The 71,242-nt window shown below is 36.3% G+C and overlaps 4 protein-coding genes, 1 long non-coding RNA gene and 1 pseudogene across 6 annotated transcripts; 3 read left to right on the forward strand and 3 right to left on the reverse strand.

Moving 5' to 3' along the window:
• The first annotated feature begins 2,396 nt into the window (after window positions 1–2,396).
• LOC136066576 (probable ribonuclease P/MRP protein subunit POP5) lies at window positions 2,397–3,918 on the forward strand. The gene is made up of 3 exons (XM_065771122.1): window positions 2,397–2,813; window positions 2,932–3,069; window positions 3,314–3,918. Exons 1-3 carry the CDS (start codon window positions 2,660–2,662, stop codon window positions 3,460–3,462), a joined length of 441 nt encoding a protein of 146 aa, XP_065627194.1. The 5' UTR covers window positions 2,397–2,659; the 3' UTR covers window positions 3,463–3,918.
• A 2,363-nt stretch (window positions 3,919–6,281) lies between these two features.
• Window positions 6,282–9,008, reverse strand: LOC111999309 (serine decarboxylase-like; annotated as a pseudogene).
• A 7,250-nt stretch (window positions 9,009–16,258) lies between these two features.
• Window positions 16,259–16,942, forward strand: LOC111999288 (uncharacterized). The gene has a single exon (XM_024031419.2). The coding sequence runs from the start codon at window positions 16,259–16,261 to the stop codon at window positions 16,940–16,942; it is 684 nt and encodes a 227-aa protein (XP_023887187.2).
• A 4,472-nt stretch (window positions 16,943–21,414) lies between these two features.
• LOC111999289 (uncharacterized) lies at window positions 21,415–22,206 on the reverse strand. The gene is made up of 2 exons (XM_024031420.1): window positions 21,612–22,206; window positions 21,415–21,479 (listed from the first exon to the last, which is right to left on the reverse strand). Exons 1-2 carry the CDS (start codon window positions 22,204–22,206, stop codon window positions 21,415–21,417), a joined length of 660 nt encoding a protein of 219 aa, XP_023887188.1.
• A 17,455-nt stretch (window positions 22,207–39,661) lies between these two features.
• On the forward strand, window positions 39,662–54,155 carry LOC111999333 (uncharacterized). Of its 2 annotated transcripts, none has more exons than XM_024031460.2 (2): window positions 39,662–41,329; window positions 53,695–54,155. In XM_024031460.2, exon 1 carries the CDS (start codon window positions 39,788–39,790, stop codon window positions 41,327–41,329), a length of 1,542 nt encoding a protein of 513 aa, XP_023887228.2. In that variant the 5' UTR covers window positions 39,662–39,787; the 3' UTR covers window positions 53,695–54,155. The 2 variants fall into 2 exon arrangements, with proteins under 2 accessions (XP_023887228.2, XP_065627165.1); XM_065771093.1 differs by having other exon boundaries at window positions 39,662–40,874.
• An 11,145-nt stretch (window positions 54,156–65,300) lies between these two features.
• LOC136066577 (uncharacterized) lies at window positions 65,301–66,785 on the reverse strand. Its single transcript, XR_010628077.1, has 4 exons — window positions 66,747–66,785; window positions 66,512–66,571; window positions 65,744–65,807; window positions 65,301–65,562 (listed from the first exon to the last, which is right to left on the reverse strand). It is a non-coding gene; the product is annotated as an uncharacterized LOC136066577 (long non-coding RNA).
• Window positions 66,786–71,242: the final 4,457 nt, after the last annotated feature.

Below are 71,242 nucleotides of genomic sequence, written 5' to 3' on the forward strand. Positions count from 1 at the left end.
TCACACACACACACACACACACACACACAAAGTGAATAAAATTTTTTTCCATTAAAATAATGCATAAAAGATGAGTTTATAAATCAAATGGTAAATTACATCCGATTGACATGAAAATTAGTATGCATGTTAAGAAATGTCTATCCTTATTTTCTAAACAATTGTACCCATAAAAAATGATTGCACTTTCAACTTCAAAATGGTAGCCTAAAATTCAAGAATTTCAGCCTTTTGATCTCTCTCTCTCTCTCTCTCTCTCTCTCTCTCTCTCTCTCACACACACACACACACAAAAGTGAACAAAAATTTCTTCCCATTAAAATAATGCATAAAAGATGAGTTTATAAATCAAATGATAAATTACATCTGATTGGCATGAAAATTGGCATGCATGTTAAGAACATATAAAACATGTAATCCAATGGTTGGATTTTCAAAATATAAATTCAATAATAAGTTATTGGGTAATGTAACATTTTTTAGAGTTACATCACGTGTAACTTGAACCCAACTCTGTATTTCTTAATTCGATGTGAATTTTGATAAATCTACCTTTAGATTACATTATGTTCATATATTTTTCATGCTTTAAAATTTCAAGGTGATCAAATATTAATTGCCATGTCATCAGTCAATTGTTTAAATTCAAGTTTTTGTAGTTTAAAATAATACATAAAAGATGAGTTTATTGATCAAAAGGTAAACTACATTCGATTAGCATGAAAATTGGCATGCAAGTTAAGAACATATAGAGCATGTAATCCAACGGTTGAATTTTCAAAAGATTAATTCAATAAAAAGTTATTGGGTGGTGTAATATTTTTTTAGAATTACGTCAGGTGTAACTTGAACTCAACCCTATATTTCTTAATTCGATGTGAATTTTGACAAATCTACCGTAAGATTACATTATCTTTATATATTTTTCATACATACATATTTTCAAGATAATTAAAGATTAATATCCATGTCATCAATCAATTGTCTAAATTTGTACTAACATGAAAAATTGTGAGAGTTTTAAAAGCTTCAGTTATATATATATATATATATATATATTAGAATAATTTTCATTTGGGAAAAATAAAATAAAGGCGGGCCTTCAATATTTTGAGCACCAGCTTTCAAAAAAAAAATTTGGGCGCTAGAATTTTTTTTTTCCTTTTAACCCTAAATCTCCAATCTCACGCCTCTCTCTCTCTCTCTCTCTCTCTCTCTCTCGAAATTATAAGATCCACATGGTAGACAAGTGATGTGGTCCACTATTCTACTAAAATACTTCCACTTGTTTAAAATTGTTAGTTAGAAATTTTTTTTAAATAGAAATTAATTACTGACTCAGTAATTTTAAACAAGTGGATATTTTTTAGTAAAATGGTGGACAAGTGACGTGATCCACCAGAGGACCCTATAATTTCTCCTCTCAATCACGCCTCTCTCAAGTACGATTCTCCTATAGAGCCTAAGAAAGTGATGGGTTTTATCATTTTTTTAAAGATAATTGTTGCTGCGTTTATCCATGGGTATGGAGAAGTCTAGTTATAATTCTTTTCTGAGATCACTTTTCATTTGGATGAGGGTGATAGTGGGTTTTATGGTTTTTAAAAACTAATTTTATAATCAGTCTCAAGTTATGAGGGTGAAATAGCTTGGACGCCTTAAAGGAGCCATGGCCATGGTTACATGTCCATCGACTTGTGATGGACATGTTTGCCATGCTTTGGTAATTTGAAAAAAGAATATTATTATTATTATTGTCTCTTTAGGACTCATATTAATGAGAATTGATATGCTTATCACCTGACTTTAGATATATTGGTTCTGGAATTTATAGAACACATTGGAAATATATTGATTCTGTTATTTTTGTAGTAATGGTACCAATGTATATAGGGAATCAAAATAATGGAGAACTTATGTAACCAAATACATTTGAAAAAATTTCACATGAACAACAATATTGTTCTTCATTATGTTGTTTTTCTTGCAAAGTAGCATAATTCATATGCAGTTTTTTCCACTTGGGGTTTAAAAACGCTCTTTTAGGCTTCCAAAACGTTTAACCAAATGGACCCTTAGCTTTAGTTGATGGTTTATGACCAGATTCCGTCAGTTTTCGGGTGCAACAGTAGAACCGATTAACTTGATCACCTTGGGTTTATTTGTTTTTTGGATTACATATCTAGGTGTAGTTATGAGTTTCAAGCTGTTTGTTCTTACTTCCATTTGTGTTTTGAGTTATTCGCTGACCTGTTGATTGTTTAGTGCTACAGTAGATTTTTGAGTAGAACTAAACCTTCAAATTCTTTTATATGGTTTCATATTTGTTTGATAGTTCTGTAGAGGCCTTTATGCTAAAGCTCTGTATCATTCCTTATATAACCATTTTGTTGAAGTTCCAAACCAGTGGAAATTCCAAATCGTGGTTATGTTTATTTGTCTTCTAAAATTTCCTTTTAATTCATTCCTTTTATCAATTTTTGCATTGACGATCAATTTAGTCATTCACCATCATGTCTGTACAAGGTTATTTGTTTTTTTCATCTTAAAAAGAAAGAAAGAAAGAAAGCAAAAGAATTCCTCTTCTCCATGCTGAATTGTGTTATGTTACAATTGTTATGCCAGGTAGAGAATTACGGTGGGATTTAAAAATAGGTACATGATTGTGGAAGTTTTCTTGGATCCTAATAGAGATCTTGCTGGGCATGATCCCATCATTATTACCCAATTTAATGTCTCAAAAGGGATCAAAGACAGCATTCTTGTAAACTTTGGAGACTCTGGTCTTGCTTCATCACTTGGATCCTTCCAAGGTAAGTACCATATTGCCAGTTATTAGTTTGCCTTTTCTCTTGTTTATGCACACTTGCATTTTACTTTCAATACAGTGTCATGTCTTCAATAATCATTGAACTTGTTGTTTATGTGTAGTCAAGTATGTGAATCCCATCACAACGCTTTGCATCATTAGAGCTTCAGGGGAAGAGTACCAAAAGGTTTGGTCTGCCATCACCATGGTTAGGAGTATTGGAAATTGCCCTGTGCTATTTAACTCATTGGACCTAAGTGGTAATTCAAATAACAGAGATATGGATACTCTATTTCCCTGCTGATAATACTTATATATATGTGTGTGTTTATCATAGTTTGAATTACTTAAATAACTTATATAACTTATATTTCTTCATGATTAGCATGACAAAGATGAAAATCTAATTTTATGTACTGCCATACAGAACTTTTTTCCGAGAATTTATCAGATTTTTTCATCTATCAAAATGGAATGTAATACCATTTTTTTTCTTTTTACTAGGGAGTATAAAGGCTTGTAGAAATGTAGCCTTGAAGTATGATGAGCTAAAATTTGAGCAGTACAAACTTGTAGTTGGGGCTTGTCTCGCCATCGATGCTATTCAACACATGCAAAACTGTCTAGACAAGATCAAAGTTTTGGAGCACTGAAAGTATTGCTGAGATCAGAGGGGGTTGGGGGTGGCTTAATCAATGGATCCCAGACTCTCAGCCCACCGCCAATACATCGATCCCATTTAAATCCTCCCTCCACAGTACTCCACCCTCACATCACATACCGTTGGCAAATACAAAATGAAAAGCAATACGTGCACATGAGCCATGTGTGTTGTGTATAAAAGCCACTTGACTTTGCTTTTCTCTTGGTCATTCTTCCAATTTACTCAGTGTGAAAACGGAGACTAGTTCTGAACATGATGCTAAGGTTGAGGATAAGCTACAGGTTGTTCCTTCAACTAAAACCAAAGCTCAGTGAGTATAAACTCTGCCACTCAATGACATGCTGCTTTGGAGTCGATATTGTCTGCTGAGGTCGGTGGTGATATTGTTTCATTTTAACTCCTGTTTTTTTTTTTTTAAAAAAAAAAAAAAAAAAAAAAAAAAAAAAAAAAGCATCACCACCAATCTTCCACAGAATGATTACTTAGAACGATCGCCTGTTGCGCAGGCCAGCACTAATCCTTCCCACAGACGGCGCCAATTGAAGGGTCGGTTTTTGTGACCCAAAAGATATGGGTTCTCCCAGGCCCCAACGAACCCAGAACAATAAATTTGTAGAGAGTGGATCGAAGGTTTAGGCGCTCGCTGGCGTTCATGAAGCATAAACTACTTTTCTTTTATTGAAAGATACTAAGAACAATTTACAACTGGGGGATGCTCCTCGGACCATGGCCGAAGAGGTTTTTCCTCTCCCAAAAACTCCTTCTTCCCTTTTTAACACTTTGCTCTCCTTTCTTATATATCCATCTCTTCCTCCTCATGTTGATCATTTATTGGCCTCCCTTCTGACCGTCTGTCCCATCAGAGGTCATATCCGTGCTCAGGTGGCTCACCCTGATCGATATTGCCTTGTCAAGGGGTTACATCCCCATTAATGCGGCCAGAAGGGTTAGGTAAGCGTATTCAATGCCAAGGTGACAGTTCGCCCAGGGTTTGCCCCTTCTCCGTACTTCTGTTGCCAACGCGTGGCACTGGGCCCTCTCCTCCTCGGATATTCCAAGAGTCCTTTGGTAGGGTGGTCCTCGTGTTTTTCCGAGGTCTCGGACGCCCGAGGACAGGGTCATCCTCGGATCCATCATGCATCCTCGGCGTGGGCCATTTGGGCTTGGCTTGGAGTGGGCCAAGGCTACCCGATTTTCTGGCCCCACATTTATATTTTAAAGTTTGAACTTATATGAATTTTTATCTTTCGATTGATCAATTCTTAGTAATTATCGGACTATTGTATCAATTTTTAGTAATTATTGTACTATTGTAACATGATAGTTAAACAAAAATAATATAAAATAAATTATAAATAAATAAATAATAAAATATTTCAAAAATTATATAAAATATTATCACTGATGACATAAAAATTTGGTCATAAATAACTTTATAGTAATGAAAAAGTCCCTCGCAATTAATAGAATAGCGACACCCTTTAATCTCTTGCAAAAATGTTCTAAGTGACAACTTAATGTCGTGACTATTATTCCTAACTAATTGCGAGGGGGTTAAAAGCCCTCATAAAGAAATTTTAGCGATGCCATTATTTGTCACTAAAAAGTATGTCGTTAATTTAGAATTCGCAAATAACTACGATTGTTTCCCCTCGCTAAAAATAAGTCATCGACTTTTCTCGTCATTTGGTAATATATTTGTGAGGGCGGATTTTTTCAGTAATGACGGTGGATTGCTCTTGCTAATTATTTATTTGGGAAGTTATGGTCGCAAAATCTCTTTTAGCAACAAGAGCAACTACGACGACCTTCGAGGGCCATATGCCCTCGCTAATAACCTTTTGCGACGGTATTTAAATTTTTGCGAGGGTATTCTACCTCTCACTAGTAGACTCTTTTCTTGTAGTGATAAGAATCATGATTGAAACAACATTACCAATAATCTTTTTAGTAGCTCTATGTAAATATTATTCTAGGATGGAAAATGCTGAAGTTATAAACTATTTTTATAAATTATTGATATGGTGAGTGGTTATTAGTAAGTAAAAAATTTATATTAGCTGTGGAGGATGAAAAAGTGAGAGGAAATCAACAGTTTGCAATAATATTGTAAAATAATTTGTAGCTATACCATTACTCTTTTAGGATAGAAAAAGAATAATATTGTAAAATAATTTATAACTATACCATTACTCTTTTAGGATAGAGAAAGAATAGCTAAATTTTGAGAGTTTAAGGGTCCATTTGGTTGGAGGCAGGAAAAGTAGAAGGAAAGAAAAGATTTTAGTTTCCTTATTTGTCTTTGGTTGGAGGTGGAAAAGTGGGGCAATGGAAAAATATTTTTTTTGGTTGAGAAGAAAAATGAGAAAATTGAAAATAGAGTTTATATAAATTTACTCATATGCCCTTATTAAAAAATGATGCCCAATTAAAAAAAAAAAAATCACCCAAGTTTATTAAAAAAGAAAAATCATTCCCAATAAATTTTTTTTTTTTTTTTTTTTTTTTTTTTCAATTTATATAGGCAAATGGAACATGGCTCCAGTTGGGTAGGTCATACCTGAGTTCTTAATCCCTAAAAACTATATAAATAAAATCTTTTCTCACAACTCAAACAAGACAACACATTGTGCATGAAAGTCATATATTAAGACAGCAAAGCAAAAAGATTTTGTCCTTGTACTTTCCATATTAAAACCTAAACTACTGATTCCTGCAAAAATCCAATATGTGCACTACATATGCACCATATTTAAGAGAGTGTTCACTTCCCATCTTCTAATATGAAAGGCTGCAATGGTTAGAAAATCATGGAATACTCACACGTTTGACAAAAGGCATCATGAGACCAAACAGAGCCCCATCACAGTGGATGTAGAGCCTGTCATGTGTAAATCCTGCTTCTTCCAATTTCTGTATAACCAGATCAAGATCATCAACAGCTCCTTTAACAGTAGTTCCTGCAAAATTATAAAGAGTGAACCATAAAACATGAGTGAGCCATAAAACAGTTAAGAGTGGAGAGAGAGGAGAGGGAGCATTATCTATGTTAACATTAATTATGGCTGGTTTGTCCCTGTGACAAAGAAGCTTGGATTTAAAATCCTCACAATCAATCTCACCAGAGACTAGAGTTTCCACCTTTATGCATTCCATCCTGTACATCCGTGCTGCTTTGAAGACCGAATAATGTGATTCACGTGAGGCATACAAAATCCCATCTGCAAACACTTCCCTTCTGCAAAATGAATCTATATGTTTAGATTCTTTGCAAGGGAAACAATTAGTTTCTACAATCTCAAAATAGAAGCTTAGAAAGCTGAGGTTTATCGTTACTAACCCAACTAAGATACCATGAAGATTCCCTTCTGTGCCACAATTTGTAATGTAACCCCAATATTCATTCTTCTCCAACTCCCATAACCGGGCAAACCAATCCAAAACACCCACTTCAAATTATCTAGAATGGACACCATAGTTGCTCTCTATAAATGGATCCCCAAGGTTGTTGATGGGAAAGTGTTGAAGTTGCGCCAGAGCACCATAATCGAAGTCCAAGTTATATGGGTAACCTATCAGAGATTTTTGTAAGTGAAGACTGTTAAAATTTCTTGCCCATATAAAACAAAGAGATTTCTGAATTCCAATTGCAAATGCAATTCTTGCGACAAGAAGAAAAAACTAGATAAATATTGAATGCATGTACATTGTACAATTTCATGCTATAATCACAGCACTGAGAGAGAGAGAGAGAGAGAGAGAGAGAGAGAGAGAGATTGCCATACTTTCCTCTCTCTATGCCAGTTCCACATACTTTCATGCTTTAATGTAAATCTGTTAATGATAAAGAAAGTAATGCATCTTCTTATGCAACACTAATGCATAGTGTTCTTAGGAGTTGGAAAATACCAAAAAAGATAGTATGAATCAACATAAAGACACATCTATGTCATAATGAAATTTTAATGATAATTTTTTTTTGTTTGATATGTAAATTTTAATAACAAAAATCCCAAATCCAAATATATTTACCTTGATTCATTAATGGTTCTAAGCACAAACATGAGAAACAGGAAATGAAGGTGCACCATAAATTTAAAGTTATTATCTTTTAAAGCAAAAGAACCTTCAATACATTATAATTGTTTCTGCTCCCCTTCACCAAAAGTATTGAATATTGAATGTCAACGTAAATTCGAGATAAACCGGATCTTGAGGGGGGAAAGGAAAAAACCTTTTCCAACATACCCAAAAAAAAAAAAAAAAAAAACCTTAAGCAGACATGTATCTATGATCCACGGATAGTAATGGGAAAGGAAAAAACCTTTTCCAACATACCCAAAAAAAAAAAAAAAAAAAACCTTAAGCAGACATGTATCTATGATCCACGGATAGTAATGACAGTTTAAAGCTATGTATGATGCAACAGCTTGAAATTCAATTTCTGCATTGAAATTATTCTTTGCAACTACAAAAATAAATAAATAAATACCAGGAAAAAAAAGAGAGGATACAAGAAATTTTATTATGTGTTCTTATGTTGAGCTCAAGACCTGTATTTCTACGTGCTACAAAGCCTCTTCTTTTTTTCTTTTTTTTTTTTTTTCTGGCCACAAGTACAGACCCATCTTAAAAAAGCTTTTGGTAAGCCTCATTTCCAAATAGTCGAATAATTACAACAAAGACAAATATATTGTAGATCAAACTTCCAATTATTCTGAGTTAAACTTACATGTACATGTACTATAATACAGGCATACATACATACATACATACATATAATTGATAGGTTAATACAGACATGCATATAAAAGTAAATTTTTACAAAATTCCAAAATCATGTCACAAATTATATTGTAAAGTACAGATAAAAAGAAGAAAAAAGAGGTATATGTAACATGTGCATGTAAATTATACATAAACACTCATTATCAAATTCCTAATCAAACACAGATACATAGCATTCATATTCTCTCCGGAACCAAATACCGTCTACAATAAAAACTGATTGGTTTTTTAGTATAACGATAAAGAGTAAAAATAACATAAGCGACCTTTATACGTTGAAACTTTAAAAAAATAAAAAATAAAAAAAATAAAAATCCCTCCAAAACCAAATACTACCTAAGTTAATTAAATCCATTTCCTATACCATGTAAGCTTAATTTCAAAAAAAACAATGCAGAAATTGTGAGAAAAGCTATATGGAATGAAAAGAAAAAGGGAAATGGGGAAAGTTAAAAAAAGAAGAGATACATTACCCAAATGGTGTTTGGTCCTCTCAAGGAGGGATTTCCTATAGCGAGCCAAGACAGAAGCCATATGAGCCTCTCTGTCCCCAGTGAGCTCATCGTCAGCATCAAGCTCTGTCATGGCCAAGCATGTACTGTGCACATTTCTCCCAACCACAATCTCTCTCTTATCACCATTACCTTCTTCCACAACTGGTTCGTTGATCACAGCCGTTTGGTCGTAGTAGTATTCTGGCAACGGCTCGATCTTCTCGGTGTCAACATCCTCAACGCTTCCAACCATTGATACAAACAGAAACAGACTGAGTGAGAATCATGTGAAAGTTGCAGCTGGTCTGAATAGTTTGGTTATTAGTTGTAAAACTCGAACATTCTGGCCTTTTGCCCCTTTGGGCAAAAATATTTGGCATTATACGTCTGTTTCAAAACTATATAGGTGTGTGCCCCTGTTTCGATACTCGATAACCCTAAAATCGAGTTACTTAAAGTACTCGATTGGTTTAAAATTGAGTTATGACCGATCAAATTTAAAAAAAAAAAAAAAAAAAAAAAAATTGCATAGAACTCGATTTTATGGAAATCGAGTTCCAATGATTGGTTTAAAATTGAGTTATGACCGATCAAATTTAAAAAAAAAAAAAAAAAAAAAAAAATTGCATAGAACTCGATTTTATGGAAATCGAGTTCCAAAACGCCACTATAGAGCTCAAAAAGGTCACTACAGGGCTTAAAAACGCCACTATAGGGCTCTTTGAACCTGCCATGGGACAATAACACTTAGGAAAAAAATTTGTAGAAAAACACCGCTATAGGGCTCAAAAACGTCACTATAAGGCTTAAAAACGCCACTATAGGGCTGCTTGAATCTGCCATGGGACAGTCACTTAGGGAAAAAAAATTTGCAGGAAAACACCGCTATAGGGCTTTAAAACGTCACTATAGAGGTTAAAAACACCACTATAGAACTCCCTGAACATTGTAAGGGGCGATGACACTAAAAATTTTTTTGCATGGAACTCGATTTCTAGGAAGTCAAGTTCCATGCAATTTTTTTTTTTTTTTTTTTTAAGTTTGATTGGGCATAACTCGATTTTAGGGTCATCGAGTATCGAAACAGGGGCACGCACCTATATAATTTTGAAACAGAGGCATAATGCCAAAAAAAAAAAAAAGGGGTAAAATGCCAGAATGTCCTGTAAAACTCAACAATATTTTTTTTTTTTTTATCAAGATATCTACGGATCTACCGTTAGACTAAATTTTATTGATAGCTATTTCATAAATTAAATATTTAAATTTTAAGTTTTTTTTTTATTAAAAATTATATATAAAAATAATTTTATGAATTAAATAGTAAATAATATTTAATGAAGACGAAATTTGACATATGTATTGTGGGGTTAAGGGCCCAAATTGCATGTTGGGCCTTGGTCCTTGGCTGAGTTCATGAAGTAGTTCGAGGAGGGACGAATGGTTATAAGTGGTTCAAACTCAGAACTTAATAAGCAAAGATGCAAATGAGAAAGTGGTCCAAGGAGGAATATCTCTTCGGACAAGCTAAACACTAATCAGATATAGATCCTATAGATCGAGGTGGCCTTCTAGGAAACTCTAATGATAGGGACGTGCGCCATAAACATACAAGAAAGATGGGAACCCAAAAATATCTAAGGGAAAGCTACTATCACTGCATTGAATGCACTATAGCTACTTTTCTGGCCTCATTTATGTGGAAAAGACTTCTGAACAGTGTTGCTTTGGCAACCACAACTCATAGAAGGCTAGAAAGGGTATTTGATAGGACAAGAACTCAAGTGATGGCCTAAAAGATCAACAAGTGTAGGATCAAAATCATCCAAAATGGACTATATAATGCAAGAGGCCCTTCATAAAATGGGGGAGGAAAAATAGAGAAGAGGCACTATAGCAATCTATGCACTTGTACTCTGTTTAATCAATTTATATGAAAACTTACCTCCTCGGACAGTGAGTTTATCTCCTCAGACAATGAATTCATTCAACTCTATGTTCCTTGTTCTTACTTAATCATCTTCTATATCCATACTAGCTGTTGTCAAATCCATACTAGCTTTAACCCACTCTCTACAAATTTATTGTACTGGGCTCATTGGGCCAACATCCCATACATCTTAGGTTTGGGCTACAAAATGTGTCACTACATGTATTATGAACATAAAAAAATATAAAATTTAACGATTAAATTTTCAACATATGTAGACATATTAATTTTTTTTAAGTAAAAATTTTAGTTTTTTGCTACAACCAAGTATATGGTCAAACTTTGTCCATAAATGAAATAATGAAAAATGGCTAAAGCTATTACAAATTTCATAAATACTAAATATATTATAAATTTTACTACATAAAAGTTATAAACTAATGTGACAATGAATAAGATTGATGGTTGAATAAATGAATATTTGAATTATTTTTTTAATGATTTGTGACATATCTATTTATATAATAATATTTGTAGTAACTTTACATTTTTCCTTTATGAATTTGTAGTTTCTCCAAAATCACTCAATTTTTATTACATAAAACTTACAAATTAAAAAAATAAATTGATGGAGCTATATTCAAAAATGAAAACAAATATGGGATTGGAGTGGTCATCTAGAATAACTAGGGCCTCATCATTGCTTCTCTTCCCAACAGCTTCCTTGAGTCTTTCAAGCTCTAGAGATTGAAGCTATAGCTTATGTTGATCCGCTCATTAAGGATGCAATTCACATTTCTAGATATTTTTACTCAGTTACTTTATTTTCACACTAGGAGGGAATGTAATAAACTTGCTCATAATTTGGCTAGGCATTCTATCAATGTCACAAACTGTGCTATGTGGATGGAGATGTTCCATCACACTTTTTTTTTTTTTTTTTGTTATTTAGGCTAATATAGCCAGAATTTATTCTTTATAAAAGTCTCTCAATTTTCTTTCTTAAAATTTTAAAAAAAAAAAAAAAAAAAAAACTACTTAATTGGAGACTCCCCAATGTATTATCTCTCGAACAAATGGTCAACACTCAAATGGTGAGTCAGGCAAATGTGGCGAGGTGTTCAAGGTCCCCTTCTATAAGGGGATAAAGTAGGCTCCCAAAGGTGTAATTTCCCTAACAAGTGGATTATAGCTCATGTGGTGTGGAGCAAAGGTGATGAGGTGTTTAGGGTCCATTTCCCTACCGAAACAGAGCAAGCCTAAATGACTCACAAACGATCCTAGGAATAGGCCCAAAACAAAGAAGTGTTGTCAATGATGCTAGATCACATTTAAGCATGTGGTTCCAATGGATAAGAATGTACTTAGTTTCGTTGGATGAGCATATGGGGTTGATATGTGCTTCCCATGAATGATGGAGTACGAAAGGCTCATGGATGACGTACTAGTCATGGAAAAAGCTCATAGGCAATGGAGGAGGAAGTAGGATTTGGTCAAAGCCTATAAAGAGATAGAGACTCACATGTGAGGAGGAGATTCTTGGGAATACAGGTAAGGCCGTGAGGGTGAAGTCCCATATTGAATAAGAATGTCAAGAGGGAGTGGTTAATGTAACATAGTTGGTTGTTATCTCCCTAGCACATGGTTCTTCACCATAATGCTTACAAATTGATATGTTAATAAATGTGATTTAGATGCTTTAACCACAAAAATGAATGTTTGAATTATTTTTTTGTAAGTGGTGACACATCAATTTTTAAACTATATCTATGTAGTGAATTTGTAATATCCCTAATATCACTCTTAAATAATTGTAGGCCAAAGCCCATTACTTGTGCATCTTTATTGTTTCTTGTATATCACTCATAGAGTGTCCTTGCGTATATAAGCTTATACTTGTACAATTAAGCATACAAAAAATATAGAATTCCATTCTTTATTTCTCCTTTAACATGTATAACAACATGTGGTTCTAAGTTTGAATCCTATCTACACTTTACCTACCATTAAAAGTTAAAAATTTCATGTGTTAACCCCTTATTCAGTAGAGTTTAGGCCCAATCATGAATGTGAATGTTAGAATAATGGTTAAATATTAAATTCACAATCTCCTATTAGTTTAAACTGAAAGATTTGAGTGATTTTAGCTACTTCCTTAGACTTGAACTCTCATCTAGCTCTAAGAGGTTCTTTTTCTCTTTAGCCACCTTTGATTTATGTCTCACATTGGCCTCACTAATTGCAAGATAATGACAATCCACTAAAAGCCAATTTTGAACTTCTTGCCATACATAGTGAACGACTCCAAATGCCACTCTTTATTGATAGTTAGTCGGAAGTTGAATCTAGCTCACTATTTGGTTAGTCAATTAATGAATGCACCTCGCTCTATGCCACATGTCATTGTCCTTTGGGTCCTTTATTATGTGAAGGGAAAACTCTTTCATAGTCTTTTTGTCTCATCCTACTCTTCTTTAGATCTTCAAGTTTTCTCTAATTTAGATTAAACGAGAGATCTTACTATATGGTGATTTTCTACCTGATAATGTTTTCTCCTTAGTGATTGTCTCAATTTTTTTTTGGTGTAGTAAAATATAGCATTTTGTAGCTCATCCTATCATTGAGGCTAAGTAACATGCACTTGCAAACATCGCCTCTAAACTTATGTGGTTAGGTTGGTTATGTCAAGACCTTAATGCACCTTTAGCATACTTTATTGCCTATCTATTGTGACAACCGAAATACCATTCAAATTGATCACTATGATATGTTTCACAAGCACAACAAACATATTAAAATTGATTATCACTTTATGCCTCATCATTTTGCAGTAGGGACACGCTTCATCTTTGCCTTATTCCTTCTTCTTTTTTTCTTCTTCTTTTTTTCTAGTTATTAATATAAAAAGGGTAAATATGGTAATAAAAATTAATTTTGTAATTATGTTCCTTTTTAGTAAAGTATTCTTTAGATATGACCCAATAACATGAGTAAAGGTCTGTCTTTGGTTAGGCAAGCTTGAGTGCCTAACATCTTCCCAAACTTATAACCTAACTCTAGGTTTAGTTTAAGCCAATTAGACCTTTGCAAATGAGGTTCAAAATTGTTCTCGATCCACATAAAACTAGGTGATGGCTTCTTTCTCTTCCATAAGCTTGAGTGAATGCCATTCTTTTGAGCCCATGCATAGGATAGGCCTACACCTAGCAACCCAATCTTGATCCCACTTCACAGCAGTCCTTTACTAGAGAACGTTATTAAAACCTATAAGGGCCTGAACTAGAGCACTCACAATGACCAATCATATCATAGAATCATAAAGATCCAAAACTCAAACATAAATAATTCACCTATATTGATGTTAATCACTACCCATCAACCTTAAACCCAATTTGACTAAAAACCCCTACAATCAAGCCAAATAAATCATTGTCATAAACCAAATAAAAAGCTTCCCCACAACTAAATCATCCTTTGTTCAGCAACAAAACAAAACATGCACCAATTTATCAATCCAAAATGAGGAGCAAGAAATTTTGTTACTTCATTTCTAAATAAGAGATTTATATAGTGGGAGAAAATTGATGACAAGAAAAATATGAAAAACTTATGATGATAGAGTTGATTTTTCTTATCCTCATGAAAGTATAAGCTAGTGACCTTTCCTTTTTCTCTATCAATTCACATTCTTGCCTCTCTTGTCTTGATAGTGTTCAAATTCTATTGTATATTTATCTTACAACCTAGTTTGAAGGTTTGCAAAACAAAGAAAAATTTTACCACTTATTGAATACTACCCTTCCTTTGAAAGAAAAAGAAGACTCAATTTTTTGATTTCCAAATAAAAAATTTCTAAAGTGAGAGAAAACAAAATGGTTAGAAATTGCATGGAAAGTGATCGGAAAGAGGAAAGTGCAAGATCATTAACTTGCATTTCATCGAGGATAAGGATAACTACTTCCATAATCATTATAAGTATTCTCATACATTTTCTTACACTCAGTCTTCTCCCACTATAGAAATCATTTTTATGGAAAATGTGTAACAACCATAGATTATAGGGATTAAAGACTTCAGCTTTATATTACAATTGAATGTTGTTGAAACAAAATGTTTTATTTTATTTTCATTGAAAATTTTATTTTTTAAATTTTATTTATTCTTTAACCTTTTATTCAATGAAAATTGTTTAAGAATTATGGCTTTTGTAAGTGTACGGACTGGAGATACCCAGGCACGTTTGGGCCCTAAGCTTTAACGTGATAGTGAGACCCATGATCCCTATCTCCCTTTACCCGAGATCCCAACTTAGGCCCACGCAGATGGCAAGCCCGAGCTTCGTCACTCAATCTTTGCTTGGAGGACTTTAACCGAGCAATGGGGGAGGAATAGCGTCTGAACATCCCATCCTAAATGTTCTCGGCAGAACCTAGGAGCATCGCAACCGAACATTTCTACGGGAGTGGGAACCAAGTTCCAAGGCCATTCCTATTGTGTTCCACTCCCACCTAACCACCCACTTATAATCAAGGGTATTGAACCTCCCTTTACACTTAACCATTGGAGTAATTATGACCTCTCCACTGACCTTAAGCTATAAATATGCGAAATTGGAACAAAAAGGGATGTTGAAAAAAAGTTCACGAGAAATAAGGCAAAAAAAGGGTTAGCGGAGGCAGAGGAAAAGAGGTGGTTTAGGCAGTGGGAAAGAGAAAAGTGATCTCATTGAGTCTCTGTGCTAAGAACGACCTAGAGTAGGAAACTCAAGCCCATCATACAAATAAGTTATGAGCCCAAGTGAGCCCCAGCCCAGTGGTCTCGTTTACGCCACGCACAATTGGTGCCGTCTGTGGGAATCTCCTACAACGTCGTAGTTCTACTGAGGCTCAATCCTGGGGAGGTAGATGTCTGGGAGACGCTTTGGGAGTGATACTGAAAGTGGTTCAGTGAGATTTTCTTGGGGATCCTCATGGCGAGAAAGAAGGCAAAAGAGATGTGAAGACAGGGACCGCGAACGAGAGGAGCAGTCTGGCCTCGGGGAGGGGTCGTACCAGACGCAGCATACGACTTCGAATACCTCGAGGCAAAGGTAATTTAATGAAAGGGACGAAGAACTTGAACAATTGTGTAGACTGGTGAGAGACCTAGAGTTAGAGGTAGAGAACAAGCATCATAGAAGGGACAGGGACAACTGAGAAAGAAGATCCAATACCAAGGAAGATCGTCATCGGATGGGGTCTAATCAATCTAGGTCCTACAACCGCCGAGAACGCTCCCATTCCCGGGAATCTTGTCGGCGAAGGGAATGGCCTCATTCCAGGGAATCTTGCCAACACTGAGACCGTTCGCGATAGAGGGAGTACATAGACCAAGGTTCGAATTCCCCAAAAGAGCAATGGCCCCATAATGCGGCCATGGATGCGATGAGCTGCGCGCTATGTAAAGCTGCTCAATCCTTATTCTCGACTGACATCGAGAGTGCCCCCATGCCGGACAGATTCACGCGCCCTCCATTCAACTCCTACGACAGGAAAACAGACCCGGTGGAGCACGTCTGTCACTATATCTAGATGATGTCTCTACATTACCACAACGACGCACTGATGTGCAAGGTTTTTCCTTCAAGCCTTGGCCCCACCACTTTGAGATGGTTTAATGGACTACGGAAAGGCTTGATCCATAATTTTGCCGAGTTGATACAAGAGTTCGGGATCTGGTTTGTAACTTGCAGCCGGGTGCCGCAACCGATAGATGCATTGCTATCCATAAAGATGAGGGTAGGGGAGACCCTCTGTAGTTATGCTAGCCGGTACTGGGAGCTTTACAATGAAATCGGTGGAGGGAACGAGAAGATTGCCACGAGCACTTTTAGGATGGGATTGCTCGAGGATTTCGAGCTGAGGGAGTCACTGACTAAAAAGCCTTCCGAGGATATGAGGCAGCTAATGAGGCGCCTTGCAGAATATAAACGGCTGGAAGACGACCGGCTGCAAAGCAAAGGCAAAGCGCCGATGACAAATCGTCCTCGGCAGGGTGGTTTTCAACTGAGGATCAAGGGAGACCTGAGGATCCAAGAGCCAGAAGCACCGACGGGGAAGGTAAATGTGACGTTTAAGGAGCCAGTGCACAGGATTGTAGACAAGATTAAGCACGAGCCATACTTCAAATGGCCAAACAGGATGGGTGGTGATCCCTCTAGGAGGAATCAGAACTTGTACTGCACTTACTACAAAGATAAAGGACATACTACTGAATAGTGCCGAGTGTTGAGAGATCATCTCGGACAGTTGGCCAAGGCTGAGTACTTGAAGGAATTTGTGGTGGACTCAAGGGACTGAGGAACAGGGCAGGGTGCTGTGCAGAGAGGCAACCCCCTCCCACCCCCACTCAAGATAATTGAAGTCATCCACGCTCCCTCGAGAAGCCTCGCCCCGGCAGGGAAAAAGAGGTATTAAATGTGGTCCCAGTGGAGGGTAGCTCAGGCGCACAACCGACAGGGAAAAAGATGAAACTTACCCACAAACCCATTACTTTCGGTGATAATGATTTAGAGGGGACGGTTCAACCGCACGACGATGCTTTGGTGGTAACTACCCGGATAAGCGGCTTCTTGGTGAAAAGGGTGATGGTAGACCAAGGGAGCGAGGCTGACGTGATGTATCCAAATCTGTTCCGGGGGCTCGGATTGAAGGATGAGGACCTCTCAAAGTACAATACACCATTGGTCGGGTTTTATGGGAAGATCGTAATACCTGAGGGGCAAATCTCTCTGCCCGTGAATATGAAAGGCAAGGAGGTGATAGCAACGTTTATAGTAGTGGCTTCTTTCTCCCCGTACACTGTGATATTAGGAAGACTGTGGATCCACGCAATGGGGGTCGTCCCGTCCACCCTGCATGTGAAATTGAAGTTTCCTACCAAGCATGGTGTTACCGTAGTAAAGGGAAGCCAGCAGACGGCTAGACAATGTTTAGTTGCCATAGTTAACCAGAGGAAGGAGATAGCTGGTCAGGGAGAGCATGGGGTTGCTTGCTCACTCCCAAGTGCAGGAGATCGTAGCAATATAATTCTTGGAGTACCGAGGTCGAACCACAAGGAGCAGGGTAAATTCAAAGACAATATAATTAAATAACAATTTGGGTGAAGAAGAAAAATACTTTTTCTTGGTGATTGTTAACAAGAATAATAATAAAAACCAATTTAAATTAATAATGTAAATACTAGGGCCCCAGGGTGTTTCCCTATATCGATATGAAATTCTTTGTGATCTAAGAAAATATCTATTTCATAATTGATTGTTCTTATACAATTAAAAACTTATGATTCGGTTGAACTAAGACAATTCAAGAACGCATGATAACCTTAATTAATAATGCGGTTAGAAAAGTTTTCAGAAAAACTCATTCACTTTAAAACCTAATTTCCATTTGAAACTATTAGAAATTCCTCTAAACAATAAGAAAAACATGATTGAACTTATTGAAAGCATGGAAGAACTAATACATCAAAAGAAATCTAATTGAACAATCAAATATGTTATTGATAAAATCGTAAAAAGAATCACATTGAATATTCATACCGCATAGAAGAAACATACCCCTAGCCCTAGCAAAGAGTTTAGGCTGCCATTAGAGAAAGGAAAATACAAGTTTTTCTCTGCCAAAATTTGTTCTCACAGCCTCCCTCCTAAAACCCTAATGTCCAAGTCTCTAAAGAAAATAAAACTTATACTATTTTAATTTCCGTCCAGGTTTACAGCAGTAACTTGTGAGTTTATTTCGGCCTTCAAAAATTGAGAATTTCGAAAAACTCAAAACTGAAAAGTTGTAGATATTTAGGACACAGTTCAAACCCATCCAGCTTTGTGTCAATTAGATTTTTGAGGAGAGAGATACGCCCAAAATACTGATCAGTGCTCAAATTAGATTTTTCCTTTTCAGATTCTGCCTCTTTGATTTCTTTCCTTATTTGAAGCTTTCAATCATGTTAGATGATCCAAGCACTCCAGCTGCACCTCCTTAGACATTTAGGCATGGTCCTTTAGCTCCACTTTAATTTTAGTTTGGCCTCCATTCTCTCAAAAATTCCTGTAAACTCATCTTTCTCACATGATTTCCTGAAAGTAGAAAATTACACACAATGAATGGCATTTTATTCAAGAAATTATGTAAAGATAAATAATAGGGACTAATGCAAATCATGGCTTAATTATACAAATTAAGCATAGTAATCAGGAGATAGCGCCCACATAAATATATAATAAGTACACATTTTAAGGCGTTATCACACCCCCCAACTTAAATCTTGCTAGTCCCTAACAATCCACAAAGCACCCATGTCTACTAAAAGTGAAAAATTAAAAATAAAATACAAGCCACTTTCGTAGGATACACGACTGCACTTCCCATGTGCAGCAAGTCTTTGAACCCCTAGGTCACCCTAGTGGACGAGTTTACTCTCGTGAGGGTTTGCAGTGACTCTACCCACAAAAGCCAAAGGTTTCCTGAAAATTCCTGCAGGAAATGTTAGTCTGCTTTATCATTATATCATACAAATGAACTTATTAGCTCCACTTTAATTTTAGTTTGGCCTCCATTCTCTCACAAATTCCGGAAAACTCATCTTTCTCACATGATTTCCTGAAAGTAGAAAATTACACACAATGAATGGCATTTTATTCAAGAAATTATGTAAAGATAAATAATAGGGACTAATGCAAATCATGGCTTAACTATACAAATTAAGCATAGTAATAAGGAGATAGCACCCACATAAATATATAACAAGTACACATTTTAAGGCGTTATCACACCCCCCCAACTTAAATCTTGCTAGTCCCTAGCAATCCACAAAGCACCCATGTCTACTAAAAGTGAAAAATTAAAAATAAAATACAAGCTACTTTCGTAGGCTACATGACTGCACTTCCCATGTGCAGCAAGTCTTTGAACCCCTAGGTCACCCTAGTGGACGAGTTTACTCTCGTGAGGGTTTGCAGTGACTCTACCCACAAAAGTCAAAGATTTCTTGAAAATTCCTGCAAGAAATGTTAGTCTGCTTTATCATTATATCATACAAATGAACTTTCAATTTTTGAGTTGAGATAATATTCATCATATTAAAGAGCTTTCACTAGCTTCACTTTTGGAGTGTGTGTGTGCATAGCCCATCCAATCAAACCGGCTTTTCCAAACATGCATAGACTAAGAATAATCTAGATTAGAGCCTCTACTCCAAAACCTCTCTTAAGTCATCAACACTCTGAAAGAACACACATAGAAGTAATGGTTTCTCTCTTCAAATCACATGTGAACAAAAAGGAAAGAAGAAGTTTTAAGAATATCATATGTGTCTAAAAAAACAGCCACTAAAACAACGAGAAAAGATTTCTTGGGAAGGATGTTGAATTCCTGAAAACATGAGGTTAATACCATTCTCATCCCTAATTTTTATTCTAAACACATACCAGCCATGCACCTTTAGGATCAAGTAGGACTTTAAGCTTAATGGTAGTATAATCTTTTGGCTAGGTAAAGGCAAACTGCTCTCTTTGAAATATGAGGTATATGAATCAAATGCAGAAAATTCAAGCCAAACCCAACTCATAGTAGTAACAACCAACTTGAATCAAAACAACCTTTACTCAACCATATAACCCTTCTGAAATACATGAAAAATGTGTAAGACACCAATGATTTATATGTATGTCTTCTCTTTCTTTTTCTTTCTTTTCTCTCTTTTTTTTTTTTCTTCTTCTTCTTCTTCTTCTTTTGGATTTTTTTTTTTTTTGAAAGAAAAGAGAGACAATGGTGGTATCTAAACACATCAATTGCTCAAAACTTGAACCCCCAAGAGAACACCCATAAACAAAAATGTTTTGTGGTATTGTGAAAACATTTCTCATGGCTCAAATCATGGTGACAATGGTTAATGTAAAGATAGGCTGAATATTTGTTTAGCTAGTGACAAAAGATTGATGGCCGTAAGCTCTCATCTCCTAAAATTCCACATAAACCAACATGTCTAAGGACAAAAATAAGTAAGATCATGGTATATCTCCCCATATTGTTTCCAGTAGTCAACCAAAAAATATATAGAGATCTTTTACAAAAACTGAAGCATATGAGAGAAATTTAAGAGTTCAAACAAAGATATACTCTCTCAAAGAAAAGTAAGGCTCAAGAACTCTCTTATGAGTTGAGTTTCAGCTTATATCTAGCTTGTTCATGATCCATGCATATCCAACATCCAACCGTCCACTAACCTGGTTATTGTGCTCAAAAGTTTCCAATTGTGCTCTTCATGAAAGAATCTTAATATAACAAATAGTATAACCAACTCAGTATTATTCATTCCATCACATGATATAAAAATAAAGCTTATAACTCTTCTGCATTCAAATTCAAGGGTTTTTTTTTTTGTTAAATTGAAAAGTTGCAACCAAAAAGAAAGAAAAAAAAAATCTTGCAAGGTGCAGCAAAATGTGTACACCTCTCCCCCCAACTAAAATATTGCATTGTCCTCAATGTATCAAAGCCAAAATAAATTCAAGTATAAAGGGAAGAAGTTACCTTAAGCATTTAAATTTTTTTTTTTTTTTTGAAATTTCTTTCACACCTGCAAATGTTAGCTCAAAAGAAAAATAATAACAAAAAAAAAAGCATAAACAAAAACAAAAGGCAAAAAGAAAAAAAAAATATGATACAACTTCAGAAGGTTTTTTCAAAGTTCACGTAACATCCCAATAGGCAGGGATCTGTGATGACACAGTCTCCTCCTCAGATATAACTCCCTCTGAGAATGGTTTTAACCTTTGTCCATTTATTTTCAAAATCCTACCATCTCTAGGGTCCTCAACTACTACAGCTCCATGGTTAAACACTTCCCTTACAATGAAAGGGCCATCTCACCTAGGTTTAAACTTACCTGGGCCTAAATATGCATATTTAAGACCACCGGGCAGCAGCTTAAACTCTAGCAGTGGTGCCTCTTGACTTGAATGCATGAGCTTTTTTTCATTTTCTAGTAGCTCCTCAAAGCAAGGCTTCCATCCTTTATTAATTGCCATCATCTGTTGTTCTTCCAAAACCTCAAACTCTTCTTGAACCACCGCCCCAATGAGGTTCACATAAGCACAGTCATCATCCTCATGTGGTTGTTTAGCCACATGAAATATGTTTAGCTCCAAAGTCATGGAACCAAAAGTGAGTTGCATCCTTCCATTCCTGCAATTAATTAAAGCATTAGTTGTGGCAAGAAAAGGTCTACCCAAAATAATAGGAGTATGAACACTAGGATGTAAAACAAATTGGTAATCTAGAACAATAAAATCAACTGGATAATAAAATTGCTCAATTTTCACCAACACATCCTCAACAATCCCTTTTGACTCTCTTACAGAGCGATCAACCAACTGTAAAGTTATTGAAGTAGGTTTTAACTCACCAAGTCCAAGTTTTTGATATACACTGAAAGGGATCAAATTAACACTTGCCCCAAGATCTAGCAATGCATGCTCCATGATGTAATCTCCAATAGTACAAGAGATCGTAGGACAACCTGGATCCTTATACTTTTGTGGGGTCTTATGTTGGATAACTACACTTACCTGTTCTGTTAGGAATGCGGTCTTCTTCACATGATGCTTTCTCTTGATGGTGCATAGGTTCTTAATTACCTTAGCATATACAGGCACTTACTTGATAACATGCAATAATGGCAAATTTATCTTGACTTGATGCAAATGCTCTAATATCTCAGATGTGGTGTCCAATTTCTTAGGTAATTTTAAGGCTTGTGGAAATAGTGGAGGGTTGGGCATTTTTCAATGTCATCAAACCTAAGTGACTCAATTTCATCCTTCTCTTTTTCAACTGGGGTCTCCTTAGATTTCTTAGTTACTAAAGGAGAAATTTTATCAATCTTTTTACCACTCCTTAAAATGGTCACAACTTTAACTTCCTCATATTTATCCTTAGAGCCAATTTTTAGATTTTGATTGATGGAATTAGGTTGAGTTTGGGAAGGAAACTTCCCTCTCTCTATCCCACTCAATGAATTTGTAAGCCTAGTTATATGACTCTTGGTCTCTCTAACCTCTTCATCTAGCCTAGTGAGCATGGATTCAAACTTTTGATTTTGCTCACTTTGCCTTTGAATGAAAGTACTAAGTGCATCCTCCAAGGAAGTTCTAGATGATGATGATGCATGTGGTGAATTAAAATTCCTTGGAGCATGAGGATTTAACACATTGTCACTCTTATAATTCAAATACGGATAGTTTCGCATATTTGGGTTATAATTGTTAGAATATGAAGAATTATTTGGCCAATATGAATTAAATGCATGTACTTGTTCTTCTGGCACATTCAAGAATGATGAAAGTGATGCACATTCATTTGTAGCATGGTTTATCTCATGACAGATTTTACACACCTCCACTGGGTCCTCTCTAAAGGTAACACTAACACTCCTACTTCCTTTCATTTTGAGTGCTTCAATTTCTTTAGTTAACATGCTGATTTTTGCACTCATGTTATTATCTTCCCTCAACTTGAAAACACTTCCACTAGAAGTGGTAGTGTTAGTTCTAGTCCTATCAGTGGAGTCCAAAGGGCTAGGTCCAGTCCATGTGTTAGAGTTTTCAGCTATCTCATAAGATAATCCATTGCACTTTGGGTTCTTTTTGTAAAAAGTCCCCTCCGCATGAGAGTTGAACAAACTGTCGGTCCCTAGGTGCAAGTCCCTCATAAGAATAGCTAACCAACCTCCAATCTTCATACCCATGAGTTGGGCAGAAATTGAAAAGATCTTTGTACCTTTCCCAAGCTTGGTATAAGGTCTCATTTTCTCCTTGGACAAAACTAGCTATCCTTCTTTTTACTTGGTGGACTTTGTGGGGAGGAAAATTTTTCTTAAAAAACTCTTTAGCCATCTCCCCCCAACTACCTATAGACCTAGCTTTCAAGGTGTAAAGCCAACTTCTTGCCTTATCCTTAAGAGAAAAAGGAAAGAAACGTAACTTAGCAGTCTCAATAACATTTTGTATATAGAAATTACTAATTACCTCTTCAAAAGCTCTAACATGGACATAAGGATTTTCATTTTCTTGTCCCCTAAAGTCAAGAAGTATTGCTAATAAACCTTGTTTCAGTTCTACATGTGGTGCATTCGGTGGAAACATGATGCATGAAGGAACAGAATTTTGTGTGGGATGCAACAATTCATACATAGTTCTTCTATTCTCCTCATGATTATTACATGTTTCATCACCCATGATTGATGAAGAAGGTGAAGGCAAAGGTGTGTCAAAAAGATTACCAAAGTTTCAAAATTTTCTAATCTGCCTCTCTTGTTTCTAACCCAAATGTTCATGCAACAATGAATGCCAATCAAATAAAATAAATTAAAAACAAATAGAAAAATAATAACAAAAAAAAGGGAAAAAAAATGGAACGAAGTTACCAATAGAAGAATTTCCACCGGTTGTGCTTTGCTCCCAAAAATTGCCTTTGAACACGCAACAACTCCTCAGCAACGGCGCCAAAATTGCTTGCTCACTTCCAAGTACAGGAGATCGTAGCAATATAATTCTCGGAGTACCGAGGTTAAACCACAAGGAGCACGGTAAATTCAAAGACAATATAATTAAATAACAATTTAGGTGAAGAAGAAAAATACTTTTGCTTGGTGATTATTAACAAGAATAATAATAAAAACCGATTTAAATCAATAATGTAAATACTAGGGCATCGGGGTGTTTCCTTATATCGATATGAAATTCTTTGTGATCTAAGAAAATATCTATTTCATAATTGATTGTTCTTATACAATTAAAAACTTATGATTCGGTTGAACTGAGACAATTCAAGAACGCATGATAACCTCGATTAATAATGTAGTTAGAAAAGTTTTTAGAAAAACCCATTCACTTTAAAACCTGATTTCTATTTGAAACTATTAGAAATTCCTCTAAACAATAAGAAAAACATGATTGAACTTATTGAAAGCATGGAAGAACTAATACATCAAAAGAAATCTAATTGAACAATCAAATATGTCATTGATAAAATCTTAAAAAGAATCACATTGAATATTCATACCGCATAGAAGAAACATACCCCTAGGCCTAGCAAAGAGTTTAGGCTGCCATTAGAGAAAGGAAAATACAAGTTTTTCTCTACCAAAATTCGTTCTCACAACCTCCCTCCTAAAACCCTAATGTCCAAGTCTCTAAAGAAAATAAAACTTATACTATTTTAATTTCCATCCAGGTTTACAACAGTAACTTGTGAGTTAATTTCTGCCTTCAAAAATTGAGAATTTCAAAAAACTCAAAATTGAAAAGTTGTAGATATTTAAGTTACAGTTCCACCTCATCCAGCTTTGTGTCAATTGGATTTTTGAGGAGAGAGATACGCCCAAAATACTGATCAGTGCTTAAATCAGATTTTTCCTTTTCAGATTCTGCCTCTTTGATTTCTTTCCTTATTTGAAGCTTCCAATCATGTTAGATGATCCAAGCACTCCAGCTGCACCTTCTTAGACATTTAAGCATGGTCCTTTAGCTCTACTTTAATTTTAGTTTGGCCTCCATTCTCTCACAAATTCCTGTAAACTCATCTTTCTCACATGATTTCTTGAAAGTAGAAAATTACACAAAATGAATGGCATTTTATTCAAGAAATTATGTAAAGATAAATAATAGGGACTAATATATGCAAATCATGGCTTAATTATACAAATTAAGCATAATAATAAAGAGATAGCGCCCACATAAATATATAACAAGTACACATTTTAAGGCGTTATCACACCCGTTATAGCAATTACAAGATGACTGAGGAGAGCAAGGGGGTGTTTCTGCTGAGGAAATGATGAAGGTAAAGGTACTTCCGGATATCAATAAATGCTTCCATATAGGGAAAAGCATGGACGAACAGGAAAAAGTAGAAACGTTACTACTCCTAATACAGATTGTGGATGTGTTTGCATGGAGTCCGTATGAAGTGCTCGGGGTGGATCCCGGGTTGATTGTCTATAAACTTAGAGTTGACCCATCGTTCCCTCCTAAGAAGCAGAAGTCGAAGAGATCGACCTGGGAGCACACTGAGGCGATGAAAGCGGAAGTCCAAAAGTTGAAGGATGTTGAGGCGATAAGGGAAATTTTCTTCCCGAATTGGTTGACAAATACCGAGGTGGTGAAGAAGAAGAATGGCAAGTGAAGGGTTTGCATGGACTTCACGGACCTAAACCGAGCATGCCCAAAAGACCCTTTTCCTATGCCAAAGATTGATCAGTTAGTGGATGCCACATATAGGCACCCAAGGATGAGCTTTCTGAATGCTTTTCAAGGTTATCACTAGATCGCCCTGGCACACGAGGATCAAGAGAAGACGGCATTTATCACCCCGAAGGTCAACTATCATTACACGGTGATGCCCTTCGGACTAAAGAATGCCAGGGCCACATACCAACGAATGATAACGATAATGTTCCGAGACAAGATATGGTGTACAGTTGAAGTGTACATTGACGACATGGTGGTGAAGAGCAAGCAGGTAGCACGACACATGGAGGACCTTCAGGGGGTTTTCGAGGCTCTCCGACAGCACAAGTTACGTCTTAATGCAGAGAAATGCGCATTTGGTGTGGGTCCGAAAAATTCCTGAGGTATCTAATCACTAAGCGAGGAATAGAGGTCAACTCCGACCAAATTGAGGTTGTGAAAAGACTGAAGCCACCGAGCAATCTGAAAGAAGTGCAAGTGTTGACTAGGATGCTAGCCACCCTTAATCGGTTCATCTCCAAATTCGTAGATCGCTGCCGACCATTTTACCAACTTCTGAAGAAGTGGACTAGATTTCGGTGGAACGAAGAATGCGACAAAGCTTTTATGGATCTGAAGGATTACTTGGCGCGGGCACCCATGCTAATGGCACCAGAACCATGTGAGGATTTATTCATGTACCTAGTAGTGTTTGAGCACGCCGTGAGCGCCGTGCTACTGAAGGACCAAGGAATCCAGCAACCCGTGTACTACATCAGTAAGATTCTGGTTGATGCCAAGACGAGATACTTACCTTTGGAGAAGCTTATGTTGGCCCTAATAAATGCCACGAGAAAGCTGCCACACTACTTTTAGGCTCATACGGTGTACATTTTAACCGAGTATCCCTTACAGTCACTATTGAGGAGATCAGACTTCACGGGCCGAATAGCAAAATGGGGAACTCAGCTTGGTTCTTTTGACATATGATACAGACCCCGAAGTTTGGTGAAAGGCCAGGTCCTTGCAGATTTTGTCGTCGAGTTCTCGCCGAAAGGGAATGGGGAGATAGTTTACCATGTGGAGGCTCACCCATGGAAGGTATTCGTGGACGGGGCGTCGAGCTCCACGAGGGCCAGTGCAGGGATTGTCATCATCACCCCAGAAGGAATACGGTTAGAGCACTCATTTAAGTTGGGCTTCAGAGCCTCCAACAACGAGGCAGAATACAAAGCCTTACTGGCCGGACTTAGGATAGTTTCAAGTTTAGGTGCCTGAAAAGTAGAAGTGTATTCAGATTCGTGTCTGGTGGTTAATCAGGTGCAGGGCAGTTTTGAAGCCCGAGATCTCTGAATGAAAGCGTACCTAGAACAAGTGAAGCAAGTTATAACCAGCTTCAGCACAGTAAAGGTTTTCCAAGTGGCTCGAACGCAAAATAGACACGCCGACTCCCTCACAACGCTGGCATCATCAATAGTCGAAGAGATACCCTGGCTAATCAAAGTTGAGCTTGTTCTAGAGTCAAGCGTCAAGGTAGTAAGTGATACGAGAACTGCAGGGATCGATGTCACAGCAATCACAACACTTAGGCCATGCTGGATGGATCCCATTATTTACTTCCTGGCAGAGGACCGACTCCCGTGTAACGAAAAGAAAGGCAACAAGATCTGCAGAATGGCTCCTCGGTATTGGCTGTCAAAAGACCGGATGTTGTGTCGGAGATCCTTTAGGGGCCATACCTTTTGTGCTTACGCCCAGAGAAGGTGGGCGAGTTCTTGGCCGAGCTTCATGATGGAATGTGCAGCAGTCATGTAGGAGGATGTTCATTGGCGCACCGGGCAATGACTCAAGGGTTTTGGTGGCCTCAAATGCAGAAGGACACCGCCGAGTATGTACGTAAGTGTGAACAGTGTCAAAAGCATGCCCCGTCATCCATTAGCCCACAGGCCATTTAAACCTGATCAGCAGTCCCTAGCCTTTTGCATAGTGGGGGCTGGATATCATTGGCCCGTTCCCTATAAAGAAATTCATGTAGAAGAATATAATCACAAGGTTTGAGGTGCCAAACTTTCTTATATCGGACAATGGGCTGCAATTTGACAGCTGGGCCTTCCTTGAATTCTGCAGTGAGCTCAGCATCAAAAATAGATACTCAACTCCAGCATACCCCCAGGGTAATGGCTAGGTCGAGGCTGTAAATAAAGTAATTGTGAATGGGCTAAAGAAGAGACTGGAGGGTGCAAAGGAAAACTGGGCCGAGGAGCTGCCCAAAGTCTTATAGGCATACCGGACAACTCCTAGGAGGTCCACCTAGGAGCTCCATTCTTTCTCACGTATGGAGCAAAAGCCGTGATACCAACCGAGGTGAATCTGTGCAGTGCAGGAATCGTGGGATTTGATCCCACCCAAAACGATGAGATGATGGTAGGATGCTTGGACAAGCTGGAAGAATGCCGCGAAGTGATGACTATACGGCTCGCGAAGTATCAGCAAAAGCTCGCACAGAGGTACAGTTGAGACGTAAGAACAGGGGAGTTTAGTGCCGGGGATTTGGTTCTGAGAAGAGCTGTGGCGAATATGCGAGATGTGAATGCCAGTAAGCTGGCACAGACATGGGAAGGGCCTTATAGGGTCACCGCCGTTGCTGGCGCGAGGGCATATTACTTGGAGGACCTAGACAAGAGGCCACTGCCCCGGCCATGGAACGTCCATAACCTTAAGAGATTCTATCACTAATGGTGATGTACAACACAATTTACTGTTAAATTATTGCAATTTATTATTTTTGGTATTTTTATGTTAAAAAAAAAACGTTATTTTAGGTTTAGGTGATTTATTTCCTTGTTTTTAGGTGCATTTAGTATTTTTTAGGTCAAATTTGATTCCTGATATGGTTAGGTATCAATTAGGAGTTATTTTAGAATATATTTTCTTGTTTTGTCAAGTTTTATGGAGCCCTTAAATTGGCCCCTAAGTCTGTAAACGTTTTGCAAAGAGATTATTGAATAAAAATCAGAGAAGGTGAGGCTTTGCTCTTCTTTTGGTTCTTCAAGAACTGTGAACTTATTAGGGATTCTTCCTTGTGGTGTTCAAACTTTATACCTTTGGTTCGTGATTCAATTATAATCATTGGGTCAAGGTCTGTTACTTATACCTTTGGTTCGCGTTTCAATTATAAACGTTGGGTCAAGGTTCTATCAAAAATCTGAATTTTAGCTTTCTTGGGCAAGTATTCCAATATTTTTGTTAGGTCTCAAAACGTGTCGATTGAGGTTCACATCATTTGGTACCAGAGTACAGGTTCTAAAATCAGTTTTATATCCCTTTATCTTTTGTTTCCTGTTATCATCTTGTCTTGTTTCTTTTGTGTTTTTTATTCTTCGTTCTTATTTTGTGACGTGCACTAAGTTAAAATCATGCACCCAACTCCAAAAGAGAGAGAGAGAGAGAGAGAGAGAGAAGAAGAAATGGTAATTATTGAAAACATTGTGAAAGATTCAATTAAGGTCAAATATGAGGATGAGTCCACAACTCACAATCCTCAAGTCTCAGTTGATTTGTTGAAGATGACTATACAATATATTGATTTTCTTGGAGTAGAAAATTTTAATTTTATTATCAACCCTTTGTTGATTGATGTTGCAAATAAATTGAAAGTAGATGGGAAGAAATTTTACACTACACTTTATAAAGGATTCAAGTTTCAGAACTGGATCAAGTTATTAAAGCATTCGAAGTATTTGTTTATTTAGAGTGGAAGATTTCAAATTTCAAAGATGAACTCGAGGACGAGTTTGATTCAAGTGGAGGGGTCTGATGTACAACACAATTTACTATTCAATTATTTTAATTTATTATTTTTGGTATTTTGATGTAAAAAAAAACGTTATTTTAGGTTTAGGTGATTTATTTCCTTGTTTTTAGGTGCATTTAGTATTTTTTTTTTTGGTCAAATTTGATTCCTGATATGGTTAGGTATCAATTAGGAGTTATTTTAGAATATATTTTCTTATTTTGTCAAGTTTTATGGAGCCCTTAAATTGGCTCCTAAGTCTGTAAATGTTTTGTAGAGAGATTATTGAATAAAAATCAGAAAAGGTGAGGCTTTGCTCTTCTTTTGGTTCTTCAAGAACTGTGAACTTATCAGGGATTCTTCCTTGTGGCGTTCAAACTTTATACCTTTGGTTCGTGATTCAATTATAATCATTAGGTCAAGGTCTGTTACTTATACCTTTGGTTCGCGTTTCGATTATAAACGTTAGGTCAGGGTTCTATCAAAAATCTGAATTTTAGCTTTCTTGGGCAAGTATTCCAATATTTTTGTTAGGTCTCAAAGTGTGTCGATTGAGATTCGCATCAGATGGGCAGTGCTGTAAATTGTGAGTTGAATGTAATATTGTACGGATTTCGCTAATGAAGGCAATGGCGTTTATCTGGGCAAACTCTTTCAATTTTGTTGTTGTTTCTCTGTTCGACTTCCATTTCCGAGCGTGAAAGAACCTTAAGCTACGAGTCTTAATAAGGACAGAAACCTACTTCTCAGTTCGATCCCTATCACCGAGCAAGTGCAAACCTTAGACTCAACTTATTCTAAAGGCAAAAACCTGCTTCTCGGTTCGATCCCTATCACCGAGCAGGTGGAAACCTTAGAGTCAACTTATTCTAAGGGCAGAAACCTGCTTCTCGGTTTGATCCGTATCACCGAGCAGGTGGAAACCTTAAACTCTTTTTTTTACTTATTCTAAGGATAGAAACCTACTTCTCGGCTCAATCCGTATCACTGCGCAGGTGGAAACCTTAGACTTAACTTATTCTAAGGACAAAAACCTGCTTCTCAGTTCGATCCGTATCACCGAGCATGTGGAAACCTTAGACCCAAAACTTATTCTAAGGACAGAAACCTGCTCTTGGTTCGATCCCTATCACCAAACAGGTGGAAAGTTAAAAAAAAAAAAAAAAAAATTAATCAATTATTATAAGGACAGAAACTTGTTCCCGGTTCAATATCCTTCACCAGGCAGGACGAAACCTTAACCTATATTTCTGAAAAACAAAACTCTATTACCAGATTCAATTGCTATCACCAGATAAGAGGAAAGTATTCTAAAGACTGAAGCCAACAAGTTAAACGTTGCCTGAGGTTGAGAACTCACATCTCAGTTTTCTACACTGTATAATTCACCGGGCATTCAGGAAACCATTCAAGCACAAAAAACAGAAAAACATGGTAAAAAGATAATGTAGAAGTAAGCCTTCATGAAAACAACTAAGGCAAGCATTCAACAAATAAGCAGCATGTAAATAAAACAATGCATAAAAACGAAACTATTGTCCTGTCACCATAGTCCGGTGACCATGCGAAAGTCGAAACAAGACAAATGATTGTTCAGCCACCACAACCCAGTGACCTAGGCAAATAAAATAGCTAAAGAGAAACATAGTAAATACTTGAACTGGGGAAAAACAGTGACTGTCTGGTACGACACATGGGTTAATCTGCTTTCATCTGGGTGGCAGGGTCAATTAGCTGCTGGTCGGTAGGGTTTTGGGCCATATCCTCACAGAGCTGATCGGTAGGGCGGGGGACACTGGTGACTTCCGCATCATCTGGTTCAACGTGGGCGTCTATCTGTTCCACCAGTTTCCTCAAGCTGATCGTGTCCTCTGCATTTAAGGGCATCGGGGGATTCTGCACGGTTGAAGTGAAGCTGGGAAAGGGTATTTGACTGGGGTCCCTAAGAGGAGAATCTTTGGGAACCCCCATGGCCTGTAGGGCAGCGAACCAACCAGCTTCAAAACCCAGCCTCCGAGCTTGGTTCACGACCGACTCCACAGAGTTTTCCGCATCAGCGAACCCTTCATGGTACCATTTTTCTTCGGCAGCCCCCAACGCCACCCTCATGTCAGTAAGCTCCTCAGCTTGAGCAACATTCAGACTCTCTGCCTCGGCCAGCTTGATGTCCGTCTCGTTCTGCTTCACTAACAGCTCCGCACACCTATTTTCTACCAGTGTCTTAGCTTTCTTCGCGGCAATGGCCCTCTTCTCGGCAATATCAACTGCCTTCGCCTTCTCCTTCGCTGATCTAGCAGCTGTCTCCTTAGTCGCCCTTTCCCGGTCGGCATCCTCGGAAAGCTCCTTCATATGACCGTCAATAATGTAGGCCAGTTGGGCTGCCTGAGAACACCCCAGGTGTTAATACAACACAGAGTAAAAATGAGCATGCATGAGTATACTTGTTATCCATGGCAATAATAAACAGTAAACGCATACAAAGATTGATAGGAAGTTAGTGAGTAAAGGATTACCGCGACAGTGAACCACTGCAACCTTCTCCCCATGGACTCCTTAGTCCCCTACTCGTAGGCATGAACATCCTCTGGCAAGAGAAGTTCGTGCGCTAAACTTTGGGCTACGCGACCCCCCTCGCCCTTCTCCCACACCAGTACACTGGCGGTCTCGAGGAGTGGCTCGCCTTCCAAGAAAAACTTGGGCTGCCACGGTTAAGCTGCCTTGGAGGAGGACACTGGGCCCACCCCGGTATGGGCCTGCGGCTCCTGTATAACGATGCCTTTGGACAGTTGAGCTAGGGCCCAGGTTATGGTGCCTCCCAGCCCAAGAGAGGGCTGCTCGCTGACGTGTTGCCTTTTACGGGTTCGTCTGGCCTAGGAAGGAGGTGAGGGAGGAGGCGTCTAGCCTTGGCCTCGCGGTGGTTGTTGTTGCGTTGCCTGCCGTGCACTAGGCATGAAGCAATCAATGGTCAGGGACTTTCGGGTCACCATATCTTCACTGCGATCGGATTCTGTATCGAAAAGTTCAGTAATGTTGATGGTCACTTGCTCGGTTTCACGCACGAGGGGCTCGAGATCAACTGGTCCTTCAGGGGCTTCTTCCTCATGAATGGGGGCTTCTTCCTCTTGAGTAAGGGCCTTTTGAACGGGGGCTTCTTCCTCAACAGGAGCGCGGGCAAGTTCTCGGAGGCGCCAGGACACGCGCTCCGCCAATTCGTTGTGCAATGGAGCAAGCTCGTCCGAACAGGTGAATCGCCGGCCTTGCTCTCGAGCTTCTCCTACCATAAAGTTCGGTGGCAAGAAATTGGCATGCCGGATGTCAATATAGGACAGGAGTGTGCTGTCTACCAAAAGTTCTTGGTTAAAGGGTTGCTAGGTGGAATAGACTAGTTTGACTTCGAGAATGAGATGGGATGCTCGGAGCTGCCCGTCCCAGTGAACGAATATCTCGAATCGGAGCACGAAATTCAGATCCCTTACGTGAACTACCCTGACGTCTGGGATAAACACTCTACCATCTGTAAAAAGAGAAATAATAAATAAATGAGTGAAGGCGAAGTGAACAAACGATGAACATGTATGTAGGCACATCAAAATTCAAGTAAGCAAAACGATTATCAAACAAAAACAGTAAGGTCACGAGTCAATACGAACCCACTTCGAGACGAGAGAGGGGGAGGGATATCCCCGGTAAACCAATTGCCGCACACCTGGACATACTCCCCGGCAGAATTCCTATTCGAGTCAGGTAGGCATGATATCAGTCGTGCCCGTTTATCTCTAACCTTTAAATAATAATTTGTGTTCTTGTTTCCACACAAGCTGTACATGTGGTTTATATCATGATAGTTTAACTGCAAACCGAACGTATGGTTTAACCTATTAACACAACTAACAACCCGGTAAAAGTTGGGAGGCAGTTGGTCAGGGCACAGCCCATAGTACCAAAGTGTGTCAAGTAAGAAAGGGTCCACGGGGAACCTAACCCCACCCTCTAGGATTGCCATTAGAGGAAAGAAGGAAATTTGTCCCCCTCTGTGGAGTTCGAATTCACTCTCGTGGCAATTCGCCACCTCCACATCATTAGGAACATCAAATTTCTGTCTAAAGGTAGCTAAGGATGCCGCGGTATTTAAAAGGTAAGCAAACCCCATCCTAGAATCTAAAATCGAGGGGAAAAACTTGAAGAAAGATGCTGAAGTAAAAGCAAGTGGTAAGAGACTTACTTTGGGCTCTAGGGAAGAAGGAAAGGCTCTAGGCAAGTGAGTAGGTGCGCAAATGAATGCTTGGCAGAGAGAAAATTCAAAGAAAGGAGAGTCTAAAAATGGAGAAGTGATTTGGAACAAACTATTTATAGGGGACAAAGGAGAAGGGAAACGGTGCCTAATCAACAATAATGAGGCCCATTTAACGAGGGATTCACACGAGTGAACTAACACACGCGCCTCTTTGGTTCACGAACCGTCAGGTAATGATGACAGGTAAACCAAACGAGCCGAAACAGTATGCCTTTAATGGAGCATTAATGGGTTTTCTGGAGCCGCTCAGGCTTATGCCTGTTAGCCTTCTCAAACAAGACTGCACTCCGAGCTCCTTGATTCTGCCAGTCGCCGGGCATGAATCAAGAGGGGGGCTAATGTACGGACACAAAAGATGCCTAGGCACGTTTGGGCCCTAAGCTCTAACGTGATAGTGAGGCCCATGATCCCCATCTCCCTTTACCCGGGATCCCAACTTAGGCCCACGCAGATGGCAAGCCCAGGCTTCGTCACTCAATCTTTGCTTGGAGGACTTTAACCGAGCAATGCAGGAGGAATAACGTCCGAACATCCCATCCCAAATTTTCCCGACAGAACCTGGAAGCATCGCAGCCGGACATTTCTGCGAGAGTGGGAACCAAGTTCCAAGGCCATTCCTACTACATTCCACTCCCACCTAACCACCCACTTATAATCAAGGGTATTGGACCTCCCTTTGCACTTAACCATGGGAGTAATCATAACCTCTCCACTGACCTTGAGCTACAAATATGCGAAGTTGGAACAAAAAGGGCGGTTGAAAAAAAGTTCACGAGAAATAGAGCAGAAAAGTGTTAGTGGAGGTAGAGAGAAAGAGGTGGTTTAGGTAGTGGGAAAGAGAAAAGTGATCTCATTGAGTCTCTGTGCTGAGAACGACCCAGAGTAGGAAACCCAAGCCCACCATACAAATAAGTTATGAGCCCAAGTGAGCCTCAGCCCAGTGGTCTTGCTTACGCCGCGCACAGTAAGAATAATAAATTTTCAATTATTTGCCTTATTGTTTAAGCAATGTCCTTTGATTAAGGTTATTCTTTAACCTTTTATTCAATGAAAAGTTGTTTAAGAATTGTGTCTTCATGTAAGAATAATAAAATTTCAATTATTTGCCCTATCGTTTAGGCAATGTCCTTTCATTAAGGTTAGTAGGTTTTACAAGAATTATATATGTGTGTGTGTATTTTTCCAATTAGTTGCATTCTTGTATGATTCCTTGCATAAATTGAACTAGCTTATAGTCCCTACATATGCATGGATGACATTTCTACCTAATAAGCAATAGATTGTATACATTCATAGTATTACATAGAAGTATAATAAATTCGAATTGAGTCTTTTTTCATGTAAAGAGTTTTTTTTTCCTAAGTTCGTATGCACGAATTTTCACTTAAAACATAATTGATACACAATTAGTGTGTATTAGAATCATACTTAGCATGAGATTGGAGTGTATTTAAAATATAGAGATAATTGACATGAAATAATATGATTATTAGAATAACACTTGGCACAAAATTAGATTGCAATTAGAATCAAATTGGATTCTTGATGGAACTTTCTCACAACTTATGATTTTATATATTACTAGTGTATAACCCGTATATGTGCACGATAAAATTAAAATCAATCACAATTACACACATATATTAGTTCAAATTATACTTTGACTAATAAAAAAAATGAAATGTGTCTCTTGGAGAACAAGACATAAAGTTCCTTTATTCTAATTACAACATGTATCACCAATGAAAGCCAATCACATGTCTTCAAATCTCCTTGAGACTCCTATAAAAAGAAACTCTTCTTAGTCTTATAGGAGGAAATTCAAGCACGTTCAAACTTTGCCGAAATCAAGCTCCAAAGCTTCCAAGAACTTCAAGAATTTCAACATTCGAATACAAAAAACATTTGAAGAGAAATCATTCAAATCATCATTCTAGATCTCAAAGTTCAATGGAATCAAGCTTAAAGCCTCCAAGAACTTCAAGAGACTATAAAGTTATACAAATTCAAGCCTCTCAAACCCCAAAGAACTTCCACTACAAATTTTTGAGTACGAAGAACATGCATCCAAATCATCCTTCCAAGTCTCAAAATTCTATTGGAATCAAGTTTCAAATTCTCCATAAACTTTAAGAACTCTAATCAATCAAAGCATCATTAGATTTAAGCTTTAAAACCCCAAGGACCTTTCACTACAAATTTTCGAAGATGAAAAACATTCTAAAAACACATGAAGAACACAAAGAATGAAGAACGAAGAATTTCTAACAAACTCATAGCCAGAGATTCATTGCAATTCCATTCCAAAGATCTTTCAATCAATTTTTCAATCAAAGTGAAGACAATTTGTGTTCAACTTAAGAAATTTATTGAATTGAAGACTTTTCCAAAGAGATCGAATTAGGGGATTATTTTATTATAATAGAACTCGAATACAGAGAATTGTACTAAATCATTCATCAATACAAAAATTCATTTGTGTAACATTTTCAATTGTTTGATTTCCATATTTGAGATTTGGATTTGGGAATGTAATTTTTTTTAGCAATTTCTTATTGTTTTTATCAATTACCCACTCTAACCCACAAATGGAACCTTCCTAATTTTACAAACAACACTGATGTGACAATACCAACTACCACTAAGTATTCATAGTGGTGGTGCTAAAAATTTTAGCTTTTAACACCTCAAAAAACTACTCTACCTATTTTATCTCACCATTTCATAACTTACTCTACATCAAATCTCTTATTTCCAAGACATAGTTAAACACTATTCATTAATTTATTCTTCTCTCTCTCTTCAACCCATAGCCATCTTTCTCTTGTCCGTCTCTTCAATCCACAGCCACCGAACAACAACCATGAAAACCCATATGCCATGCCAACTAAAAATTATGAACAACAACCAGCCAACCATACACAAATCCAATTAGACCCAACTACAATACAATAGAACTCTAAGCACAAAATATCTACAATGATCAAGATTAATGGGATGGAGATCATAATAAACACACCAAAAAAAAAAAAAACCCCCACAAATCCACAGATTGAATTACTCATGAATACAAAAATTCATATAAAAACCCACAAAATCAGACCACCCACAAAACCTAGCCACCGAAAACAAGAAAACCACTGCCACTAAAGCAACATGGATATCAACAAGGAGGGAGAGAGACAAGAGAGACAAAGTGAAGAGAGAAAAAAAGGAGACCACAGAGAGAGAAGGGGGAGTGATTAAAAAAATTATTTTTTAAGTTTAGCTTATTGCTACAATATCTGCTATAGATGACAGTTTACTATAATAAGTTGCTAAAAATTTTATGTATAGCAACCCCAATAAAGCATGTTTTGGGTTGTTTTAGGGCTAAAAATAGTTTTTTTGGTTAAAATAAGAGCACCACTGTGAATATGTTTCTTCTTATTATTCAGTGACATAAGCAATTGTAATTATATAGTGTACTAACTTTTTAGAATTGCAATTATGCTATCATAGGGTACTAACTGTGTCATCACAATAGGAGGCATTCAAAGCAATCACTACTATGCTACTGATGTGGTTGCCAAGTTCCTTAATCTTGAGGGTGGGGATTTCACGAATTGGGTATTGGGCATTTTGGGATTCTAAGCTCAAACTTTTAGTTCTTTTTTTTGGGGGGGGGGGGGGGGGGGGGGGGGGGGGGTGGGGGGGGGGAGGGGGAGAGGAATTCTAAGGTCTATTTTTGTCTCATTAATATGTTGCTTCCATGTGTGCCAATAATTGAAAGTCACGTGTCAAGAATTTTCAGAATAAAATAGTTTGGTCTAAGTTAGATACCACATTAGGATGCTATTAATCCACTTCGGATATTGACTAGTGAACATAGATGAAATGATATAAAGTAAAACATTTAGCAAAATTTTAGGGACAAAAGGTGGACTTTTCATAAAATTTAAGGGGAAAAAAAAAATTAACCAACACAAAACAAGTTGACGAAAATGGCCTAAAAATCTAATTGGATATGTGGTTTTACAAGAAACATTCGAATTGCCTATAGTATAAGGACAAAACTTAAATACAATATATAAGGTGCTATTCTTTAAGTTCCCTTCTTAAGATTTAGCCATGTAGCTATCTAACTAAAAAATATATTTCTATCCCATGAAAAAAAATCCACATGGTAGAATCTTAAAAAGAAAACCTAAGAAATAATACCTAAATACTATACCTAAGTATTGCTCATAATATAATGGCCGAACTTTGGGCTATTTGGGATGGATTGGAACTAGTTGTGTCGTTGGGTTTTACACATTTGATTGTGGAACTAGATGCTCAAGTTGTTGTGTCCTTAAATGGTTCAGTGAATACCCACGACTATTTGATGCCCCATTATGGATAATTTCAAGTCGCTCTTGTGGAGAATTCCTAATTGTCAAAATCCTCCATTCCTTTAGAGAAGCAAACTAGAGTGCAAATGCTTTAGCCAATATGGCACGGTCTCTCTAACTGGATTTTGAATTATATTTTATGTTCCTAGACTTAGTTAAAGGATGTGTTATAAAAGAAATTTCAAATGTCTAGGGACAGTTTGGTTCGTGTATTTAAACAATAGTTTTTAGTTTTTTTGAAATACGTGTGTGTGAAAAAGTGTGTAGAAATACGTTTAATGTTGTTTAAAAACTAAAAATATGTGTTTAAGGTGATGTACCAAACATGCCCCTAATATCTGTCTTGTTCCAAGCTCTATTAAAATTTAAGTAATACTATGGACACAACAATAATTCACAATATTCCTAAATTGCCTTGGTAAACAATTTAAATTAACAATTGTGGTAAATGCATGTGTGTTTTGACTAGGGGTGGCAAAATACGACACGACCCGCGAACTCGACACAATACGACACGAAATTAGCAGATTATGAGTTGAAATTTAATAGATTTGTATCATATTTGAGTTGACACAATAGACCCATTTAATCAATGGGTTGGGTTAGGGTTCAACCTATGGAACCTATTTAACCCAACTGACCCGTTTAATTAAATGAAATTTTACTAATATACCATTCAAATTCTAAGTATATAAACTTATTAATTGTTGTAGTTTATTTTCTTTGACATATTGTGATTAACTATTTATGATATTGAGATATGATTTAGTTTTGAATGATTATTTGTGATGCAGTTACTCATTAGTTTTAAATTTTATATTTAAAATATTTATTTACTTATTTTTTTCATAAATGTTTTTCTTCATTTTGATAAAATCAAATAAACAGGTTAACACGATTGACCCGTTTAATAAATGGGTCGTGTTAGGGTTGAAGAATCTTGATCTGTTTAATAAACATGTTAGGTTAGTATTGACACATATAATCGGATACGTATGAGTTGACACGACATGAATCCAACACGCAAACACGAATTATCACCACTAGTTTTGACGACAATTTAAAATGCTAATTTAGAAATATTGTAAAATTAATAATTTACAACAATTTTGCAATATTTTGAAAATATTGCAAAATTATTTTTTTTTTATGTAAATTGTGAAATTATTAAAATTGCATGGCATTACTTTTTTGAGGTTTTCCTAATGCTTCTGTCATTTAAAAAAAAAAAAAAAAGAGTTTTCCGTTCAAAATAATCAAATTGCCTTAAAAAAAGGAAAATCAGAAAAGCAATTTATAAGTGCGAGTAAATTCCCGGTGGGAATAATATTCCGTCGAACGGCAAACGCTCACCTTCAGCCTCAGCCTCAGGCAATGAAGAAGCCGAATCAACCCCCCAAAATCAAGGACAAGGATGAATCGCTCCTTCCCAAGAACGAAAAGAAACCCCTTTCTTCTTCTTCTCCTTCTACTTCTTCTTCTTCCTCCTCTATATCCCCAAACCAAAACCAAAACCCAAACGACACCGTTCCAGTTCCAAAGAAGATAACCAGGGATCTCCCCAATCTATCCGAATGCCACGCTTGCGGGTCGAGAACCGACACCGCCAACCCTAACCCTAGAAGGCAAAGACTCCAAACCTTACGCAGCGAATGGCGCATCGTTCTTCTCTGCAACAAGTGTTTCCTCCGCGTCAACTCCTCCCACATCTGCTCCTACTGTTTTCTCCAAGCCGACCACTCCTCTTTCCGCTGCCGCCTCTGTAGCCGCCGCGTCCATAGCCACTGCTTTCACAACAATCGGCACGTCGCGCCCTGGTCCTACGCTTCTTCCGATGAATTCTCCGTTTGCGTCGATTGCTGGGTGCCCAAGCCCATTGCGCTTTCCCGGAGTCGGAGTCGGAGTCAGAGTCAGAGTCAGAACTTCAAGGGCAATTCCGACGAGTCGTCTAGGGTATTGCCTGAATCGAATTCTCTCAAATCGCTCCAAGACGCCGCCAATGATGCCAGTTCTGTGGCCAAGAACAAGATCGAGGCCGCCGTTAAGGCCAGAGAGGAGGCCGTGAGGAAAGCCTTGGTGGCTAGGAAGGCCGTGGAGTTGGCCAATACTGCTCTTGATTTGGTTGCTTCTGACGCTGACAATAAGGAGGGGGATGGGGTTTTTATCGATGATGTGGAATTGGCGTTTCGGTTGCACCGGGTTATGAATAGCTCCCCAAGGATTTCCAGCAACTTTTGCTCCTTGAATACCAGTTGCTTGGCTATTATTCCGAGGTCAGCGGCCTCGGGGAATCCTAGCGTTTGTGGGAAGCTTCAACTTTGCAGTGATAACAAGTTGTGTGAAAATCCTGATAAAAGTGTTTCAGAACCTTCAGTTTGTGTTCGGCCTTCGGATGGGGATGGGAATTCTTCCAATTCAAATGGAGATGATAATACTATGGACTCTGCCAATCTATCATCTGGTAATGAATGCAAACCTACTACTACTACTACTACTGTGCCTAAGGATAGATATCGGTTTAAGTATTGTAGATTCAAGCCTGCTACTGTGCCTAAGGATAGATATCGGATTAAGTATTGTAGATGCAAGCCTGCTATTGTGCCTAAGGATAGATATCGGTTTAAGTATTGTAGATGGAAACCTGCAAGGCCTAAGGATAGATATCGAGTTAAGTATTGTAGGAGAAACTTTAGATTGAAAACACTTGTTGATGGTAAACAATCCAAGTTCTCTTGTGACGGGTTTAACCTGGTTAACGAGGGCTCTGCTTCTGCTCCTGCTTCTGGACTAGTTACGGCTTGTTCCAATGAATCAATGACAATTTCCAATGCTACATTATTGCAGTGCTGTGTGGTTCCTTTACAACCTTCTGGTTGTGCAAGTGGTTCATTTCAAGACCAGTCATCAAGGCAATAGGTAAGACAACACATCATGCTTTCCCTATGATAATACTACTGGTTGGCTTTGACTTTAGTTATGCTTTTGGTGTGATAGTTGAAGTGAACATTGATATTTAATTGTATATTTTCGTTTTAACTTGATCAGAAATTTTTACTGGTTTCATTTTCCATGAGGAGGTCCAAGTTTGAGTTCTGCAACTTCTATCTGATTTTGGGAATTTAGAGTGAATAGCTATGTAATTTGTTTCATAATTATGATTATTATTGTTTATCTTAGTTAGCATGTAGAACTTCTTTTTGAATACAACAAACCTATACTTCCTTGATCTTGACATGTGTGAAAGATATAATGTGGCTTTATTGGAGGCAGTAGTTTTCTTCTCTTTATATTAATGTAAAAGTTTCTTTTGGTGCTTGCGATTTAGTTGAGTGAACAGAGTTCAATTCATTAGAGAATATAACAAACCTCTACTTCGTTGATGAGCCCCTGTTTTGTGGCATAATGTCCATTCATGCTCCTTTGAGTACTGGAGAATGCCCAACTGCTTCGCTAGTGGGTAAATGCTCATCATTTCTTGGATAAATGTTGTAGCAACTTGAAATTAACTGTGGGCTTTTAGGATAATAAACTGGAGTATAGGTTTTGCTAATGCTATAGGCCAGAACTTTCGTGACATGCAAAATGATTTAGGATAAAACTCTTATCGGCTGCTGCACCTGGTTGGGCTACCTGTTCTTTTTCAATGGTCATGATACTTTATTTCCCAAACCATATTCAATATCTAAACCTAATTCTACCAAGCCCAAGCCATTTAAATTACTCATTTATAGAACTCAATCCCACCATTAAAAAAAAAAAAACCGTAGGCAGATTCCTGAATCTGTTTATTTCAGGATATTCTTTATAATCAGGGGAAACTAAAAACTGAGAGAAGCAGCTTGCTGGAATGTCGTTACAGCAGCTGTGAAGCGGTGTAAACGTATTGAAAACAAAGTTTTGGTTTTCAAAAGGAGTAAGGAAAGGGTTATGTATTTAGGATAAAAAAGACGGCAAGCAAGAAGAATATTTGAAGATGTGAATGGCTCTGTGAATACTGAATAGTGATATGAACAATACCAGTGTTGAAAAGAGTAAGAAGAAAAGAAAAAAATTCTGGGGGAAGGATGGGAAGGGAAGGGAGGGGAGGGCTGGGGAAGAGAGAGAGAGAGAGAGAATTCAATGGGAAATTGTCTAATCTAATATTAGACAATTTGATGCTAGTCAGAAATTTCTAAAATTTCTGTCATAGGAAAACATTAACATTGAACAATGAATATCACATAACAGCAATCAAGTTGAACTAATTAAAGTTCAAACTAATAATTCCATTCAAATTTTCTTTTTTTTTTGGGGACTGATACTGCCTCAAAATAAGATAAAATCTCTCTCAATTTATCTATCTGACTAGGAATAACATCACAGAAAATTAAGGTATCATCCACAAAAAGAAGATGAGACACTGTCAAGGGTGTATAAGTTCTGGAACCAACAGTGAATCTGGAAATGTATCCAGCTTCCAGCCAGAACCACACCATCCAACAAACAACATAAAGCCTCTATAACAATAGCAAATAAAAGCAGGGAGAGTGGATCACCTTGACACAATCCCCTAGAACTCCCAAAGAAATCATTAGGGCTACCATTGATCAAAATGGAAAGTGGAAATACAAAACATAATCCATTTTCTCCACTGTTTGGAGAACCCACATCACTGCAACATATACATAAGAAAATCCCAACTTGCATGATCAAAAGCTTTCTCCACATCCAATTTTCATAAATCACCTAGAACACCCGCCTTGAGCCTACTATCCAAACACTCATTAGCAATTAAAACTGAGTCCAGGATTTTCCTATCCCCACAAAGGCATTTTGAGACTTAGAAATAATCGCAGAAATCACCTTTTAAAGCCTATTAGCCAGCACCTTGGAAATGACTTTATAAATACCGCCCACGAGACTAATGGGTCTAAAATCTCATACATTTACAGGATCTATCTTCTTTGGAATGAGAGCAAGGAAAGTTGCATTAAGACTTTACTCAAAAACGGCTTGGGAATGAAAGTTTGCAAGAAGCTCCATAATTTCCTGCTCTAAAAGGCCCCAACATGATTGGAAAAAAGCTATTGAGAGGTCTGGGAGATTTATCGTTGTTGCAACCTTTGATGACGCCATATACCTTGTCTTGCGGAACTCTATAATATTAGTTGTAATAAGGAGTCTTCTATTGCAGATGTTATGTCCTTTCCTAATCAAAGGCTTCACTGAGATCTTCTTTTTTCTAGAGCTCCCCAAGATTGGGAAACAGAGCATTTTTACTCTTTTCTTGATCTTATGAATTCAATGCCCCTTAATGGTGAAGGTCAGGACAAACTTTGCTGGAACCAACTGGGAATAAGAATTTTAAAGTGAGTGAGTTCTATCTCTCTCTTTCCTCTACTCTAGACATTTCTTTCCCTTGGAAGCCTATGTGGCGGTCTAAGGTCCCTACTAAGGTTGCTTTCTTCTCTTGGACTGCCTCCTTAGGTAAGATTTTGACTACTGAAAATTTATGGTATAAGGGTGTAGCCGTTGTAGATTGGTGCTATATGTGTAAAATGAGTGGGGAATCGGTGAATCATCTTCTTCTTCATTGTCCTATTGCTTATGAACTATGGTCTATGGTGTGGGCTCTATTTGGTCTTCAATGGGTTATGCCGAGTGGTGTCTTAGATTTATTTTCGAGTTGGCAAGGTTCATTTGGTGGGTGTCGGAGCATTGATTTATAGAGGGCTGTCCCTCATTGTGTCCTATGGTGTATTTGGCGAGAACGGAACTCAAGATGTTTCGAAGGAAAGGAACGGTCTATTCCAGAAATTAAATCTCTTCTTCTTCACACCTTGCTAGAGTGGAGTTCTTCCTTTAATCTCTTCTCTTGTTCTAATGTTTTAGAAATGCTAGATCTTTGTAATTTTTCTGTTTGATGTATTGTTTTCCTTGTACACCCCCAGTGTACTTGGCTTTTTAATTAATACAATTCCGTTATTTATCAAAAAAAAATAAGCAGCCTCCTCCTCAGAAATCCTTGAGAACTCCACTTCATCAAGGATAGGTCTTTGATCCTCATTCTCAGAGTATAACTGTTTATAGAAATGAGAGATGCATGCAGCTGTGGAACTTGTGTTTGATGTCAACTAACCATCCACCAACAAATTGTTAATGGNGGGTGGGGGGGGGGGATAAATAACGGAAGTTATTAATAAAAAGCCAGGTACACGGGGTGTACAGAAACATACATCAAGACAAAATTACAAGATCAAGCATTCTAAAAATTAGAACAGGAGAAGAGATTAAAGGAAGAACTCCAATCGGCAAGTGTGGAGAAGAAGAGATTTAATCTTGGAATAGACTTTCCTTTCCTTCGAAACATCTTGGTTCCTTCTGCCAAATACACCATAAAACACAATGGGGACAGCCCTCAATAAATCATGTTGACACCAAAAGGCCTTGCCAAGCTCGAAAATAACCTAGACACCACTTGTGGCATAACCCAAAGTAGAAAAAAGAGCTCAAACCATAGACCATAGCTCAAAAGCAATGGGGCAATGAGAAGAAAGCAAGAGTTAAAATCTCATCTAAAGTAGCAGTCCTTGAGAAGAAAGCAACTCTAGGTGGGATCTTTGAGCACCACACATGTTTCCGAGGAAAAAAGTTTCAGGGGTCGAGGAAAGGGATAAGTAGTACTCACTAACTACCATCCACCAACAAATTGTTAATGGTATTAAATCTTCTATGGGAGTGTGCTGTTCTATGGAAGAACTTAGTGTTTCTATTTCCCTCTCTAATCCAAAGGGCCCTAGATTTCTTTCTCCAGCAAATTTCTACCATAAGAGTTACCTTTTCAAGCTCAATGCGAAGGTCCTTCAATATCACCGCATTGTTTAGAGGTCTGCTATCTTCAATCAAATCTAGTGCATCAAGGTCTTTCCATAGCTTGTGCATCTTATCCTCTACATTCCCAAGTTCTTCCTCATTCCATTTCTTCAAATCTATCTTCAAAGCTTTTAGTTTGCTAGCAATCCAAAAGCTAGGGGAACCTTGAAAAAGATAGGACTCCCACCAGAATCTCACTCTCTCCGCAAAAGGTTCAACCTTCAGCCATGTGTTCTCAAAATGGAAAGGTCGACTGCCTCTCTGAAAATTTCCCTCTTCTAAAAGAATTGGTAAGTGGTCTGAGAGTAACCTATGGAGTCGTCTTTGGCGAATATTCGGAAAGTTTTCCTCCCAATCTGAAGATAGAAGGAACCTGTCAAGCCTAGATTGTGAAGCCACCTCTTTGGAATTAGACCAAGTAAAAGTATCCTCTTTTATTGGTAGATCTATCAGACATTCTGAAATAAAGTCTGAAAACTCATGCATAGCAGATGAAAAGGAATCTGAACCAAAGCGCTCTGATGGAAATCTCACTATATTAAAATCACCACCAATGCACCAAGGCACATTCCACGAACTATGAATTCCAGCCAACTCCTCCCAAAGCAATCATTGATCACGATCAGAATTTGGACCATAAATACCAGTGAAAGCCCATTCAAGTTGGTCCACCACATTCTTGAATTTACAGGAAACAAAAAAACATCCCACTGCTTCATCAACCTTTTCCACTATCCTTCTGTCCCACTAATAATTCCATTCATGGAAACAAAAATATATTAGAATTCATCCAAAAAAGCAATAGATATCAACCTCTTTACTTTTGGGATGAAATTTTTCTAGATATGAATCTCTGTACTTTTGAGCTAACCTTTATACCCTGAAATAGTCCTTACTAAATTCAGTCCACACTTTTGGTGATTTTCTCATAAATGCTTTCATAGGAAAACTATTCAGGATTCTCATCTTAACTTGCTAAGCAAAGTAATCTCACCCAAAAGTACAGAGGTTCATGTCTAGAAAAATTTCATCACAAAAGTTAACGGGTTTCTTTTTCTGGAAGAATTCTAATGTATTTTTGTTTCTATGAATGGAATTATTAGTTTTTTAAACTTTATTTAGTTCAACTTGATTGCTTTTTTTTTTCTTTTTTTTTTTTAATATATGATTTTTAATTACTGATATCACTAGAAGCTGGGGCTCATAAGTAAAGAGGTTCATGTCTAGAGAAAAATGGAAGAAAATATGATTTTAAAATCATACTTTTTTGTTGGCTATGTACTCATTGTTCAGTGCTGATGTTTTCCTATGACAGAAATTTTAGAAATTTTAATCATGGAAAGACACACTCTCTCTCTCTCTCTGGGGCTCATAAGTAAAGAGGTTCATGTCTAGAGAAAAATGGAAGAAAATATGATTTTAAAATCATACTTTTTTGTTGGCTATGTACTCATTGTTCAGTGCTGATGTTTTCCTATGACAGAAATTTTAGAAATTTTAATCATGGAAAGACACACTCTCTCTCTCTCTCACTCAAACGTTCTTCATTTATCAATTTATTGTCCTGCTGGTTGTCTTGTATATACTGGATATTATGGCATAATCAAATTGTAGCTTTTGCTAAAGTAATTAAGGTTGACAATATTCTCTTAATTCCCTGGAGATAAATATTTGAATATTATGTTTACTTCATTAAAAAAAAAATGATTACTTTACTTTTGTTTTAAATTATGGAGGAATTTTATGTAACTGTGAGAATTTGGGGTTGGCAGCAATCAGGTACTTGGGGATTGAGTAAATCCAAAACTCTCAGTTGATCTGGGGATTTTAATCTTAATTAAACATTTGATTTGAGGGTTTATATTAATAAATAATTAAGGAATTTAGTGTTGATTTTGGGGCTGGGGAGTTAGGGGGCTGAAATCTCTAATTTTAAATTTGGAAGTTTTTAATTTAGTGTAGGGGTTTCAGTTTAGGCAACTTAATTTGTTGAGGCCAGGCATGTAGGGGCTGTGAAAATTTGATAATTTCGAAATTTAAGTGTTAATTTTGTGAAGGAATTAAGGAATAATAAGGATATTAGGTACTGGAAGGAATAGGTGTACTACAATTATTGACGAGTGCTGAAATTCCTACAATTGATTTGGGGAAATGTAATCTTTGTAACAACTGATTTGGGGGTTTTTATGGTTAGACTAATCCCTTGAAATATGGTGCTGAAATTCTTTGAGATCAGTGTTGAAATCCTTATAAATTGAAGTGGATTAATCTTTACATGGATTGATGGTTAAGTTTCTTAGTGTAGGCATAAGGTTTAATACTTAGTGCTTTGTTTGGAATGTGCCATGTTTTGCGGTTGTTTGGTATTGATGGAATTTAAGTGATATTAGTATTATTTAGTGATGATAGATGGTTGTTGTTATGGTTAAAATATGAGATTTTAGTGACCCTTCAATATCTGTCCAGCAGTGCATGGAACAAGCTTTAAAAGCCGAAAATAGGCATGTTTTTGATGAATGCTTGAGAATTTTTTAAAACTGTTTTAGCATAAGTTAGAGATTAACGTTACCTATTAAAAAAAAAAGGTAGAGATAACGTTATGTTTAGTGAGGACTGATGGTTTTAGGCCATAATTTTTCAGGTCCTTGAAAATGGACTCTAAGCTTAAATAATGTCCCAGTTTAGGTGATTTTTGTGAAACAAATTTGTGAAACTGATTTAAAGATGTTGAAATTAACCAGAAGCGGAAGAAAGCAGCTGCTGACCAAAAAGTAGCACCCTCCATGGGTAAAGGGAAAAGAGAGTTGAGGAATTTAATCTCAACGGTTAACTATGATGGGAGATAGTGTGTTGGTAGTGCGGTGGTGACAGTTGCGGGGCCATATAAGTCTTTATGAAGCTGAAAATGGTTTCATGGAATGTTAGAGGTTTGAATGACTCCCAGAAGCGTCTGGTAGTGAGAAACTTGTTACGGGAGTGGCAATGTGATGTTGTTTGCCTGCAAGAAACAAAGCTTGCCGGAATAGATAGACAGCTGGTTTGCAGCATTTGGGGATGCCGGTATGTGGATTGGGTGGCTCTAGATGCTGATCAAACAGCTGGTGGGGTCTTGATTAAGTGGTATAGGAGGGTTTTAGAAAAGGTGGAGGTTCTGGTGGGCTCGTTTTCGATGTCATTTTAGTGGAAAGGTGTGGAGGACGGTTTTACTTGGGCATGCTCAGGGGTGTATGGACCGAACGATAATAATTTGAGGGGTGATTTGTGGGATGAGTTGGTTAGTATTCAGCATTATTGGAATGTTCCTTGATATTGTTTTGGGGATTTTAATGTTGTTCGTTTTTCTAATGAACAGAGGTGTGGGTCTAGGCTTACTCCGGCTATGGAAAAATTTTCTGAATTTATTGGAGATTTAAACTTGATAGATTTGCCGTTGGAGGGAGGGAGTTTTACTTGGTCAAGTGGCACTGAACAGCCATCCATGTTTAGGATCGATAGGGCTCTAGTGTCTCAGGATTGGGAGCAACACTTTTTGATGTGATCCAATGGATTCTTCCAAGACCCCATTTCAGATCATTTCCCAATTCTTTTGGAGGTAGGGGGTATGGTGAGGGGGAAAAGCCCCTTCCGGTTTGAGAATATGTGGCTGAAAATGGACGGATTTGTAGATAGAGTAGATTCATGGTGGAATCGCCATTCTTTTTTGGGTACTCCTAGTTATGTGTTTGCTAAAAAATTGAAAGCTTTGAAAGAAGTCATTATTCAGTGGAATCGCTAAGAGTTTGGCAATGTTGGGCGCAGGAAGAAAGATTTATTGGGGGCTTTAGTGTTACTAGACGCTAAGGAAGGGGTTATTAGACTCACTGAGACGAAGAGAAATGAGAGGATTGAAGTGAAATCACAAGTAGATCATCTTCTTTCTCTAGAGGAGATTTCTTGGAGACAAAAATCAAGGATGATATGCATTAAGGAGGGTGATAATAATACGAAATTCTTCCACAATATGGCCAATTCTCATAGAAGGTATAACCATCTGAGTTTCTTAGAAGTTGATGGGGTGATTTATGAGGAAGAAGCAAAAGTGGCTGCTCAGGTAGTTCAATTTTATAAAGCTCTATATTAGGAGCTTGAGGAGTGGAGACCTTTTGTGAAAGGACTAGAGTTTGATCGAATAGGGATTTGGAGAGGGGCTGGTTGGAGAGGAGTTTTGAGAAGGATAATATTCTATAAGTGGTCAGAGATATGGAAGGGGATAAAGCTCCAGGTCCAGATGGGTTTTCTATGGCCTTTTTTCATCATTGTTGGATAGTAGTAGAAAGAGATGTTTTAGCAGTTTTTGAAGAGTTCTTTCAACACTGCAAGTTTGAAAAATCTCTTAATGCTACCTTTATAGCTTTGATTCCTAAGAAGAATGATGCCTCCAACATTCGTGATTTCAGGCCTATCAGTTTGGTGGGGAGTTTGTATAAAATCTTGGCCAAGGTTCTGGAAAATAGATTGAAAGTGGTGTTAGATCAACTGATATCTGAATCTCAAATTAGTTTCGTGGGAGGTAGGCAGATCCTCAATTCAGTTCTCATTGCTAATGAGTGTGTTGATAGCAGATTGAAGAGTAAGATTCCGGGGGTGATTTGTAAGTTAGATATTGAGAAAGTTGACGACAATGTGAATTGGGAGACTCTTCTGAAGTTGTTGAAGAAAATGGGCTTTGGGGAGAAATGGTGTAGCTGTATTCGTTCCTGTATCTCTACAGTGCAGTTTTTTGTGTTGGTTAACGGGTCCCCAGCTGACTTCTTTGGTAGCTCTAGAGGATTGAGACAAGGGGATCTATTGTCTCCTTTCCTATTTTTAGTTATGATGGAGGTGTTTAGTAGGATGGTGAAGAGAATGGAGGGGGTAGGTTTACTTAGTGGCTTTAGGGTGGATGGTAGGAGGGGTAGAGGGAAATGTGTGTCACAGCTGCTTTTTGTGAATGACACTATCTTGTTTTGTGATGCAGAGGTGGAGCAAGTCCTTCATGTTCGACTGCTGCTACTTTGTTTTCAGGCTGTGATTGGTCCGAAGGTTAACGTAATTAAAAGTGAAATGGTGCCTATAGGAGAGGTAAATAATGCGTATGTTTTGGCAGAGATTTTGGGTTGTAGGGTTGGGCCTTGCCAATGACTTACCTTGGTATGCCGTTGGGGGCGTCCCATAAGTCTCCCTCTATTTAGAACCCCATTTTGGAAAAAAATTGAACGGAAGCTAGCAAGGTGGAAGAAATTGTATTTATCAAAAGGTGGTAGGCTAACATTGCTTAAAAGCACGCTATCTAGCCTCCCCACTTATTTTTTATCTCTTTTCACCATCCCTACACAAGTGGCTAACAAAATTGAGAAGCTGCAAAGGGATTTCTTGTGGGGAGACCCTAAGACTCATTTATTGGGTTGAGATAAGGTGTGCATGAGTTAGGCCAAAGGAGGCTTGGGTATTAGGAAATTGACCACTTTCAATAAAGCTTTACTAGGAAGGTGGCTTTGGCGTTTTGGGGTCGAGGAGAATAGGCTTTGGAGGAGGGTGGTAGCTTTGAAATTTGGGGAAGATTGGGGGGGTGGACCTCTAAGTTGGGAAGGGGCGGCCATGATTGTGGTTTATGGAGAAGTATTCGGATGGGCTAGGAGGTTTTTAACAAAAATGTCTTGTATAAGGTTGGAGTGGGGGATAGAGTGAAATTATGGAAAGATAGGTGGTGTGGAGATCTTCCTCTCAATTTGGCTTTTCCAGTCTTGTACAATTTTACTGCAAACAGAGAGACTTCTGTACAATCTTCTTTGATATGTCAAGGGACAGGGAATAGGAGAATTTGGGATGTTCACTTCAATCGAGGTCCTAATGATTGGGAGGTAGATGTGGTGGACGAGTTCCTACGTCTCTTGGCATCCAATTTACCTTTAGGGACTAAGGGTGATCGTTAGAAATGGAAATTGACAAAAAACGGGGATTTTACTATCTGTTCTTTTTACCATAAGTTACACGGTTCTTCTTCTGTGGTTTTTCCTTGGAAAGGCATTTGGAAGGTTAAGGCACCCCGATGTGTCTCTTTCTTTGTGTGGACAGGTGCATGGGACTGGATCCTCACAGGGGATAACCTGCGGCTCAGGGGTTTTGACTTTGTTGACTGGTGCATTATGTGTCGTTGCTATGGTGAGACAGTGGATCATTTGTTGTTACATTGTGGAAAGGGTCATCGGCTGTGGTGCTTTGTCTTTAGGATTTTTGGGATTTTATGGGTTCCTTCGCGTACGGTGTCAGATTTTCTTTTTAGTTGGTGGAATTGGTTGGGGAAGCATTCCTCTTACATTTGGAACTTAGTTCCGTTGTGTTTGGTGTGGTGTATTTGGAGGGAACACAATCGGCCGATGTTTGAGGATTTTGATAGATCCGAGGACCATATGCTTGCTTTCTTTTCTAGTTCCCTTTTTGATTGGGCTAGGACTTGGGGACTCACACCTAGTGACTCTCTTCCTCTTTTCCTTAGCTCTCTTTCTTTGTAGTTTAAGTTTTTTATGTTTTTGCTTTCTTTTCTTTTTTGTACTTCTGTTTTGCTGATGCTATTTTGCATCTAGCAGTTTTCTTGAATGTATTTCTTCTTACCTATCAAAAAAAAAAAAAAAAAAAAACTTTATATGTAGTCCTAAAATATTTGTTATTACTTGGTTTTTGTGGTAAGAAGGACAGAGTTGTGAATGTATATGAAGGTGGCTTATTTTGGATGCTTTAGTGTTTAAGAAAGTTGGGTTCATCTTCATTTATGGCAACCGTGTAACAAATGTTTTGTAAGTTTTGGTGGACTTAAAATGAAGTTTAGGTACTTTAGTGGCTGCCTAATTGGGTTTGAGGAGTTGAGCACATAATTCTAGGCCTTTAGCCCTTTATCTACTAGAAGTTATAGCTTCTAATTACTCTATTTTTATTATAACTATCTGATAAGTGGCTTATTTTTAATTAGGTCCTAATTGATATTGCTTGCTCAATTTGAGATAAATTTGATTGGTGAATCAAAGGTAAGTGCACTTTGGAAAAATGACATCTCTTAAGGTGTATGTTACATACAAAAATTCAAAGAGAGAATTTTCCAAATTAGGAATCATTGTTTGTTATAGATAACATAGATTTTATCCTTTTATTATACCAGTATTTTTAAATTATAAAGATTAGAAAGTTATGCAAAAATATTTTCAAGAGAAATATTCACTATGTTGTATTATATGAATTTTATTTTATGATATAGTTAAGTAAATGTTTTAAAAGGGTCAGCTAGATTGTCTACAGTAAAAGCCAACACTGCATCAAGTGTTGACCATTGTTTATAGTGTTGTGCATTGTTCCCGATAGCTTTCGGAGCTACTGTTATAGTGTTATTGTTATTTTTGCTCGTGAGTTATTATTCTTATCTACCTCTCGAAGGTTATTGTTCCTATTTTCCATGGGATTCATTCACCAACTGTTTAGCATTTGTCTAGCTTACGTTTTCTATATTAATATATTATTTTATCGTTATTTACCATTTGTAAGTGGAAAATTGATTTACTGTCATGTAAATCGTTCTTATTGTTGTAATTAATTTACCCAATTACTGAATAATGTTGCAATGCAAATGCCTTCCACCGAAAGTGTAATGTCACAGGTTTGAGTCCGGGAACCTGCCCTCCCCCACAAACACACAAAAGGGTCTAAGGTTGCACTGGATATGGGATTTTTTTATTAACTTTTTATTTTTATTTTTATGGAATTATGATCTTTGTATTAATCTAGTGTTTATTGAAATTGGCTAATTTTAAGAGAATTTTTATTTATTTATCAAGCTATATAATTTTCACTGAATGGACTTAAATGTTCCCTGTTTTACCTTTTGTATTGAATAACTATTTATCTATTCTAAATGGAAATGTTCTGTAAAGTTCAATATATTGCTTAAATATCACTTATTTTCAGTTTGAAAATGACGTGTGATGTTCTATCTCACTAAGTGGTTGAGCTCACCCACTCTCTCTCCACCTTTTAAGATTAGCGTAGTGAACTTTCTGAAGACAACTGGTTAGTGATTGTTGGAATCATACAAGTAGACTACACTTTGTTAGAAAAAAATATATAAATTGAATGTTCTTTTATGACAGTTTTGGTTGTTTATATTTTAGGCATTTAGTTATGCGCTATTCTATTATTGGAAGTTAGTGTCCCAAAAATTTCAGGTTTTGTCATATTGGCATTATGCTGTAAATCAAGTCCATGATGATTTCTAGTTTACCATAGTGCTGGATTTCTATCAAATTATGATGGTTTCTCTCCATTTCAGTTTTCAAATTGTTTCTATTTTCTTTTCCCTTCTGGTTGTCTCTAAGATTGAATGCTAGAGTTTTGATTGTGTCACAATGATTAATTTTGTTTTGCAGATGTGTAATCCTAATAAATAGATTGACAAAACAAAAGTTGTGGAATAGAAGAGCTGATGCTTGAGTGCTAACTTCTTGTAGTCACCTAGTTGCTCGCGGCAGTAACAATGTTGATACTAGGATTTGAAGAGACTTGTACAAGGAACTGAAAGCTAGATTTAAGTAATATCCTTTCATACTGGAGGTAATTGTATAATTGGTGAGTTATCTACGTGTACTTTGTTTGGTCTGGGGGAAAAAGGGATTTTTTTTTTTTTTTTTTTTTTTTTGGGGTGGTGGAGGGATAGGGGGTTATGAAATATCACCCGGTGAGTTCTTTGATGAGTAGTTTTAATCACTTTGAGCACTCGAATTGAAGTATTTTTGCATTGTATCAATTAAGTTGTATTGATTCTTGTGAAGTTTCCACTTAAGAACTGATTACTTCATTTGCTTGTATGATAAATGCATAAATTTGAAGATGCTTGCTACCACTTGTCCCATCTGTCCTTTGTAGTGCCGTGAAAATGGAAGGTTCTTGGCTGGTTGCTGAGAATACTGGAAAACTTCAAGTGCAATCATCTTGGATTCTGTTCTGGTTTTTGAATCATCTTTGGTTTTCCTCTAGCTTATGATCAAATAGCATTTTATCATTGGCCCTATTTTAATCTATCATTCTTCCTTCTACAGCTTTACTTATTTATTTTTATATGTTTATTCCAATGAGACTGGCATCTCTGTAACAGAAATTTCTTCTCTTGTAAATCATTGACATTCTAAATCCATTATTTATCAACTTGTAAATACTATCTTCTGGAGAATTTGGACCATTAACTTCCTTTTTTTTTTTTTTTAAATAAATTTAAGAAACGACCATTAGCTTAGTCTGGAACAGGTTTCTAGTTGTTAATTTGAAGCCAACTTATATGGGTTCAATCCTGATAGATGCATTAGTGAAACTAACATGCTAGTATATTAGCCAGGTTAAATTACTATTTAATTTCAGTCTGCCAACAGACGGCCATTTCCACACTCAATTTCTTAATTTGTTGATTTGTGTGATTGTGAATAGTTAACGTAGTTCATCAAAAAAAGAAAAAAAAGGAAAAAGAAAAGAAGAATGGTTAACGTAAAATGGTGGGTTGCATAAGGTAGAAAATATTCACCACTTATATTTACACAAGTCAGCAAATTGTGAAAATAGGTGTGTGATTGTCTCTAGAATTATGCGTTTAATTTCTCTTAGATGTGAAATGTCTTGCTGTTTTGATTCAAGTGATAGAAAGCCTCAAATTTCATTTGTGCCTTAAGTTTAGTTTGATATGTAACATAGTTGTGCAAATGCTTTTTGAGAGGTCATCCAATTATTTTGTTGAAGAAATGTTGAATTACTTAATCCTAGTTTTGATCAGGAGCAGATTTTGGGGTTGCACATCATTGCCTATATCCTTCCAGGCCAAGTAGAATTTGCAAAATTGTAATAGCCGAGACTTTTTCTTTGCTGAATAGTGAAATTAATGGAGTGGTTTGTACTTACTTTGTAGTCATGTTCCTGGTGATAATCTACCTACTGAAATAAAGCAGTACACCAATAACACAAACAGAAATAAAGCGGAAAGCCCATATGGTTCCCTTGTCTTTTTCTTCTCTTTTGGCCGTATGGGACTCGAAACTTCCCCATTCGCTAGAGATGCTTTTATTCATTTACCACTATTTTAACCCAAATGTAAAGACCGTTTTCTCTGTTCTCTTCCTTTTCCTTTACTGGCTTTATTAGAGAAAAACTTGACAATATGCAGGTACGTTGACTAGGGAGAAGTAGGGATGGCCAGTACCCACTGGGATAATGGGTACCCAGCCCGATAGTTCCGGGTATTACCCTATCTCTCATGGGCAAAGAGAATTGGGCTGGGTATTCTCCTGAACCTGATCGAGTCGGGTTTGGGTATTGCCCGAGTCCAATCTGTATTATTATTATAAAAATAAAAAAATAAAAAATAAAAAAGAAGAAAACCTAAAGAAAAAAACCTTTCTGGCCTTTTCTATAGGGAAGCTAAGGTAAGTTGGAACAAAACTGGTAGAAAATAGAACCCAAACAATTGCACAGAGCATCAACCCAGTCAAAGAAGTGGCTAATGGGTCTGAAGCAAACCAATCATTCTTATTTTGGTGTAATTTCCAATTCAGTGTCCTATTTTCCAACTCTCACCTCAAATGACAGTTACAAAATTTTTGAACCAATAAATCAATCATATTTTAGATTGGACAAAACTTAGATATAGCATAGGTGTTGTTCCTTAGATTCCATTCTTAAGATTCTGCCATGTGGCTATTTAACTAAAAAATATACTTTCTTTCTATGAAAAAAAATTTACATGGTAAAATTTTAAAAAAAGAACCTAAGAAACAACATCTAAGTACTGTACTTAAGTCTTGCCCTTTTAGATTTTAGCCCAGCTTCCATCTCATTAGCAAGATCACAACAAAAACTGAAATACTACTTTTCGAGTAACCATTCTACCATAGATTTATGACCATCAAGAAACTATAGAAGAATAACACAACCACAGAGAAGATCTGATTACAAAAATATTGACAAAGCTGAACCAACAACAATCACACTAGCGGCAGAATACAAACATAAACGGCAAAATGATAATAGAAGAAACAAAGTAAACGCCAACAAGTTTTGTAGCTATTGAGAAAATTGCTTTCAGTAAGCTTAATTATGCTTTGAAATTCCATCTTATGGCAGGTTTCTGCTTTTTTTTTTTTTTTAGTCCTTTCTATTTCTTTGTTGTTGTTTTTATATTTTATTTTTTAGTTTTTAAAATTTTTTTCCTCCTTCCTTAAGTTCTCTTCTAAATTGATTCGTAACTTCTAGACCTAATAGTCTTTCCAGTTTTATATTGGCTTTGTAAAAATTTTAAGAGTCCCATTAGTTGAGGTTTTTAATCCGATCCATATTATTATTATTAATTATTTTTTTTAAAGGGGGTTTGGGTCAGGTTTGGTATCCACAGGCAAAAAATTCAGATAGGCATCGAGAATGGACAATAATTAGGTCTTGAGGTTAGGGATGGCAATTTTGCCCCACCATACTTGACCCGCCCCTCCTCGCTTTGCTCCACGCCGGTTTTCCTCACCTTGTAAAGGTCGTGGGGCAGGGATGGGGCGAGATTTTAGCCCCGCATCACTGGATCGGGTAGGGATGGGTTTAGACTTTTTAGACCCAACCCGCCCCACCCTGCCCTGCTCCATCCCAGCCCCGCCTTGCATTGATAAGGATTAAATTGTAAATTTTTTATACTCTAAAACCCTACAATTTAAACAAACATATCATCAGCTTATTTTATTCTACCCAACAAGGTTTTCTGCCTCTTTTTTTCTTTAGTAAGGTTGGAAATAAGGTACCAATTTTAACTTTTTTTTTTTTTGTCTTTATTATAAACAAATTTATATACTATTAAATCATTGATTTCGTATTATGAGATTTTTTTTTTGGTGATATTGTCTTGTTAAACACTTTAATAATATTATTCAATTTTTGCTAAAAATTAGTTTGATTTGATGGGATAAATTTATTTGTAATTTCAAGTATATTTTTATTAACGAAATAGGTTTTATTAAAAAACAATTGTAATAGTTGTGGGCAAATTAACAAGAAGTAAAGTTTTACAGGGTGAAGCAGGGCTTCGCGAGGCCCCAAGGGGCGGGGATGGGGAAAGAAAATTTTCCCTGTCATTCGGGGCAGGCCGGGGATGGGGTAAGACAAAACCATGCATGGTAGGAACGAAGACCTCATCCTTCGGACTTGCCCTGCCCCATTGCCATCCCTACTTAAGGTCTGAATATTCATGGATAAAATTTGCAGGTCGAGTTTAGGTATACTAGACCCAAACCCAGCCCATGATCATCCTTTGACAGATTGTAACCAAACTCTATGCTATGGAGTCCAAGTGTGAGGCCGATAAAGATAAGGTATCGTATAGCACCTTGGGAACGGACCACTAAGATTGTATGGATATTGTATTTTCTGCCTTGTTCTAGAATACAATTGATAGTGATGTTACTAGTTTAATGCTCTCTTGGCAGAATACAGGCAATCTACCTCATCCTGTTAACTACCCATTTATAACTCTCATACCCAAAACAAAAAACATGGAGCACGTACATGAGTATCACCCTATAAGCCTTTGTAACGTTCTCTACCAAAAAAAAAAATTCAAAAGTACTTGTGAATGGATTGAAAAATGTTTTGCCCACAATCGTCACTGAACATCAATCAACTTTTGCTAAGAATAGGCTTATATCTGATAAAATTATTATTGCTTTTGAGACCTTACATTGTATGAAAACTAAACGTCTGGTAGTATGAGTTTTATGGCACTGAAGCTTGATATAAGTAAGGCCTATGACCAGGTAAAGTGGGCTTTCTTAGAAGATCTTATGAGAAAAATGAGCTTCAATGAACGATGGATTGGCCAGATCATGATCTATGTTAGGTCTATCACATACTCAATTCTAATCAATGGTGACCACAAGGATTGATACAGCCCACTAGAAGAATAAGGCAAGGAGATCATTTATCCCTTTTTCTTTTCCTGTTATGTACCAAGGGTCTAAATGGGAAAATCAAACATGCCGATAAAGTGGGTGACATTCTAGCTTTTCTTATGCAACAGAGGTCCAAAGAACCGGTTTGTGCCTAGGTTCGCAGTTCAACTTGATTTTTGACTTGTTTTTATCGATTTTAAGGGATTTTACCAAACCGAATTGGTGCTTGGTTGAACCGGCTGATCTGGTCTAGTTTTTAAAACAATGATCCAAAGCTACTCATCTGTTATTTGCAGATGACAGACTTTTTTTTTTTTGTAAGGAAACTACTAAAAGAGTTTGACTTATCTCAAGTACTTTTTTAATGGAATCTTCTTTTGTTTTAATGAGAAATTGTCACATCATCTACTAACAAAATAAAAGATGGAGATTAAAACCCACTACTACTGCCATGTGTATTTAAAGCAAAATGAGACATCCATTTAAAAAAGTACTAGAGGTAAGCCAAACCTACTAAAAAATGTGTTAAAGTACTAGAGATCTTGTTATTTTATGAGGTTTCCTCAAGTAAAAAAGTGAACAGAAATAAAACAACCCTCTTTTTTAGTAAGTCTACTCCTGAAGGTCCAAGAATTATAATTAAGGATGTGTTGTAGGTACTTGAGATTATGCAATATGAAAAATACTTGAGTCTTCCATCTCTAGTGGGGAAGGGGAAGAAAGCAAGCTACAATTACATTAAAGAACGGGTTTGGAAGAAATTATAGGGCTGGGAAGGGAAGCTACTATCTCAAGCAAGCCGGGAAGTATTGGCTTGTTTATAAATAAACAAATATGAATGAGATTTTTATCAAGCCAAGCCCAAGCTATTTATGAACAACTTGGTTCATTTATAGCCCTATATTTCCACAAGCCCTTCCCTCCTGATCGGATAGCAACTCTGTTGTTTTCCAATGTTAAAACACCCATACCTCTTCTTTATCATCATTTCATACTCTATCACTTAATTACTTTCATCTCAACATTTTTAGTTCTCAGTTTATCTCTCATTAGTTCCTTTTTGCTTTTTCATTTGGTTAGTAGAAGGAAATTGTAAAATTTCATCTATTTACGTGTAGGGATGAAGAGCCCAAATAAGGATATTGGGTCGTGGGTTGTGCCCAAGAACGTCAAATAGCCCGAGGACAGACAAGTACAAACGAAGGTAGATAGATATTGGACCGAGGAAGAGGTCAGGTCATGATGAGCAAGTGACGTTGTCCGAGGAGCAATACCACCTTGGCCAACAGTGTGGAGGCCTAAAGTCTGACCACCCATCAAGTACTGGGCAGCAGGCNTGCGCCAAGAACGTCAAATAGCCCGAGGACAGACAAGTACAAAGGTAGATAGATATTGGCCGAGGAAGAGGTCAGGTCATGATGAGCAAGTGACGTTGTCCGAGGAGCAATACCACCTTGGCCCAACAGTGTGGGCCTAAAGTCTGACCACCCATCAAGTACTGGGCAGCAGGCAATCGTGCTTGAAGGATAAGCATTAGGAAGAGATGAGACAAAAGAAAATTGAGAAACATCTGGGAAGAAAGCTGTACCACTACATTGAATGCTCTGCATCTAAACCCTTAGCCGCATTAATGTGGAAGTAATACCGTAATAGTAATTTTCAGTCTTACAGCTACCTACAAAGATTCAATAAGTGCTGATGGACAGTATCAAGAAGATTAACAATCCGACCTACACGTAGAGGGCCTGAGATGAAAGAGAGGAGGGAATATAAAAGGGAAGAAAGCCATTACAGAGTGGATGATCAGAAAAACCAATGGAAAATCAGTGTAACCAGGAACTGTAATTTTTGTTAAAGTCTAAGAGAAATATACAAGAACATACCTTCCTCAGACTTGACCGAGGAGAACTTTTCTTAAAAAAAAAAAAATGAAAACAATCACAAGTCACAAATCTCATCACCAATACAAACACATGAAAAGCCTTTCACAAACACAAATTAACTCAAATCCCATTACATCCAATACACGCTCTCAACATCAACAAATAAACTCACAAAGGAGATATTCACAATCCTAAACCATTAATATAACCAATGATGCTCTCTCACTCAAAAAATATAATTTTTAACTGGAATGTCTGGAATGTGATGCCATTGAAGGACACTATTTTATTAATTGTCATTAAAGTTCCATTTCATTGATTTGAATCCAATAATATATACTACTGCTTTAAGAAACACCTACGTGACAAGACTGCAAGTGTTTTAAATTAGGTAGAAAGTAACCACCAATCAAAACCAAAACCAGTGGAACTTAGAACAAGATTCACTTCCAATTGTTCGGTCTGGTCAATCAACCCACTGAAGAAAATAATTGGCTCAGAGAGAGGAATGAGAAAAGCACCACAAAACCGATGAAGTCTTAAGGGGGATTTTTTTTTTTTGAAACCCTTGAGTGGGAGTTCATAAATGTGCGGATATAAGATAAAGAAAGTTCCCTTGTTCATTATTATTAGGAGGAGCTTGTGGCTTTCGTGTGGAATGCACACTCCCAAATTGACTAATAATACTACTTTTTTTATTTGGAAAAAAATAAAGCAAAGTTTTTGGATTCGCTTTCATAGCGGAATTGTGGTGGTGGATTTAAGTTGGAGAGCACACTACATTAAATATGCCACTTATATATCTTTCTATTCGTGTGGAATGCACATTCTCCTAATTTTTCCTTTTATTTTCCCTATTCTTTCCATTTTTCAAGTGGTCCTAATCAGCCATTCATCTTTTGTTTTATTTTATTTTTCTTCCTTAAAAAAAAATAAATAAATAGACACAAAAATGGTAATAGTCAACATTTATTTTAACATTGATGGTGTGACAAAATCCAATCAATTTATTTCAAAATAGATAAATGAGATTTAAAGAAATCTATAATGAAGTTACCCTAAAAATTATAGAGTATCTTTTTTTTTTTTTAATTTTAAAAATTAATGAAATGAACACATAATTATATTTTTTCTTGATATATATATATATATTTCACTTTTATATTTGGATACCCACCATGGGATTATGGATTATTAAATCTTATGGAGAAATTGCTCAAAAAAAAATCTTATGGAGAAAAAAAAAAAGGAAACAGTTTGATTATTCAAAATATACTATATAATAAAAGTTGGAAATTATTATTGTGTACTTCTGAAGTACCATAAATTTATACTCCCTCATCTCACATGAATGGTAGGTCCACTAATTAAATTTATGGTGAGACACACCATTTATATGATAGGGGAGAGTACGTATTTATGGTACTTCGGGAGTATCTAAAAATTTTCCATAAATTGGACTTAGAAGCCGTGGTTACGCCAAGTAACCGTGGTGTCTTGGTCTGATGATAAAGAGCGCTCATCAGGAGCGGACGCCATAAGTTGATAACTCTCTCTTCCAAAAAAAAAGAAATGCAAGAAATTTTTAAAGATTTTTCAATAAATTCATTTACTTAAGTTTTTAGATAAATCAAAAAAAAATTTGATCTTTATCAACTTCTTTGAATAAAGTAACAATAAGTGTTCTAATGAACTTCTTCTTTTTTTAAAAAAAAAAATATAAAGAAACAATTTTGCTAGCTTACGTTAGTTTTTTTTTTTTTTTTTTTTTTTTTTTTTTTGGGAATAAACATTTATCCTACATCATCTATTTCCTAATAATAAAGTAACAAATTTAAAAGTATTATTTTTCTTCTCAAATTTTTTTCTTTTGGAATAAATAACAAAAAATAGCTAATATTTATTAACTTTAACGTAAACTTAAAAAAAAAAAAATTCTAATAACATTAACAATTTTTTTGGGATAAAGTTAAAAAAAAAAAAAAAAAAACTAATATGTAACTAACATAAATTTCTTAATTACGTAAACTCCTTTTTCTTTCTGTTTATATCAAGTTATCAACTTCTTCATAACTTAAAATTATCTAATATAAAAGTGGGGGTATATAAACAGTTTGGTATATTTTTCCCTTTTCCTACTGTATGGTTCTTGATGTATTCTTTCCTTCTCATACTTACCTTACCTATGAAACTTGCATGTATGTATTTGCCTTCTTCTTTTGTTTTTTCATAAAATTCCCTTCTTTATTTATTTTTTTTCATCAAATTGAATATGTTATGTGTGCGGGTTGCCTTTTGTTTAAGTTATTTTTGTTAACTTTGATCTAATTTATATGCTTATTATGGTCTTCAGAATCAATTGTATATCTTGCATGAAAACTAACAAATTAATTTTAACAAAAATCTTATTCACTTTTTGAAAGATCTGTTTTCCAATATGTGTAGATCCCACAGGTAGACATGAGACCAAGATTTGAGCATCCAAAACTATGATAATGAACATCACTCCACAAAGAATGGAGACAGAAAATTAATTAAAAATAAAAAGGGTGATGTAAAAACAATGGATATTTAAGGTGATGTGAAATCTCCATGACTTTGCTGTTGTCCCCTTGCTATCAAAGTTAACTCAATTTTCATGTGAGTATCTTTCCTTTAACTTTAATTCCAAATTTTTTTAATGTTTAGAAATCTATATTGTTTGTAATTATTGAATTCAGAGTTTCTTTGTGTCTATATATTTATGTTTGTTATTGTGAATTTTTCTTTCATTTTTTTTTTTCATTTTATAAATTTGGATAGTTTTAATTTGTAAATTTGGGATGATTGCTTGGGGTTAAAGTAAAGATATTAGGTCAATTTTAATCATAATTCATGCAATAGTAGGGTGTTAGATGTTGATATTAATTTTATGCTTATTTACATGAATTAACATAAACATCTTAGCATGTTTAGTATTGATATTAATTTGACACTTTGAGATGCAAATGCTTCATTATAATTAAATATAAATGTTATTATGCCGGTATGTTATAATCATTATTTGTTGTTCCTCACCCTACTTCACCTTATTTGTTATTTGAATAAGTAAAAGTTATCTCTTAGTCCGATCGGGTATAACATTTCTCTTCAATCATTAATTAGTGTTTCTCAATAAAATTATTCATATTATAAGTTTATGACCAAAACCATGCAAAGCCCGACCCATTTACTACTAAAAGCTTTTAGAAATTTAAAACTTGCTGTAATCTTTAAAATATTTTTATTATTTTATTTGTTATTAAATTTAATTATATTATCAAAAAATATATTTTTTAAAATTTATATATAATTCTTTTATTAAGCCGTGCATCGCACATGTATAATACTAGTTAATCATAAAAGAGAGAAACGAAGGAGAACACATCTAGTAAAAGAAGAGAGAAAAATAAATTGATTTCATTATGCAAAACTACACATTAGAGAGTAATTATAGAAACGTAGTTGAACCCTACTTCAATCCTAACAAGACTAGGCTACTTGCCTTGCAAGTACAAATTAATTGGGATTTAAAACTTATTTTGGCCGAATAGATTCTAAAATATCTAACATCTAGAAAAGAGAAATTGAGGAAAGAAAACCAATAAATGAGGGGAAACAGAGATTGGAGCTAGTGGATTTTTCTATAGAATTTTCTTTTAATTGTTCTTAACACATGAAAAGGTTTTAATACCTTATGAATGTTTATATGAACTAATGTAACTCTCCATTGGTACCTATTGAAGGGTAATAAACCTTTGAATATATATAGTAGTTCATATTCACTTGGTAACTAACTTCTTCTCTAAAAAATTCTTCATAGAAACACTAGAAATCTGTTGACCTTCTACAAAAAATTGTTATTTGAGAACCCAATAAACTTGGTTGTATTCAATGAACAAATTTGTAGTAACCTTTTATCAATTCTTGTTTCAAGCACATAGATGATAAATGTTTATGGTATAGTTTTAAAATATTTAGGGTAAAATACAATAACCTACCATGAGGTTTGGTCTTAAAAATAAACCAATTTAGGCCTTGTTTGTGCACTCTTTAGTAGGGCTGTAAACAGTTCGATTCGGTCGGTTTTTTTTATCCAACCAACTAAAACCGAAATTTTTGATTTTTAAAAGTCTCAACTAAAACCGACCGAAATAGTTGAAAAATCGTCGGTTTCAATTTCGGTCAGTTTCGGTTTTTGGGCCTGGAGTTTAGGCCAGTTAGGCCTTTGGTTGTTTTTCCAAAAAAATTTTGTTTGGGCTTTTTTTATATATATTAAAAAAAATGCAGTATTCAAGCCTCTTGTTTAATGGCCCTTTTATGCTCTTATTAAGTCTTTTTTAGAAACCTATTTTGGGCCTTTGTTAGGAACCAGTTGTGGCCCAGATTCGGGCCTTCTCTATTTTGGAAATGGCCATCTTTGGGCCTTTTTTAGCTTTCTGTTTTGGCCCTTTTGGCCTAGATTCAGGTCTTTCCTATTTTGGCCATTCTTGGGCCTTTTTACACATCCATAAAGCATTTTACCAAAAAAAAAAAAATCACAACCTGCTTGCATGCTGTACATTTTACATTTTTCATAACTTGCTTTTCTCAACATAAATCTAGAAATACACATTATAGCAGATTCTTCAACAATAATCACAACCTGTTACAGATTCATAAATCCAAAAATACAACACACACAGCAGATTCATATATCACAACCTATCATAAATTCATAACCTGCTTTAGAGCTTCTATTATGCTCATTAAAATACACATCACATATTCATAAATCCAAAAATAATCTGTTAACATGATATAACTTGTCCACAACACATTTGCACAAGTACAACCTGTCAACACAGATTCATAAATCCAAAATAATCTAGAGCCAAAAATTGCTCTAGTGCTTAAAGCCTCAAACTAAGCTATAACTTGTTACAAGCACCCATCAAATACAAACAAGATTAAAAAATAAATTGTACAAGTCAAAATAAAATAACTAGTGCATATTTCATTACTTCATTAGTAATATGCCAAAGTCCACATATTGTTCATATGTCAATACTTACATAATAACATTATAGCCAAAGACTCAAAATAAATTGGCTATATGTCAATGTCAACATATACACTTTCCATATTTAATATTTGGCCAAAGATTCAAAATAAATTGGCATTGCCTATTGTCTAATATCATATATTATCTATGTATTATGTATAGGCCATTGTCAAAGCTCAAAATAAAAGCCCATATCTATATGCAGACCACTGTCTACTAGTGTTTAATAACAAAAGGTGTACAACTATACATATCAAAAAGTGTACATCATCAATACCAATATACCACCCATCCAAAGAGCACAAAGCAATCTTCAACCATCAACATCAATAGGTGTTGGTGTGGACATGCCTAATTCCGATGTTAATGCAGCATCACTCACGAGTTCTAAAAACAAAAAAATGAAAAAAAACATAAAAGTCACTTGTACAATAAAACAATAAATATGCCAAGAATCCAAGACATTCAGTTTTTTTTTTTTAATAATAATAGACATGCAGTTTTTTTTTTTTTTAATAAATAAAGAAATAGAAAGTCATTTTTTTAATATAAAAAATAATAGTTATACCTCCATCAAGCTCTTCAAACTCCTCAACATCATCTATGGCACATGGGGTTATTGATTTTCAAATCTGTAACATCAATAAGAAAATAACAACTCAACATCACAGTCACAGATTCACAGCATGTCAACAACAATAAACAAAAATATATCATCAATAAATAAATTAAAAAAAAAACAGCTAACTTTATAGGCAATCAGCTAATCTGTATTTTTATTGGAATAATCATTGCATAGTCACTGACGTTAATCTTAAGTTATAATTATTGAAAAAAAGAAGTGAATCTTAAGTTATATTTTTCACTCTCCTATTATGGGTTTTCCCTTGCTTTTCAAGTCTCTGAACCTTGAAAGAATAACCACTTCCCTAAGATATACCCTTCTGTTGTTAATGAAGGAACAAAAGCAAAAATAATAATAATAATAATAAAAAAATAAAATAAAATAAAAAAACTTAAACCACGTCTATTGAAGAAGGTAAGTTTGGCTTTTATTTGAATTAATTTCAACGTTATCTCTTTTGTCTTTGCTGAGAAAAAGTAGCTTTTCATTTAATACCACAATCATGAAGTAAATTATTGGCTTTGTTGAAGAAAAAACGTTTCATTTTTTTTTTTTTTAATATGTTATGGCTTACACAGAGACTAGCAAAGGAGAAACAAAGCAAAACCCAGAACAGAGATGAAGGAAACAAAGCAAAACCCAGAACAGAGCAAAACCCACTAAATCATCTAGCCAGTTAAACACAAGGAAAAGGAAACAGGTTTCTGATACCTCAGCTTCTGCGAGTTTGGAGACGAGCCGCAGTGAGTTAATATTCCCAAAACAGAGATTCTACAAAACAGAGAGAGGGTTAGAGATTCTATAAAACATTAAAACTTGAAAAAAATAAACATCTTGATCTTATGTTATTTTATTTCTACAAAACAGAGATTCACTATTTTCAAAACTTAAACACAAAACAGAGAGAGGGTCAGAGGGTATCAAGATTTTCAAAACAGAGACTCACTGTTAAATGAGAAGCCGATGATCAAGACGGTGTGAGGAGTCAGCCTTTACTCTTCCTGCCATATCAATAGCCTTTTGCCTCTAATACAAAGTACCAAAACAATACTCAAGATACCTTAACTTGTATCGAGGATCAAGAACTAACCCTACATACAACAAGTGATTCATATTATCAAAGTTCTCCCAATACTTTTCAAATTTGTTCTTCATTAATCAGCCATTTTTCTCAACAAATAACTATCTTTTTCATGCTCCAACTCAATTGTGTCATGAATTGACATGAGCTCCAAAAAGAAAGAATTGTTAGTGACATAATTAGCACCTAAAAACCGCAAGGTTGCATCATAGAAAATTTTAAGAAATTTTGAAAAGATCCTAATCTTTTCCCAATCCACATCATCCATTCCCCAAGCAACCTCATGTCTATCATTTCCTTCTTCCTTTGCCTCATCTTTAATTGTCATAAGAAAATTTGGATCATCTTCCTCTAATCTCTCAAAAGCCTTTTGATACTTCTCGGCCTTCTCCAACATAATATAGGTGTAGTTCCACCTAGTGGGCACATCTAAGCACAACTGATTTTAAAAGTCAACTTTCTCCTTTTCCGCACATAACTTAAATGTGCTTTGTCTTTGTGGAGATAATCTCACATATCGCATAGATTTCCTTACCTTCACTATTGTCTCATCCATTTCAACTAACCCTTCACGAACAATCAAGTTCAAGATATGAGCACTACATCTCACATGCAAGTATTTATGCCCTAAAATTGTTGCATTCCTATGCTTAGTCTTTTTTTGAATAAAAGAAATCAGCTCACTATTAGAGGCAGCATTATCAACTGTAATAGTTAGAATCTTGTCTATCCCCCAATCAAGTAAACACATCTCAACCGCCTTCCCAAGTGTTTCACCCTTGTGATTTTCCACTAAACAAAAACTAAGAATCCTCTTGTTTATTTTCCAAGCACTATCTATAAAATGGGTAGTGAGACACATGTAGTTCAAATTTTGAACGGATGTCCATGTATCTATGGTAAGGCAGACCCACTACTCTCTTAGGGCTTCTTTCAACTTTTGTTTCTCATCTAAAAACACCGTAAAGAAAGTTTTGGCAATTGTTGTGCGGCAAGGGATTGGATAGAACCTAGGTTGGGTAATAGACATAAACTTCCTAAAATCAAAACCCTCCACAAACCTAAAAGACAGCTCATTTAGAATAATCATCTTTGCCAATGCTTTCTTACATTTCTCAAAATTAAACACCCAAGGCACAAGTTTACCACTACTTTCTCCTTCTTCTTTAGGTTTGAATGCTAGGGTTGATTGGTTTTTTTTTTTTTTTTTTTGTCTTCCCTATAAGGATATTTCAAACATTTTGATTGTATGTGAGTTCTCATGTTTGTAGTGCCATTACACTTAGTGTCACAAGGTTTCCCCCCCTCCCCCTTCAATAATAGTGAAATGACCCCAAACAATAGATCTTTTTTTACCAGTATTACCTTCACTTGGTGGGAGTGGGGGGTTTGTCTTCATGCGCATTGGTTGCCCCTTGACCTGCTTCATTGTGTTGACCCTCTGGGATTTCTCTTGTCTCATTCATCTACAATATAAAATAAAACACAATAAGTTAGCAACTATAAAAAGTAAAAAATAAAAAGAATGAAAATGACTCTTCACTCTACTCTAGTATACAATAACACAACAAGTCAACAAGAAAGAAAAAAAAAAAAATGAATGAGAAGGACTCTAGTATATAGCAACAAGCTGACAATAAACACGTCAATAAGATAATAATAAACACATCAACATCAAGGAAATAATAAACAAATACCCCAACATCACAGTCAACTATTAACAAATACACCAACATCACAGTTAAGCACATGGGGTTATTGATTTTCAAATCTGTAACATCAATAAGAAAATAACAACTCAATATCATAGTCACAGATTCACAGCATGTCAACAACAATAAACAAAAATATATCAACAATAAATAAATAAAAAAAGCAGCTAACTTTATATATCAGAACTCAAAGACAATTAACTAGCTTTAATAAAGAAACCAACTAGCACAAGCAGCCAAGCACATGGGTTAACGATTTTTTCAAAATCCTAACTTTATTCGCATATAAAACTTGAAAAAAAATAAACATCTTGATCTTATGTTGTTACTACAAAACAGAAATTCAGTATTTTAAAAACCCTAACTTTATTAATTTAGTATTAAATAAAACCCAAAATACAAAACAAAGAGAGGGTTATCGAGATTTTCAATGACCACATGATACAAAGACAATCAGCTGAGCTAACTTTAATAAAGAAACTAACTAGCAGAAGCAGCCAAGCACGTGGGCTATCGATTTTTTCAAAACCCTAACTTTATTTGCATATAAAACATTTAAACTTGAAAAAATAAACATCTTGATCTTATGTTGTTTCTACAAAACAGAGATTCCTATTTTCAAAACCTAAAACACAAAACAAAGAGAGGGTCAGAGGGAATCGAGATTTTCAAAATAGATACTCACCGTGAGATGAGAAGCCGATGATCAAGCCGGCATGGGGAGGGTGGCGTGTGGAGGCGGCTGCAAAGGGTGATTCAGCCTGAGAGATAGGGACTGTGGAGGCTGTTTGAACTGAAGTCTAAACGTTAGAGAGAGTGGAAAGTGTGAGAGTGAAAATTGAAAATTGTGGGGTATGTAGGGTAGGGTTTCCAACTTTTGATTTTATACTCTAATTAGTTTTAGTTTAATTAGTTTAATTAGATATTTACTTAGTTTAATTATAGGTGATTAATCTCATTCTAATGGGTTTTAAAATGTTATGTTTAAAAAGATAAGCTACTGAGCTTGGCTGGATCATTTGTTTGAATTTTGAAAATTTTGAATCATTGAAAATTGAATTGTGAATCACTGAATAGTCTGAATTGTTTTAATATGAAGTGATGGAAGCCCACTGCCCAACGCAAAGCTGCCAAAGGCCTAATGCCCCAAAGCGTGTATCTTTTTTCTTTTTTTTCTTTTTTTTTTTAAGAATAGCCAAAGCATATCTCAGAGGGTGGGTCGGTCAGAGTCATCAGTCAAATATTTACAAAATATTATATATTATTATATTTAATATAAATTATAATATAATAATATATTTCGGTTTGGTTCAGTCAGTTCGGTTTATTAAAATTTGCAACTGAAAATCAAACCGAACTTTTCGGTTTTTTATTTAATAAAATTGAAATTTTTGCATCGGTTCGGTTAGTTTGAATCGGTTTTTTCGGTTCTTCGGTTTTTTGCACACCCCTACTCTTTAGACCCTTTAAATAATTCATTGATTTTTTTTTCTTTTGATCATTAGCAACACCCCTCTCTTTCTTGCTTCTTTTCTTTTTCCTCTAATCTCACCCGATTCCCTGTCTTTCTCTTTCTATTTTCTTTTTCTTTGCATGGCCAAATCTTACCCTTCATAAATCTTCTTTCTCCCATCTCTTTTTCTCTTATCTATCTATTTTGTTGATGGAAATCTTACGGTGGTGGGTTAGCATTTTTTTATGGGGTGACTAGATTTGGGTTTGGCTGATGTGGGTATCAAAAGTTTGATGTTTGGAAAAATTACAGTAAACTCACCTGTACTTTGGCCCATTTGTAGTTTGGCCCATTTGCGCTTTGCCTACTCGTGGTTTAAAACTTAACACTTTGCCCACCTAAGTTTCAATTCATTTGCTTCCTGTTACCCACCTCACCCTCAAACATTAGAAAAACACATTTTTAATAGAAATCACAACATAAGAAGTATCAAAACCACTTTCCCTTAAAGACTTTCCTCACGAGCCTTAGAATCACGAAAAATCTATGTATTGAGCTGGGTTTTTAATTTTTCTACATGTGTTTCATAAAATTTTCATGATCCCAAACATTCTAACTTTGGGTTGTCTTAAGACATTTCTGATTCAAAGATACAGCAAACCAGGTATGAAATTTCTGCTTTATTTGGGTCGGTTTTTCACCTTTTGAAAGTTTAGTTCATTGGGCAGAAGTTGATTGATGTGTAGTTTTGATTCACAGGAAATTTGGGTAGAAGTTGATAAGCAATGTCTTCTTTAAGTGGAAATTACTCAGGTTCAAGTCGGCATATGTGTACATATGAGACTTGTGTATTAAGAACAAGTCTGATAGTGGATAATTTTGAGAGAAGGTTTCTGGGTTGTAGCCATGTAAGGTAAGTTTAGTTTTTAGTTATCTAGTTGACTCAAGTGAGTTTGGAAAGTGATATGTTCAATTAAATTTATGAACAAGTTGGTCCAAAGTGTCATTTCTTTCATTGGATTGATAATCCCACTTATATGCATGGGAATGAAGCTGCCCCTTTGGTGCGACAAAAGCTATATATACTGCGGAGTGAGCTGCAACTTGCAAATGAAAGGGAAAAAACAGCTACCTGAACAGTAACAGAAGCTACCCAAATGGCAAAAATTGTTCAAGAAAAGGCAACAAAAGCTATT

This window comes from Quercus suber, unplaced genomic scaffold (assembly GCF_002906115.3).
Source record: "Quercus suber isolate HL8 unplaced genomic scaffold, Cork oak 2.0 scaffold_39, whole genome shotgun sequence".
Taxonomy (NCBI): Eukaryota; Viridiplantae; Streptophyta; class Magnoliopsida; order Fagales; family Fagaceae; genus Quercus; species Quercus suber.

Bases quoted from the DNA above. Each gene is read 5' to 3' on its own strand.
- LOC136066576 (XM_065771122.1), top strand. From the start codon at position 2,660: ATGATTGTGGAAGTTTTCTTGGATCCTAATAGAGATCTTGCTGGGCAT. The intron at 2,814-2,931 runs GTAAGTACCATA...GTTTATGTGTAG, and splicing joins ATCACTTGGATCCTTCCAAG to TCAAGTATGTGAATCCCATC. The intron at 3,070-3,313 runs GTAATTCAAATA...TCTTTTTACTAG, and splicing joins TAACTCATTGGACCTAAGTG to GGAGTATAAAGGCTTGTAGA.
- LOC111999288 (XM_024031419.2), top strand. From the start codon at position 16,259: ATGTCTCTACATTACCACAACGACGCACTGATGTGCAAGGTTTTTCCT.
- LOC111999289 (XM_024031420.1), bottom strand. From the start codon at position 22,206: ATGGAGCATGCATTGCTAGATCTTGGGGCAAGTGTTAATTTGATCCCT. The intron at 21,480-21,611 runs GTAAGTTTAAAC...AACCATTCTCAG, and splicing joins ATATGCATATTTAGGCCCAG to AGGGAGTTATATCTGAGGAG.
- LOC111999333 (XM_024031460.2), top strand. From the start codon at position 39,788: ATGAAGAAGCCGAATCAACCCCCCAAAATCAAGGACAAGGATGAATCG.